Source organism: Oryctolagus cuniculus, chromosome 8, assembly GCF_051225735.1.
Source record: "Oryctolagus cuniculus isolate XC-2025 breed Fujian yellow rabbit chromosome 8, ASM5122573v1, whole genome shotgun sequence".
NCBI lineage: Eukaryota > Metazoa > Chordata > Mammalia > Lagomorpha > Leporidae > Oryctolagus > Oryctolagus cuniculus.
Genome location: NC_142874.1, coordinates 60,468,809 through 60,540,897, shown reverse-complemented (window position 1 = coordinate 60,540,897; position 72,089 = coordinate 60,468,809). Strand labels below are relative to the sequence as shown.

At 37.6% G+C, this 72,089-nt stretch overlaps 1 pseudogene; it reads right to left on the bottom strand.

The window, feature by feature from the left end:
- Positions 1-12,850: 12,850 nt before the first annotated feature.
- LOC100353700 (ubiquitin-conjugating enzyme E2 E1 pseudogene) lies at positions 12,851-67,058 on the bottom strand (annotated as a pseudogene).
- Positions 67,059-72,089: the final 5,031 nt, after the last annotated feature.

The window sequence follows — 72,089 nt, the reverse complement described above, 5'->3', positions numbered from 1 at the left end:
TCATGCATAGATTCATTAACATGATATTAAAGCAGTAAAATGAAGACCATGGTATATCGTCTTCTCTCTCTCTCTCTCTTTCTCCCTCCCCCTGCCTCTCCTCTCTCTGTATAACTCTGACTTTCAAATAAATAAATCTAAAAAAATAAAGAAACAAAGAAATGAACTCAAAACTGTAACAAAAGAAGATAGGTAAACATTCATAGACACGGGCATTTGGTAGTTGGTAAGACACCGTTAGGGATGCCTGCATCTCATATCGGAGAGTGTGGGTGCAAGTGGCAGCTCCACTCCGGAGTCTAGCTTCCTGCTAATACAGCTTTCGGAGGCAGCAGGAGGTGTCTCAGGTGTTGAGTTCTTCCCACTCCACATGCGGTACTCGCATTACTTTCCCAGCTTCAACCCAGCCCCATTCAGGACATTGTGAGCATCTAGGGAGCGAATGGGTGTCCTCTCTCTCTAACACATTGTCTTTATTTCTCTCTTTCTTTCTCTCTCTACCTTAACAAATAAATAGTTTATAAGTACATAATTTTATAAAGAAGAGAAGAATGAAATTCACACATAGAATGAAAACTTATTTAAAGTATGTTAGCTGAGCTTAGGAAAAAATGTGTATACAGATTTTCCTTCAGGTAAAAATCTGACACTGGTAACATGGTGGAAAGCACCAGTTAAAAAATTGGAGAAAAAAAGTGCATCATGCTAACACCCTATCGCTTTTCAGAGAAAACAAAGATGAGCTAATGGTTTCTTAAATGAATATAATATTTAACATTTTGTTAATTTAATTTAATTCACATTCTGAAAATTCCACATTTATAATACTAACTTCAATATTTTATTATAAAGTTGCAGAATATTGTGGGACCATTAACATAGTTTATGATTTTTTTTCAGGGCTGGCGCTGTGGCATAGCGGGTAAATCTGTCGCCTGCAGTGTCGGCATCCCATATGAGCACCCAATCAAGTCCTGGCTGCTCTACTTCCAATCCAGCTCTCTGTTATGGCCTGGGAAAGCAGTAGAGGATGGCCCAAGTCCTTGGGCCCCTGCAGCTAGGTGGGAGACCCAGAAGAAGCTCCTGGCTCCTGGCTTCAGACAGGAGCAGCTCCAGCCATTGTGACCAACTGGGGAGTGAACCAGTGAATTGAAGACCTTTCTCTCTCTCTCTCTTCCTCTTCTTCTCTCTCTGTGTAACTCTGCCTTTCAAATAAATAAATAAATCTTTTTTTTAATATTTTCCCCCATCATGGACATTTCAGGTGAATGGAGCCTTGTTTCTTTTGTCTTCTGTCCTGTTTTTTCACTGTGCATAAGGTTTGCACAGTTCACATATGTGGTGGTGTATCAGGACTTTGTCCTTTTCTATAGCCAAATAATAACTGCAGCATTAAAATGTCACGTGTTTTTTCTCTACTTATCAGCTGAGGACATTTCAAAAGTGTATTTATTTATTTATTTTCCATTTATTAGAAGGGAGGTTGGGCAGAATCAGACACAGATCTTTCACCAGCTGTTCATTACAGAAATGCCCACAACAGCCAGGATTGGGCAACACCGAAATCCTGGATTCAGTCTAGGTCTCCCATGTGGGTTCAGTGACACAAATACTTAAGCCACTTACTGCCTCCCAAGGTGTTCATTAGCAGGTTATGAAAACACAAACAGAGCAAGAACTTAAACTCAAGTACTTCAATATAGAATGTAGGCATCCTTCATAACATCTTAATGGCTACAATAAATGCCTAACCCCAGCTGATGGACATTTGTTCCCATATGCTTACAATTATGAACAGGAACAGTATGAGGATTCCTGTGCAACATTTTATGCAGACCAATTTTCCTTTCTCTTTGATTTACAGCTGGGAATGGAATTGCTAGGTCATATGATAAAAATGCTACCATTTTGAGGGAAATACCAAATTATTTTCTGACATGGCTGTGTGGTTTTACATTTGCAACAAAAACGCATGCAGATTTTCCCCTCTCCACATCTCTACCAACTTTCTTTTGCTTGCTCGTTGAATATGGCACTCATAGCGAGTGTGAAATTTGGAGCCTCACTTTGATTTTGACTTGTGTTTTCCTCCTGGCTGATGATCTGCAGGATCTTTGCATGCACTTCTTGCACATTTTGCAGAACTTCTTTAGAAAAAATATATTCAGTATCTATACAACTTATTTGTTCATTATTTAATTAGGTTATTTATCTATTTATTGTTGAGTTGTATCTGTAATAAAAGTGTACTAGATTTTTACCAGTTATATGATTTGCCATTCTGTTGGTTGGTGTGTGTTTGTTTGCTTTATTTTCTTTTTGTTTTAGATTTACTTATTTATTTGAAAGTCAAGGTTAGAGAGGGACAGAAGGAAAGACAGAGAGAGAGAAGTCTTTTGTCCAGTGGTTCACTCCTGAGATGGCCGCAACAACCACATCTGGGCCAGTCTGAAGCCAGGAGCCTGGAACTTCTTCCAGGTCTCCCATGTGGATGCAGGGGACCCAAGGACCTGGTTCATCCTTCACTGGTTCCCCAGGCACATGTGCAAGTAGCTGTATTGGAAGTGGAGCTGGCGGGCTTAAATTAAAACCATATTTGATGTGAGTACTTCAGACTGTAGCTTTAACCTGCTGTGCCACAACACTGGTCCCTGTTTTACTTTCTTGATGCTATCATTTGTAGCATAAAGATTTGATTTTTAATTCAGTTTATAATTTGTGCTTTTGGTAGCAAATCTGATAAAACTGATTTACCCAAGGTCTAATGTTTTACTTTCTGTTTTCTTTCAAGAGATTATCATTTTAACTCTTACATTTAGATCTATGATACATTTTCAATTAATTGTATGTATGTGAGAAGTAGGGATACAACCTTATGCTGTGCATGATCTACAGTTTTCCTGGGACAACTTACTGAAAATAACTTTTTGTTCCAAATTGAATTATCTCAATACCCTTGTCAAAAATTAATTGTCTATAATCATATGACTATTTCTGGAATCTTGATTCAATACCTTTGATTTAAAAGTCTATTCTTATGCAAATATTATATTGTCTTGATTTTGCAGTTTTGTACTTAAGTTTTTTAATTGAAAAATATGAATCTTTCCAACTTGATTTTTTTCCAACATTGTCTTGGCTACTCCTTTTTCTTATATTTCATATGAGTTTGGGGATTGCATTATTAATTTCTTTTCAAACATCAGCTAAAGTTTTGATAGGAATTACACAGAAAATGTAGGCTAATTGGGACAGTATTGTCACTTTTACATGATGAAGTCTTTAGTCAATCAGCATTTGATTTTTTTCTATTCATGTATAATTTCAATAATGCTGTGTAATTTTTTATAAGTAGCTTCTGTGCTTAACTTCGTCTTTAAATTTTTCTTTATTTTAATTTTTTTTTTAATTTATTTGAAGGGCAGTGCAACAGAAAGGAGAGAGAGACAGAGGGGGAGAGAGAGAGAGAGAGAGAGAGAGAGAGAGAGTTTGATCTTCCCTCTGTTGTTTCAGTCCCCAAATGGCTACTACAGCTAGTGTTGGACCAGGCCTAAGCCAGGAGCCAGGAGCCAGGAGCCAGTAGCTTCATCTAGTTCTTGCATGTGGGTGGCAGGGCCAGGAACTTCCTCTGCTTTTCCCAGGCATATTAACAGGGAGCTGGATAGGAAGTGGAATAGCCAAGACGGGAACTCGTGCCCATATGAGACACCAACCCTGCAGGTTGCTTTATCCACTATGCCAAACTGGCCCCTAGAAGTTCACTCTCTGATGAATAATTAAGTTTACTGTCATGAATGAGTAATGGATTTTATTCAAATGCTTTCACTTCATCTGCCAAAGTGATTAAGATTTTTCTCATTTATTCTATTCTAATTCATATATGACCTTCATTGATTTTTATATTTTAACCAACCTTACATTTCTAGGATAAATTTCAGTTGGTCATGGTATAAAATTCCACTTATATGTTACTGGGTTTGGCTTGCTAGCATTTGGGGGCGGGATTTTTGCATCTATATTCACAGCAGATAGTGATCTGTCACTTTCCTTGTCATGGTGTCCCTGTCTGCCCCTCTCCCCCTGGCCTGGACAATACTGACTTCATAGGATGTGTTGGGAAGTACTCACAAATGTTGTTATCTGGAACTGCATTTTCATTTGTATATTTTTTTTTAAATTACTGATTCAATCTCTTTAAACATTATAGGCTTTTTCAATTTTACTATTTGCTTTTGAGTTACTTGATTATTTTCACCTCACTAGGAATTTGTGCATTTCATTGAGGTTACCTAACTTGTTAGCACAGACTTGTTTGTATTACTTTATTTCTGACAATTTGGCATTAACGGCACCTGTCTTCTGGTTTTAGTAATTTGAGTCTTCACTCTTTCTAAGTAGACCTAAATGCTTGTTACCATTGATTTTTTTAAAGAATCAATTATTTTTGATTGCTTATTTCTATAGATTTTCTATTTTATTTATTACGCTTCAGTATTTATTGTTCTAATATTTGTTTTGCTTTTTCTCTTCCATACAATGGATTTCTTTTTTTTAAGACTTTTTCCTTTATTTGAAAGTCAGAGTTACAGAGAGTGATAGAGACAGAGAGAGATCTTAAATCTGTTGGTTCACTCGCCATTTGGCCTCAATGGCTAGTGCTGGGCCAGGCCAAAGTCAGGAGCCAGAAGCTTCACTCTGGTCTCCCATATGCTTCACAGGAGCTTGAACACTTGGATCATCTTCTCTTGCTTTTCCTAGACCTTTAGCGGGGGACTGGATTGGAAGCAGAGCAGCCAGGACAAGAACCAGCACAAATATTGGATACTAGCATTGCAGGTGATGGCTTTACCTGCTAGTCCACAACACTGGCCTGAGGAATGAGCTCCTTACAAGTATTTATAAATTTTCAAATTTATTTTTGTTATGAATTTTTAATTTAATTTTGTTTTCATTGGAGAGCATACATTTTATAATTTGAAATAAATGTAGGACTAAACATTAAACATTTATTTTTTTTCAAAGATTTATTTATTTGAAAGACCCATATGAGATGCAGGTATTGTAGGTTGTGGCTTAACCCACTGAGCCACAATGCTGGCCCCTAAACAAGTTTAGATAGAAGTCTGAATATTATGTATTCAGAAAACACAAAATGATAGCTAGACAACTTAGTACAAAGAAACACTTTGAAGACTTGTGGTAAATAAAGATAAAACAACACTATGCATTTGCTCTTTTAAATAAATATTATGTTTTTATAATTTTTAAGAGTTGCTCTATTCATATTTTTCAGAAAATGCAATAAAGAAGAAAATGTGTACATATATCAATATAGGAAATTGAAAAAATATCTAGTTAACGTTTTTCTAGATAATTATTAATATCAGTCGGATCAGAAAGATCATTTATGGAAATCTGTTTCGGATACTTCAAAATGTTTTTTTTTTATTTTTTATTTATTTATTTTTTTATTTCACAGGTAGAGTCATAGACAGTGAGAAAAACAGAAAGGTCTTCCTTCCGTTGGTTCACCCCCCAAATGGCCGCTATGGCCGGAGCTGCGCCAATCAGAAGCCAGGAGCCAGGAGCTTCTTCCTGGTCTCCCATGCGGGTGCAGGGGCCCAAGGACTTGGACCATCCTCCACTGCCCTCCCATGCCACAGCAGAGAGCTGGACTGGAAGAGGAGCAACCGGGACTAGAACCCAGTGCCCATGTGGGATGCCAGCGCCGCAAGGCGGAGGATTAACCAAATGAGCCACGGCTCTGGTCCTGGATACTTTCCTTATGAAAGGAAAACATAATTAATAGTCCTATGTTTCTATCTACATGGACTTTTTTAGAAGATGACAGGATTCAGTTCCAAATGGAATCCAATATAATGGAATAAAGATAAAGAAAGTAACAGGATAGAAGTTTATAATAAATTATAGAAATGCTATAAACAGTTGACCTGAGAAGAAGGATATGTAATATTTATGGACTTAATAGTTGTAATTAATTATATGTTGAGCTGAAGAGCACAGATGCCATTCCTATTTCTGGTTTAGGTGAACTTTGAGTGAATGGTTGAGTCAAAATATTAAACACTAAAGAGGTGGGATGTGCCATAAGACTATCATGGGAGAGAGATTGAGGGATAACATGCATAAGGTTAACTTTTTTACTCAAACAATGGTAACAGCAAATTTAAACCAGAAAAACAAGCAAGACTATTGGAAAGTTGTAGAACAACACAAAATTAATGAGGTCTCCAGAACTAGATCTTCATAGTTGGCAGAGGCTATGGAAGGTCAAGCAGAGAACTCCCACAAAGTCATGCCACACAAGAATGGTGTGAATAGCATACCTTTGTGGCATGCCCACGGCTGGTCTCTTGGCACTGTCATGGCCTCCTGCACCATTGAAAGTTTCCATTTTTGAAACCTGAATTTCCCATGATTTCAAATCTCAGAGGGGTGCTCAGCAACTTGCCAAACCAACACCACATGTGGTCTCTTAGCTGCCAGAAAACATGGAGGGTGTTTTTGGCTTCCATCCCAGAAGACAAAGTCATGTTCTGCCACCTAGAAAGACATTTTGGATGTCCCACACCAATAAAATGAGTTTTCAGGTATTAGTTGGCCGAAAAGTAAAATAACAAATAAAATACCAATGTCCCCTACAGAGAGTAAGTGAAGTGGAGACTTGACCTATACAGTTGCCCATGTGACGGGAGCCTAAAAGGGTGCTTCTGACTTTGCACTCATCAGCTTTTGCTGCCACTAGAGTGGGTGTTTACTGAAGCAGTGACAATGGCTCAGATTATCCAGATAGTAAATCTAGATCAGGCAGAGGGACAATTGCAGACAAATCCAGGATCTGTGATACTTAAAACACTGGAAAAAAACACTATAGCAAAGTGGATTAGAACACAAAGTGGATTTCGAAGAAATAATCAGCAAAGCAGAACAGTAGCTTTCAACAAAATTCAAAAATTGGAATTTCAAGAGGAGAGATTAGAAAGTAGTGTTGAAAGCTATTGTAGCAAAGCAATACACCTATTGCAAACTAAAGTTAATGTCAGCATGTCCTGGACTGCTGTTGATTCAGTGAAACCTGATAACTGAGTTGATGATGAATGAATTAAAAGGATACTGAAAAATTTTCAGAAACTGTGAACAATGAAAATGTCTTCTTTGTTTTTACTGGGAGAGATGGAAGTGAAGAATGGAGCACAGGAAGAGAGATTTTGTTGCATTTTTACACCTTTGAATGTTTATTTAAAAGAAACATTAGGCCGGCGCTGCGGCTCACTAGGCTAATCCTCCGCCTAGCGGCGCTGGCACACCAGGTTCTAGTCCCGGTGGGGGCGCCAGATTCTGTCCCGGTTGCCCCTCTTCCAGGCCAGCCCTCTGCTGTGGCCAGGGAGTGCAGTGGAGGATGGCCCAGGTGCTTGGGCCCTGCACCCCATGGGAGACCAGGAAAAGCACCTGGCTCTTGGCTTCTGCCATCGGATCAGCGCGGTGCGCCTGCCGCAGCGGCCATTGGAGGGTGAACCAACGGCAAAAGGAAGACCTTTCTCTCTGTCTCTCTCTCTCACTGTCCACTCTGCCTGTCAAAAAAAAAAAAAAAAAAAAAAAGAAGAAGAAACATTAATATGATGGTGGACATCTTGGAAAGGAACTGCAGATTTGGGGACCGAAGTCATTTGTGAGAGAGAACTTTGGAAGGAGATGGCTATAATTAACATTTTATAATTAAAGATTATAGTTATCAAAGTGTCTTGTTATTCTTTTTTGGTTTCTCCTCTCAACTTGAAACAGTTTCAAGGCGGGGGAGGGGGAGTGAGAAGGAGGGAGGGAGAGAGAAAGTAGTAACAATATAAGAAAATAAGAAGAAAACATTTGAAAATTGAATCACTGCAGAGGAGCAGACACAATGTATAATGTATTCTTCATTGCTATCTATCTATCTCTCTATCTATCTATTTAGGAAAAGACAAATACTTCTCTCATATAAGCTAAATATTTTGTAATAATACCTTCAGATAAGAAATTCACTGATGTCTTCACAGGCAGAGATGTCTTTACAAAGCATAGGTAATTAGGGTCTCAGGTTACATAGGAGCATCTAATGGTGCAATTAGTCCTTTAGGGAAGCTAGTTTCATTCCTCTATTGTTTCCTCTGTGGAGCATCCAATTTTAATACAACCTCCCTATTTACAAAACTTGCTTTGTACTTTGAAAGATTGCACTTAATAATTAAGGAATTTTTGCAGTTAGGATATACATATATATATAGTATATACATATACTATATATATAATATATACTTATATATACTATACTATATATACACTATATACACTATATATACTATATATATTATATATAATATACATAATATATAATGAAATCAGTATACATAACAGCATACATAAATTCTGATAGGTTCTATTCCTGACTAAACTTTTTTTTTTTTTATAGGCAGAGTGGACAGTGAGAGAGCGAGACAGAGAGAAAGGTCTTCCTTTTGCCGTTGGTTCACCCTCCAATGGCCGCCACGGCTGGTGCATCGCGCTGATCCGAAGCCAGGAGCCAGGTGCTTTTCCTGGTCTCCCATGGGGTGCAGGGTCCAAGTACTTGAGCCATCCTCCACTGCACTCCCTGGCCACAGCAGAGAGCTGGCCTGGAAGAGGGGCAACCGGGACAGAATCCGGCGCCCCGACCGGGACTAGAACCCGGTGTGCCAGCGCCGCAAGGCGGAGGATTAGCCTAGTGAGCTGCGGCGCTGGCCTCCTGACTAAACTTTAATCATTCTCCTCTCAGGTCTTTTCTTGACTAAGCGCCACCCTTGCTAGACCTGCATAGTACAGTTTTTGCAAGAATCCTGCTGCTTCAGTCTAGCCAGAATCTCTGATGCTGGATAACCAGTCACTCTCAATATCAAATTAAATTCTTCATACTTCATACTTCATACTTCATACTTGTTTCAAACTTAGTGTTATTGTTCTGCTTAAGCATATGTATCAGTGGTGTTCGGACATACCAAGCTGTTAGTAGTTCACACACCACAGAGGAGTGGAAATCCTTTCGCTGTAGTGCTGTAAAGAGGTGTACATGTTAATTTTCCTGCACAGGCGGGGAGTTGAGAGTGGAGCTGTGGAACCTATAGCACTGGGGACAGGTAGACACTATGGGTGCTGCTCTTGCTCAATCTCTTCTCTATGTGAGAGCACCACTGTAATAAGGGCTTGATTGTACTGTGTTTCCTTTGGTGACTACAACACCAATGTGCAAAAACTAGAAGGGTTTGTACTTCTATGCCTTATGGTTGTCATAGTGATGATCTTTTCTGTCTTCTACATATTTGTAATCCTCCTCTGCTGCTGGAAACCAGAGCACCATTTTCTGCCTGACATGACAGTGCCTAAAAAAAATCCATTTTTATCGCTTTAAGAACTGTGCTTTGATTTTATTTAACATTTCTTTTAGTTTTAACATCATCTTAAAAGAACACTCATTCATATACTCTATAAATACACAAATATGTTTATTATATTATCAATAAAATAATTTTGGCTATAATTTTGTGTTTTCATTTAATAATAACTATATTCCTTGATAACTTTTCATTCATGTATGTGCCAAATTCACAGCAAAACTCAGTATCTTCAGGGTCTGATATTGTGGCATAGTGAGTAAAGCTGCTGCCTACAATGCCTCCCACATCCCATATGGGTGACAGTTTTGTTGTTGTTCCGCTTCCAATTCATCTCCCTGCTATTAGCCCAGGAACAGCAGTGGAAGCTGACCCAAATGTCAGCGACCCAGATGATTGCCCTGGCTCCTGGCTTCAGCCTGGCACACCCATGGATGTTACAACCATGTGGGCACTGAACCAGTGGACAGATGATATCTCTCTCTGTGTCTCTTTCTCTCCCTCTCTTTGTGGAACTCTGACTTTCAAAATAAATTAATAAATCTTTTAAAAAAGCTTCAGTATCCTCTGTCTGCCCATTTTACCTTCAATGACTGACACCAATTTAATTGACTTATTTGACCTTAGACATTTCTACGTTCTATAATATACATAATATACATTTTTACATAATATACATTTTAAAAAACTTTGGCTTAGATTTAATGAAATAATAATCATTTGGTTTCAACCTTTCTTATTAGATCAAAAGCAAACTGTTTTATGCTATGTATATTTTCTTTTACTGAAGGAAGTGATATTAAAATATAGAATATTACTTGAATTGGCACAATAATTATAATGACATAATTTCCCTCAACAGTTTTTATGCAATATGCTCATTCTTCTTTATCTTCTAGAGTTGAAATGTTTAAACATTTATATTTATTTGAAATTATTTCAGGGAAATGTATGGATGTGTATATCTTCCTCTTGAGTGTGTTTATTACCAAGTGCTATACAAATATCTAGCAACTTAACTAAAATTTTAAATGATCTACAGTATTTACCCTCATTGTCAAAACTTCCATTCTCTGATAAAAATTAGATAGAATGAAAGAATCAAAAAATTTACAAGGAATCTTTAGCCTATATTGGCAAGCTACTTTATACCAAATTTGCTGATTTAGAAAGTCAGGGAAGTACATTCTGTGGACAATTTTGCTCTTGAAAAATATCCAGATTAGTCTTCTATCTTCTTGTCACAATGATTCTTTGCATATTTCTTGCAGTATCTTTGCACAAGTCAAAGACATTGAATTCTATTTCTATTTAGACCAGTATGGCTGCCCTCTTTAAGATCTGGTTCATTTCACCCAAATGGCTATTGGAGTTAAAAAGGAATTGCCAATTTAGTAATCTCCTACTCTGCCCACTCCCTGCCAGTTTCCCCCAGGTCAACCTTTGATTGGATGAGAAATTTATGCAGTTTTGCACAAGTCTAATCAGAATGCATGCAGAAAAACTCCAAGGCACAATGGAGATGACTGCAAAAGCCCAGAGTTTATGTAAATAAGGGGGTGTTTGAGGCAGCCAATCTAGGTCTCAAAAAGCTTGATTTGAGTGTGCCCAAGAATAGCTAGAGAAAGCATTCCTGGTTTGCATTTTAGCAGATGAGCTCCTCTTGCTGATTTTTGCATCAAAGTAAGTTAGTTCAGCTCTTTAAAGAAATACAAAAGCTTATAGAAAACACATTTTTAAAGGAACTGCCAGCTAATTAAATTCATCCACATTTTTTGAGAGCTTTGTTATTACCTATAGAAAATAACCATAAGTGCTCTCTTTGTCAGGAATCAATTCAATCATCATTAAGTCAATCAAAAGAATCTACCTTTTATCCCCACTGACATTGATATGCAGCCATATGCTAAATTCTGTTTATTTTTTAATGTTTCTATGCAACATATTGAGTAAAACTAGCAGTTTCTCATTTCCCATTTTGCATAACTTAGAACAAGTATATTCCAAAGAGAATTTTTGGAAATTGCTTTTGAATATCATTATTTTACATGATTTGTTAACTTTAAAATATTGTTTGTTAGCACAGCAATAAATGAGAATCAAAGTAGTCCTCAACATAAGATCAATTCACTGAGCGACTCCTCATCTTACAGTTATTTCACTCATGATATTTCACTACAGGTTTTCATAAGTTTAATTCAAATCTTGAATCTTTTCACAATAAAGTAGATTGGTATATATATATATATATCAAAATACAATCATTACTCATTTCCTATATGGTGTCTTAGAGCCACATGTTCATTATATTTATATTTAAATATATGTATATATACACATAGAGGTTTCTATTTATATATAGTGACCGTCTCTAAAATATATGTTAAATATAAATATTCCTTTCCAAGAAGAGAAAACAAATTCCACATTTTAAAAGCTTTTACTTGAAAATCAGACTTATATAGAGAAAGGGAGAGACCAGGAGAGAGAGTCTCCCATCCACTAGCTCACTCCCCAAACGGCTGCAACAGCCAGGGCTGGGACAGAGGGACACAAGGTGTGGGGCCACCCTGCTACGTTCCCAGGTACCTTATCAGAGAACTGGATTGAAAGTGGAGGGGTCTGGACTCAAACTGGTTCCCATGTGGGGTGCTGGTTTCACAGGCAGTGGCTTACCAGGTACCCAATTTCCCCAATTTTTTAAAAAACAAAACATAGGTAGTCATAGAGGGAGTTTACATCAGTGGCCATCTATGTAACTTGCACAAAATTAAGCTGTTTTACAGACTATACACCACCAAATCCAAATGTCTAAATGCATATTCTTATCTACTTTCCGTTAATACTGCAAAACTAATGACAATTATGAAAGTCACCTTTACCAATTCTATCCACTATAGCAAGATGTCTTGTTGGCCGGCGCTGCATCTCACTAGGCTAATCCTCCGCCTAGCGGCGCTGGCACACCGGTTCTAGTCCTGGTCATGGTGCCGGATTCTGTCCCGGTTGCCCCTCTTCCAGGCCAGCTCTCTGCTATAGCCTGGGAGTGCAGTGGAGGATGGCCCAAGTGCTTGGGCCCTGCACCCGCATGGGAGACCAGAAGAAGCACCTGGCTCCTGCCTTCGGATCAGCGCGGTGCGCCGGCTGCAGCGCACCAGCCGTGGCGGCCACTGGAGGGTGAACCAACAGCAAAGGAAGACCTTTCTCTCTGTCTCTGTCTCTCACTGTCCACTCTGCCTGTCACAAAAAAAAAAAAAAAAAAAAAAAAAAAAAAAAAAGTCTTGTTACAACAAAATCCTAGGAAATAGGACTAAATAATATATACCCTTCACTTTAACAACTCCCACTCTCCTCTCCCCATCCCTTAAAAATCATAAGCAGCTCTCTTCTGTGACAGACAAATAATATAAGAATTGTGAAAACCTAATTTATGTAGTGTAGCTCTTGCTCCACTACTGGGCCATTCTGTCACATTCTGCACTGTTGGTCACAATACTTCCCACCAAAGGGGTCAGCAGAATTACAGTCTGTAAGAGATGAAAATATGCAAGTGATGACTTTAGAAATGACGAGTGTTGGGCTCCAATAATCTTTCAGTACATCCAAGGAAATCATGCCCTGACTGTTTTAAGTTAAAGCAATGGATCCTTATGCAAAATGTATCCTTTAGAGGCTTGTAGGGATATTCAGGTATAAAACTATTACAGGACAGGACACCACTCATTTAACCCATCCTGGAGATCCTAAAGTGGGTGATCTCCATTCATAGAAGTTATTACCATTGGGACCAGGTTTGCATTGGAGTGATGGGTCGAAAGGGATGTCTGCCACTTCCTCTGAGTCCTCTTGGTGCTGCTGGAGAGGACTTTGGAGTTGTTGCTCATGCTGACTTTACCCTTCTTTTTCTTTATGTTTGTTTCTTGGTTCTCTGGTTGGAGGCTATAGATCAGGAAGAGCTGCGGTCGGCCCTTGTGTCATCATAGTGAAACCCCACCCTCCCTGCAAACAGCCCCTCTCTTTGTATCTGGTTCCTGTGTGCCACCACAGCAGCTGCTGCTGAGGGTCTGGTACTCAGCATTAACCTTGCTACAATATAAAAAAGTTTCAGTACTCTACAAATAATATATAATTATGTTATTATAATGATATTATAAAATAATATAAAAATATTTGGTAGTGCTTCCCTGTCAAGGGTTGAAGACACGTATTTATCAATAAATTATACCAGTTATTGCTACATAAAAAGATCATCATTTAGAGATGACTTTCAGCTTCCATGCCAATGGTAGTAAACAACCTTTAGTAAATTGAAAAAGGCTATACCCATCCTGAATATATGTCTATGCTTTAATTCCTGGAACCTGTAAATGTGATCTTATTTGGAGAACAAGGCCACTGCAGGTATGTCTAAGATCTATCCCAGATGACCAGATAGGATCTTAAATGTCATCACGTGTCCTTAGAAGACAGAGTTGGAGGGAAACGATGGTATGATGACAAAGTCACTGATGGGAATGACAGGCCAGGAGCCGAGGCTGGCCTAAGGGTGCCGCGGAATGCTGGCAATCTCCAGAAGCTCGAGAGAGCCAGGAGCAAATACTTCCCCAGAGCCTCTAGGAAGAGCACCTTGATTTTGGAATTCCGCCCTCTATAAATGTGAAAGAACAGATTCTGTTTCTTGAAAACACCAAGGTAATGGTAATTTGTCAGAGTAGCCTCAGAAACTCATCCACACTCCTCAAAGCCTTTCTCAAAGACCTGGGCATTTATTTTCCTCTCTTTGACACTCCTGAGTATCAGATGTCCAGTGTGCTATAGTTAAGGTCTGTTGATAAACTGAAATTCTTTCATTCTTTTTTCTCTACCTAAAAAAGAGACTGAAATCTGAGATTCAAGACTTTTTATTTAGTAAGCACTGAAGTTGCCAAAAATAAAGTTCTCGGTCTGAAGTTATTCAAGAGAGATGGATAATTTTATGAAAACCCATTTTGCGTGCCAAACTATTGAGTTACCATATTATGAATTGGTGTTTGGAGCAAATGATTCAATAATAATTTGTTTGTAATGCTATTTACTTTTTTAAAAATTTATTTTATTTATTTGAAAGGCAGAATTACAGAGAAAGGAGAGGATTCAGAGAGAGAGAGGGAGAGAGAGAGAGAGAGGAAGAGAGAGAGAGAGGGAGAGATCTTCCATCTACTGGAGCATTCCCCAAATGGCTGCAATGGTCCCAGGCTGGGCCAGGCCAAAGCCAGGATTCAGGAGCTCCTTCTAGGTCTCCCATGTGCGTGCAGGGGCCCAAGCACTTGAGCCATCCTCTGCTGCTTTCCCAGGCCATTAGCAGGGAGTTGGATCAGAAGCGAAGCAGCGGAGACTCAAGCTGTGCCCACATGGGATGCCAGCAGAGGCTTAACCTGCTATGCCACAATGCTGCCCTTGCTTCTTACTATTTTTTATTCTGTATAAGTTTCTTACATAATCTAACAAGTTGTAATAACTTGTCCAATGCAATATGCAGGGTTTTTTTGGCAACACATTTTTAAGTAATTCCTAAATAATCATAAAATACCACACTTTATGTGTTATTATAATTAAGAATAAACCTCATACATTAAAATTGTTCATCTTCAAAGCAAAATTTAGTAGTATATTTTTACATAAGTATTATGACTGTAGGTTTTATTACTCTACATAGACAAAGCAATCTTGCTTCGGAAATTCGACTAGAGATTTAGCTTGTCAGTTAAACTAAAAAAGAAAAAAGAAAAAAGAAAAAGAAAAGAAACAAAAACCCTAGTTCAAAAGAGACTCCCAGGTCTACCATAAATGTGCAGAAATTGTACATTATGAAGGTGAAGTGAACTCTTAAAGAACCAGTGCCTAGAGCAAAAGAGAGAGAGAGAGAGAGAGTCTGAGACCCACGACAATTCAGTGCATTGATGGATCTGAGCGCCCTGAAGTAGTTAGTACTTGATTCAAGGCAGAAGTGGAGTTTCTCCACTCTTCATGTTCAAGTAAAGACGAATGGGCTTTCATAATGGACCTTGCTCTGACAATGGGAATAAATGACTGTGATAGCTGAACACTTTCAAGGAGATCCAGTGATTCAATATGCAAAGTCTTTCATTTTATCATTGAAAGTGCAGCCTTGGATTATTACTGACAGCCGAGATGCAGTTACGTAAAGGTCATGCAGGCTATTGACAATAATAAATTCTAAAATTTGGTATCTTTTTGCTGAGGCCTACACCAAGCCATTTATCAAAACAACAAAAAAAAGGAAATACTTTATCACAGTCCAGTTTAAAACAACATAGGCATCTTTCAGATAATTTTAACATAAATATTAAAAATTTATAATTTTTAAGTTGTATAAATGAAGCAATTTTCTACCTTGTAAGTATATCAAATACTATAAACACTGTTAGTATAATGTAGCTAATATTAATATGCCTCTATTTGATAAAGGTTGATAATATATAGAAGTTTATTTTTACTATACATATATAAGGTTAATAGATACTCAAATTACTTGACTACCTAATTGCTGATTTTTTTTTAAGATTTTTGCCTCAAAACAGTGACAAAACATAGTTTAATATGTCAGTATCAAATTGCTATTATGTTATTCACAATTATAATATGGAGAAATAGAAAATGTTTTTTCTTTTTTCTCAAAATCATCTTACTAAAATTGTCTTCTAAATGTGACAGTATATTTATTTCAATCCATAAAATTATTAATTTCTAACCTATAATTGATTGCAAATATCAACTTTTTGATTTTTCTTTTTTTTTTTTTTTTTTTTTTTTTGACAGGCAGAGTAGACAGTGAGAGAGAGAGAGAGACAGAGAGAAAGGTCTTCCTTTGCCGCTGGTTCACCCTCCAATGGCCGCCGCTGCAGCCGGCGCACCGCGCTGATCCTGGCAGGAGCCAGGAGCCAGGTGCTTTTCCTGGTCTCCCATGGGGTGCAGGGCCCAAGCACCTGGGCCATCCTCCACTGCACTCCCTGGCCATAGCAGAGAGCTGGCCTGGAAGAGGGGCAACCGGGACAGAATCCGGCGCCCCAACCGGGACTAGAACCCGGTGTGCCGGCGCCGCAAGGTGAAGGATTAGCCTATTGAGCCACGGCGCCGGCTTTTTCTTTTTTTTAAAAGAAGATTTTTTTATTTATTTGAAAGGCAGAGTTACAGAGAGGCAGAGGCAGAGAGACAGAGATTTTGCATCTTCTGGTTCACTCCCCAGTGGCCAACTGGAGCTGCGCAGATCCAAAGCCAGGAGCCAGGAGTTTCTTCCAAGTCTCCCACATGGGTGCAGGGCCCCAAGGACTTGGGCCATCTTCTACTGCTTTCCCAGGCCATAGCAGAGAGCTGGATCGGAAATGGAACAGCCAGCAGAATCTGGGGAGTGAACCAACAGATGGAAGCCCTCTCTCTCTGCCTCTCTGCCTCTGACTCTCTGTAACTCTGTCTTTCAAATAAATAAATAAATCTTAAAAAATAAATTCTCTCTCTCCTCTGTCTGTGTGTGTATGTTCCTCTCTTTCTCTGTAAATTTGCCTTTAAATAAATAAAATATTTAAAAAAAGAGAGAGGATGATTTCATTTGGTTTATACAATAATTACTTATTTTGTTACCCGTAGATTAGTCACTTCTTATCATTAATGCATATATAGCAGGGTTGGGCTTATTAGCAATGATGCTAATGAACATGATATATTAATTGAATAGTAATTACTATATGGTAAGGACTCTGATTAATTCTTACAGTAGATCTGTGACCTAAGACCATTATTTTGTTTTTAAAGATTTATTTATTTATTTATTAGAAAGACAGAATTATAGAGGCAAAGAGAGAAACAAAGAGTGAGGTCTTCCATCCAATGGCACACTCCCCAATGGCCGCTACAGCCGGAGCTGTGCAGATCTGAAGCCAGGATCCAGGAGCTTCCTCTGGGTCCCCCACATGGGGGCAGGGGCCCAAGCACTTGGACCATCCTCTACTGCCCTCCCATGCCACAGCAGAGAGCTGGACTGGAAGAGGAGCAACCGGGACTAGAACCCAGTGCCCATATGGGATGCCAGTGCTGCAGACGGAGGATTAACCCAGTGCACCACGGTGCTGGCCAGCAATTAATTCTATATACACTCACTAACCAGAATGTTCTATTGATATTTTCTGAGATTATTGTGTTCTCTCCAATCATGAAAAGTAATAATGATGTAAGATTCACTTGAAATGTGTGCATGATTTACTCTACAATAAAATTCTAATTGTATGTCACATTTATTAAATGTGTAAATATCTTTGGCTCACTCCCTCCATGTTATAAGTTATTTCACTCACAATACTTAAACTGCATATAATTTATCACTATTGGGAAGAAATAAAAGGTTTTTTTTATGTGGGATGAAGAAATAAGTGAACCACAGTCTTAAGTTTTAAAGACAGGGAGATGAAACCCTTCACATGGAATTAGTTTGTTATCCCTTCAAAGACAGTTGTCCGTATCTTTAAAAGACAATGTGTGAAACATGAATTTAAGCATACTTTAAAGGAGAGCGTTTTAATATTAAAAGTAGGTTTTATTAACATGATATGTCAATATTAAATGCTGTATTTATATATGTTTAATAGGATGATTATGCAACGAGTGAGATATTCAAATTAACTATTGCTTTTCAACCAAAAAGATGAAAAACAACATAAAAATACAACCAGAGAACATGACTAAATAATTTAGTCATTTATCAGTTAATGTATTGAGTGGGTGTTCAGTGGCAGCACAATTTCAGATACTTGCTGTACAAAAATAAAAAAGAAAACTCTGCAGCTTTGGAGTTTGCGTTCTAACAATTACATTAAAGAAAATAGTTACCAGGCGCTGGCGCCGTGGCATAGCGGGTTAAGTCGCTGCCTGCATCCCATATGGGCGCCGGTTACAAACCCAGCTGCTCCACTTCCAATCCAGCTCTCTGCTTTGGCCTGGCATAGTAGTACAGGATGGCCCAAGTCCTTGGGCCCCTGCACCCATGTGGGAGACCGGAAGAAGCTCCTGCCTCCTGGTTTCAGATCAGTGCAGCATGGGCCATTGAGGCCGTTTGGGGAGTGAATCAGTAGATGAAAGACCTCTCTCTGCCTCTCCTTCTCTCTCCATGTAACTCTGGCTTTCAAATAAATAAATAAATATTTTAAAAATAGCTTATGGTACATTTTGTTGATTATTAAGTATCAGCTTAGTGAAAAGTTGGTTTAGGGGATTAATTTTTCTTCAGTTGTTCTTCAGGTTGCCCATAAATGCAATAGGGAATATATAAACAGTAAATTGTAAATATATAATAACTGAATTCATTGACAATACCATAATTAAGCTTTATATTTGATAAATATACTCCAAAATATACAAAATTTTCTTTGATTTTTGCATTGAAAACTAAACAATTTTAATTTAACTTCAATAGTTAATTCTTTTTTAAACATTTATTTATTTAATTATTTATTTATTTTAAAAGTCTAATTACAGGGCAGGGAGAAAGAGAGAGAGATTTTCTATCCACTGGTTCACTAGTCGGAGGCTGAAGCCAGGCACCAGGAACTTCTTCTGGATCTCCCACATGGGTGGCAGGGGCCCTAGCACTTGGGCCATCTTTCACTGCTTTCCCAGGCCATTAGCTGGGAGCTGATTCAGAAGTGCAGCAGCCAGGACATGGATAAGTGTGCTTATGGGATGCCGGCATTGCAGGCATCCAACTATGGCACAATGTCAGCCCTAATAGTTAATTCTAATTAAATTAAATTTGAACTTAAACTTTTTCTTCATTTGAACACTTAGGCATATCTAGCACAAATTTACTGGGTTTTTGTAGTCTAGAAATATGAAAGCATCAAAACTCTTAGTAAAAATCCTTTCTTAAATTTTATCTGTTCTTAGCTCAAACCAAATAAACAAATATTAAAGCGAAGTATCAAAATAGTTCATTCTGGAGGTCAGTACTGTGGCATAGCAGGGAAAGCCACTGATAGTTTTTTTCCTGGCTGCTCCACTTTTTAAATTTTTATTAATACAAAAAGAACAGATTTAATGTATTTCATAGGCAGTTCTAAGTTGTTTCCCTCCCTGCCCAACCTCACTACTTCCTTCCTTTCCTCCTTTTTTGTTTAATTTTTTAAAGAATAATTTCAACCCCCTACATAATCACAGACTTAATTCTCAACTGACCATAATATTCACCAGATATTAAAGTAGAAAGATCATAAATCCACAGGGGTATAAACAAGGGCTAAAAACAGCAGTCATTTCACAAAATATCTGTTTCAATGACATATATTTTATATTCTTTATTAACTGTCACATAGCAGAGAAAAGATATGATATTTGTCTTTGGGGGTGGGCTTATTTCACTAAGCATAATAGTTTCTAGCTGCATCCATCTTGTTGTGAAAGAGAGGATTTCATTCTTTTTTATGACTAAATAGTGTTCCATATTATACTCACACCGTATTTTCTTATCCAGTCATGATTTGATGGGACATCTGGGTTGATTTCATATCTTACCTACTGTGAAGTGAGCCACAATGAATATCAGGGTACAAATAACTCTTTCAGATGTTGATTTCATTTCCTTAGGGTAAATTGGGATGGCTGAGTTATATCATAGATCTATTTTCAGATTTCTGAGGAATCTCAGTAGTGTCTTCCATAAATAGTATACTAGTTTACATTGCCACTAATAGTGGATTAGGGTATCTTTTTCTTCACATCCTCACCAGCTTTCATTGTTTTGTTTTTTTTTTTTTTTTTTATTTTCTGGAGGATAAGCATTCTAACTAAAGAGTGAGGTGAAATCTAAATGTGCTTTTTATTTGCATTTCCCTGATGGTTAATGATCCTAAGCATTTTTTCATGTGTCTATAGGCCATTTGTATTTCATCTTTTGATCTGTGGCACTGACATTCAAATAAAATAAGACATAAATCTTTTTAAAAAAGAAGAAAAATGCCTATTCAGGTCCTTTGTCCATTTCTTAACTGGATTGTTTGATTTGTTTCTTGAGCTCTTTATAGATTCTGGATATTAATTCTTTATTAGTGGCAAATATTTTCTCCCATTCGGTTGGTTAAGTCTTCCTTTTGTTGAGTATTTCCTTTGCTGCATAGAAGCTTCTTATATTTGTGCAATCCCATTTGTCTATTTTTGTCTTTATTGTCTGTGCTTCTGGGATCTGATCCACGAAGTCTTTGTCTATGCCAGTGTCTTCCAGATTTTCCCAGAAATTTTCCTCCAGTGATTTGATGGTATACTGTCTTATTTAGACGTTTGATCCCATTTGAGTTGATTTTTGTGTAAGATGTGAGGTAGGGATCTTGTTTCATACTTTTGCATGTGGAAATCCAATTTTGTCAGCATATGGTGTTTGGGGGCTGCAGTTTGATTAAATTAAGTGTAAAAATGAACATCTATTTTTAGAAAGAATAATTTGTATTTGTTTTGATTCTGGTAAAATATACATAGTCCAAAATTTATGATTTTAAACATTTTTAGTGTATAGTTAAATGACAGTAAATGAACATGTTTTCTCATTCTGTTTATTTACTAAATGGCTACCATAAATTCACATTATCTCTTCAAAGTGGGTATGTGAGGGACGGGTTTTTGCTAGAAAATGTTGACAGATGACACCTGCCCCCGGATAGTTGAGCTTGCAAGTATGTTTAATCTAAAAGTGGTTATTCAATAAAAGCTTTCACAATGAGGAAATAATTACTCAGATTTCTTAAAAATGAAAAAGAGAATGATGTATGTACTGTTGCATTTCTGGAAACGAAATGATATTTTATGCGGTAATTCTCCAAATGCTTGAAACTTTCGTTCAGTGATTCTCCTAGCACTGCTTTTCTAAACAAGTCTATGATTTTGGCACTTAGAGCAAGTTTGGGAATATTCATCACTGTTTTCCAATGTTACTATCCAGGGGAGTAAATTCATGCTAGATTAAGGGTTGAAAGAATTGATGAAAAACATGTATTTTTTAATTCCTAGGAAATTATGGACTAGGAAGGGAAAATAGCTTTGAAGAGCAGAGCAGATCTAACATATGCTTGCTACCCAATTCATATTGAGACCACTTCAAGATTCCTAAACTTATAATTCAAATAAAAATGTGGTTATTTTGTACTGTGACTTGCCCATTATTGACATTTTAATGCTTCATGATTCCATCGACAGGAACAAATGTGGTTTAATTATCTCCCAGTAGTCCGTTGGTGGGTTGGTCGGTTTGCTCGGTTTGCTTTCCCTGCATTAAATTGTTGTTTTAATTGTTCTTGTCAGATGTATTTGGTTCCATATTCATGAGAGTCTTTCATCTTTTTGAGTAGACTTTCTAATATTTGGTGATATGCCTAAATATTGAAGCTTGCATGCCGTTTACATAAGTCAATGCTAGATACTGTTTCTTCTTTACAGTTACATTATGTCTGTGTGAGTTAACTTCCCAACCAGAGTAACAACAAAAGAAAGTAATACAGAAGGGAACAATGTGATGAAGTAGATTCCTCTGAAACATTCACTCTTTGCTTGGCAAGATAGGGAGCAGAATATCAGTGCTCAGTTGTGGCATTGGTAGCTACAGCAGCAGCCAAGTTCTGGATTAGGGTCAGAAAAGGACTGCGCCAGTAAGAGTAACAGCTACAGTAAAACACGGCTTTCTAAACCTTCCAGCAGCTCTGAAACACATGGAAAAATAAACTGATTATTCTATAGAGATTTAATTTGTGGATATTATTTTTCTCTAAGACCACTAGATGTGTTTGTATATAAGCTTGTTTTGAAGAGTTAGAAAATTGAGTAGAATATTTTCCAAGTTATATGTGTAGTACTGTCTATATATGTGGAAAAAATTTCCACAATTTGAAATTTAAAAATATTATTATCTCCTTTCTAAAACTTATAAACATTGAACACATTTCTTTTAGCATTTACCTGGGCTATATTTTGAATGCTGTGTGTTCCTGAAATTAATATGTTGAAATCATAATCCTCAAGGTGAAGGTTAGGAGGTGAAGTCTTTCAGAAGTGATTAGGGTCAGAAGGAATTAATTACACACAATTTTGCACTTTAGAAAACATTTATTTATTTATTTATTTATTGTTATTTGAAGGGCAGAGAAATGGAGAGAGAACAGAAGAGAGACAGAGAAAGATCTCTCATTTTCTGCATCACTCTCCAAATGCCAATAACAACTGGGGTTGAGTGTTGCTACAGCAAAGAGCTGGGAACCCAATCCATGTGGGGAGCAGGAACCCACTTCTTGAACCTTCGCCACTGCCTCTTGGGTGTACACTGCGTGGAAGCTGGAACTGGAAGTGGAACTGCAACTCAATCTCACATACCTATGGATGATGCTATCCTAAGCAGTGTCTTAACTGCTCTACTAAAACCCCTCCCTATTTTTTGGTGGTTTTTCCTTTATGCAGCCTCCTCAATATCTTTTCCACTTTTTTTCTAACCAGGTTTGCAACGCTACCTGTTAATTTTTGCGTAAAATCAAAGATATTAAACAATCTAAAATTTTATTTTTTGGTGTCAGAGATTATTTCAATGTAGTCCTTTCCCCCAAATTCTCAGAATCATTCATCCATTTTTCAGAATTTGGTAGATTTTTGTGCAGGTTTTAGATCCTTTTCTAAGTGTGGGGATTAGAACAGTGAACAGAACATGGGAGGACCTAGTACTCCCTGAACATATAATCTAGTTATCAGGACAACAACTAATACAGAGAGAGACTCATAAACCAAAGCTCAGAGTTAACAGACACTATGAAGACAATAAGGCAGGATAATAAGGAATTATTATACCTAAACACCTCTCCTTTCATGCACACACCCCCACTACGCACACACTCAGTGTGTAGTGGGGTGTGCGCATGAAAGGAGAGGTGTTTAGGTATAATTTATCTCTGACATTGCAATTTATATTTATCTATCATTGAAAGAATGTATCCAAATTCAGACAACTGGGAAGTATAATCATAAAAAGTTATAGATCATACCATACATAACTCCCACTCCAAATTCCAATATTTATCTGCCATTTAACTTCAGAATGTTTTCATTTGTTGATGTGGATCCTCTCTCATCTACATTAAAAGTACCTGACATTGTTAACGCATGGAGAGATTTAACAGAGAAGAGTCCTATGAGCATTAGAGTTTATCTTGTTTTCCTTGCTTCAATTTTAGTGTATTAGTGTAGTGTATTAGTGAATTAGTTATAGAAATTAGTGTATTCATTGTAGACATTATATTCTCAACCTCCAAGTCATTTCCAATAATCCTTTTATTCCCCCTTATATCATTTTTATTTTTTTAATTTAATTTTTTTAGACTTTTATTTAGTAAATATAATTTTCCAAAGTACAGTTTATGGATTACAATGGCTTTTTCCCACCCATAACTTCCCTCCCACCCACACCCCTCCCATCTCCCGCTCCCTCTCCCATTCCATTCACATCAAGATTCATTTTCAATTATCTTTACATATAGAAGATCGACTTAGTATATATTAAGTAAAGATTTCAACAGCTTGCACCCACACAGAACATAAAGTGTAAAATACTATTTCAGTTCTAGTTATAGCATTAATTCACATTTGACAACACATTATGGACAGAGATCCCACATGAGGAGTAAGTACACAGTGACTCCTGTTGTTGACTTAACAATTTGACACCCTTGTTTATGGCGTCAGAAATCTCCCTAGGCTCTAGTCATGAGCTGCCAAGGCTATGGAAGCCTCTTGAGTTTGCTGACTCTAATCTTATTTAGACAAGGTCATAGTCAAAGTGGAAGTTCTCTCCTCCCTTCAGAGAAAGGTACCTCCCTCTTTGATGACCCATTCTTTCTACTGGGATCTCACTCACAGAGATCTTTCATTTAGTTTTTTTTTTTTTTTTTTTTTCCAGAGTGTCTTGGTTTCCATGCCTAAAATACTCTCATGGGCTCTTCAGCCAGATCCAAATGCCTTAAGAGTTGATTCTGAGGCCAGAGTGCTGTTTAGACATCTGCCATTCTAGGAGTCTGCTGTGTATCCCACTTCCCATGTTGGATCGTTCTCTCCCTTTTTTATTCTATCAGTTAGTATTTGCAGACACTAATCTTGTTTGTGTGATCCCTTTGACTCTTAGTCCTATCAGTGTGATCAATTGTGAACTGAAATTGATCACTGGGACTAATGAGATGGCATTGGTACATGCCACCTTGATAGGATTGTATTGGAATTCCCAGGCACCCTTATATCATTAAAAAAAAAATATTTGTTACTTATTTTTTGAGAGATAGAGTTACAGACAGAGAGTGGAAGAGATGGAGAGAAAGGTCTTCTGTCTGCAGATTCACTCCCCAGATGGCTGCAATGACCAGAGGTGGGCCAATCTGAAGCCAGGAGCCAGGTGCTTCTTCAAGGTCTCCCACAAGGGACAGGAGTCCAAGCACTTGGGCCATCTACTGCTGTTTTCCCAGGCCATAGCAGAGAGTAGGATCAGAATAGGAACCGCCAGGACATGAATCGGTGCCCATATGGAATGCCAGCAGCACAGGTGGAAGCATAATCTATTATGCCACAGAACCAGCACCCCTACTACCAATTTTAAAAATCACAATATATACATGGATGAAGAACACAACACAGTGTTAGGGGTCAATGTGGAACACTATGGGAATCAGTAACATGGCCTAGAATGGAGCAGGCAGTCAGTAGAAAGATGGGCATTCAATTTTCTGCTTGGTTCAGATTTGGTTTCTGATCCAGGGATTAAAGAAAGAGGAGAAAAAATAAAGGTATTTCTTTTTCTCAGGCTGGCACACTACTAGCGTCGTACCGAATGTATACTTAATACACTCTCTTGGCCTTGTAGTTAATGGAAATACCTCTCATATTCTGACAATAAGTTGACAGCAAGACCCAGTTCACAGTGTCACACAATTTCATCCTTTTAAGTCTCTCCCTAACTACTTTAGTGAAAAGGTGTAGAAAGCTGTTTCAAGGACTGCTAGCCAGATGACACTTTAAACTGGTAATGAAAGTATACATTTTTGAGTTTCCAATCTATCTGTGAATTCTGGAAAAAGAAATAATTAGGTTCACTACAAAACAGATGTGCTACACAGTGACCACACAGAAAAAGCTGGAGAGTTAAAGCTCAATAAATAGGATATGCTGCTTGCAAAGTTTCCATTGTGTTGTCCATTACATGTTTTATTCCTTTAACCTGCATATCATTTATGAACCATTTCTCATACACTCTTCAACCCAATGACTCCCTGATGAAAACATAAAGGTTATTGAATAAAAGAGAAGTTACTTGATGTGTTTAATATGATTGTCTTTTTCCAAAGCATTGTAGTGTGAAAGTACTTTAATATTATTTTCATTAAAATATAGAAACTCCTTTACAAATTTTCATGTTTATCTTCTGCTGATAAAGCAGTTTTACTATATTTTTTTAAAAAAATCAGTTAATCAATATTAACGGTAAGTGAGCTGGATATCCTAAAGATAAATTTCTATATGGAGTGAGATACAGGTTTATTTTCCCTTATATATGTGTAGATATTAAATTAGAAATTATTCTGTATTTATAAATATTTTACACTATAAATGATTTTAATAAATATAAGAAAATTAATAAGATGTGTAGGATATGCATGAAATTATATGAACTGGCACCCATATAAGATGCCTGTGGCATGGACAGCAGCTTATTGGGCTATACAATTTCACTGCCTGCCAAAAGCTATTATTTTGAAAGGTTTAAAGCCAATAAATCCTGAAACATGAAACTGCTATTTCAAATATACGTATTTTAAAATTTAAGAAGAGATGAAAATTTTCTAAACCAACCCATGGGATTGATTCTTTAAAGTTCTCAGGAAAACACACTGGTTAAGATAGTTTCTATAAACTTTTTATTTATTATTTTATTTATTTACATAAAGGTAATATATTTCATCTCATACATACAGCTTTAAGAATATAATGTTTCTTCCCAATCACCCTGCTTTGCTCTCACTTTCCCTCTTCCTTGTTTTCTTATTTTTTTCTTTAATATTTGGTGTTACAAATTTCAATTTGTTGAAATTTCACTGTATATTATAATCACAAGATTAATCCTCCATTACACAAAGAATCCTGCAGGTAGTAAGTAGACAGACTGCTGTTCTTCAAGAGTATAGAAAAGTATTATAATAATCAAATCTCAAGGTGTCAGTTTCACTCACATACATTACTTTTTGGGTACTTTATATACTAGCTACCAAAAATCAGAGAAAACATCTTTTGTATGCTGAAATTAGCATGAATTTCCAGGAATGGGATGGCTAATTTTTGAGGGATCTCCATACTCTCTTCCATAATGGTTGTACTAGTTTACATTCCCATCAACAGTGTATTAGACTATCTTTTTCTTCACATTCTCACCAGCATTTCTTGTTTTTTGATTTTTGGATGATAACCATTCTAACTGGGATGAGATGATGCCATTTTGGTTTTATTTGCATTATCCTGATGGCCAGTGTTCCTGAACATCTTTTGAAGTGTCAATTAGCCATTTGATATTCATCTTTTGAAAAATGCCTGTTCATATCCTCAAATCATGTCTTAACTAGATTGTTTGTTAAGTTTCCTGAAATTTTAATATATTCTGGACATTAATCCACAGATATATCATTTGCAAATATTTTCTCTCATTCCATTGTTGAGTGTTTTGTTTGCTGTGCAAAAGCTTCTTATTTTGATGTAATCCCATTTGTCTATTTTTGCTTTTATTGCCTGTGCTTCTGGAGTCCAATCCAAGAAGTCTTTGCTTAGGTAAATGTCTTGCAATGTTTCCCCTATGTTTTCCTCTAGTAATTTGATGGCTTCAGGTATTATGTTCAGTTCTGTGATTCATTGTGTGTTTATTATTGTAGAGAGAGTGAAATATTTCTTCATATTTCTGTATGAGGTGACCCAATTTTCTAAAAATATATTGTTGAAGACCCTGTCTTTTCTCCAGGGTGTGACTTTAATAAAGATTACTTGATTATAAATATGTGGATTAATTTCTGGCGTTTCTCATCTATTCCATTGGTCCACATGTCTATTTTTGTCCCAGTACCAGTGTGTTTTGATTTTAAATGTCCTATAATTTGTCTTGTAAAATGATACTGTGATACCTTTGGCTTTGTTTTTATTATTTAAGATTGCTTTACCTATTCAGGGTCCATTGTGTTTCCATTTTAATTTTAACTCCCTTTTTCCTAGATCTGAGAAGAATGTCCTTGGAATATTGAGTGGGATTTCAATAAATAAACTGTTTTGGGTGGTTTTGTCATTTTGATGACATAAATTTTGATATTTGCTCTTCCAATCCATGAACATGGATAAGTCTTTCCATTTTTTTGGTCTTCTTCTATTTCTTTCCTTCATGTTTTGTAGTTTTTGTTGTACAAATCTTTCATATTCTTGGCTAAGGCTATTAACAAGCATTTTTCAAAGCATGAAATACAAATGACTAACTTGAAAATATGCTGAGGATCAGTAGCCATCAAATGAAAACCATGCTGCATTACCTCACCCCAGTTAGAATGGTCATCATCTTTGCCTTTGTGTGTGAAATGTGTTCATATATGAAGTTAATCATTTATTATATGAATATATAGAAATAAACAGGACTGCTATGGGTTAAATTTAATTTGGCTTCACTATAGGAACATCTTACAAAGAAAGAAAAGAAATAAATACATAAATACAAAATTCATATAGAAACATAAATTTTAGTTTTGTAGGCCCTTGTGACCTCTGCATATATTGCAGGTAAACTGAACATTCAAAACATCTGCTCTCTCTCACATATGCTATACACTTGTAATGACATGCATAAATAGAAACAGGTAGCAACAGAAAGCATAGAGCACTCATTTTTGTGCATTCCTTGTAAATTCAAGTCTGACTCATGTTTATACCTCAGCGGTTTTTGAAAGAAGATTAATGACATGAATATTTGTAAGGAAAATGTCTATGTGACCAACATTCATGCTGCTCTTGAATATCAGTGTCACGGTTCTTTGCAACAGCTGCCTTTTACCACACAACCCTATTTTATTGAGGCGACAGTCTGTCACATGTAACATTTATTTCTATTACTTCTTTTGCTGCTTTAATTCACAGTCTATTTTCAGGGTCTTTTCCTTTCCTTTTCATATGCTAATTTTATTTGAACCAATTAACATATCTAACAAATCCTGGAATTAATTTTTCAATTCAGATTGAGTCACATGTTTCCGCTGAAATATATTATAATCTTTTTTAATAGTTCTGTTTCCAATATGTACCTACATTTTGCCGCCAAGTTTATGCCTATAGCTACTTCATTGCTGATTCTCTCTGGCTTCTTCAATAGCCAACTTCAATAACTCAACTTTAATAATCGCAATTGTAAAAAATTCTTATTAAATTCTGATTTTAAAGATAATATCTAATATTTGGTAAGCAGATTTTTTGGAGGAATCCTGTTAAGGACTCAAATGAGATAGCCTTCTGTGAAGCTGTATAAGTGGTGATAGAACCATGAGAGGGATTTGGGAACTCTAAAATAAAGTTCATTTTAAAAATTATAACAACTGAGATGTCATGACCAGTAGGAATAAATACTGGAACTTCTCCTTCACAAAATACAAGTACTATTTCTTAAAATTGTGATACACAATAACATATATGCCAGAAATCATTTAGTAGCATAGAAAAACCTTCTATAATCATTTGGAACTTCACATCTTTTATATTTAGCTTTCAGGGATATTCTACTTTCCAAAATTGCAATACAACTTATGGACAAAGTAAGTCAAAATCTACAAGCTATAGGATTAACTTTCCCTTATAGCAGTTTTTAGATTAGCATTTTTAAATTTATTTGTATCCTACACCATTGTAGCTTTGTTGAGATGTGAATTAAAGCTGATGCTTGTTTACTTAAACATTTTATTATCCCATAAAAATTAAAGATCTATAAACCAAATATGTAAGATATAAGTAAAATGTAACAGATAATGCTCTGTTCATCACCTATCTTCATCACATCAGGTAAAATGTCATCAATTGCAAACAACAAAAAACCCAATTCACATTGACAAATTTCAAGTGTTAGTCATGTATTTCACATCCACACAAGGAACTGAGCCCATCAAGATTTTTTTTTTTCCATCACAAAAATAAATGAAGATCTTTGATTATTTTAAATTAAGTGACCACTTGATGTCACTGAAATACTCTCAGCTGTGCCACTTCATCTGCAGGCTGACTTTCCTTGCAGTAGGAAAATTGATGCTGCAGTTGAAGATCTCACATTATTTTCCCACACTGTCCAGAAGAGAAAACATAATTTCTCCTAACCATTACCCAACATTTTGGCTTTATTCCAATTACATCAATTCAGGTTCAGATTTTGAAGTAACAATTTTTACAATAGGAAGTGCCAATCATGCTCCATTCGTGGAGGTAGCAGAGAGAAGCAGTCCAACTCTTTCTACTACCAGGCAAAAAATCATGAAGGAACAGATGACAAAGCAGTCAGCAAAGTGTACTGCACTCTTGCAATATAGACATAGCATAACTGAAGATAAATCATTTTAAAAGTCTGAAGTAATGGTCAATCAAGCCACCATAAGTATTTAATTATAGATTATTTCCAAACTACAAAAAAACAGTAAATGAACATTGCAACACAGCACAAATAATCTTCACATTCTTTCCAATGTAACTGAACTTTAACATCAATTTGGTTGTGAAAGAAGTTTTGCCCACTTTTTAAATACTTACATTTGAAAAGCGGAGTTACAGAGAAGGGGAGAGAGAGAGTGAGAGAGAAATATCTTCCCACATTGGAGAGCTGTTCCCACTGCCATATGACACAGTGGCTGGGGCTGGATCAGGCTGAACCCAGGAGCCCTATCAGAGTCTCTCACATGGGTGGCAGGGCCCCAAGTTTTTAAAAGATTTATTTTGTGCATTTGAAAGGCAGAGTCACACAGGGAGAGGGAAATAGAGAAAAAGACATCTTCCATATGCTGGTTCACTCTCCAAATGGCCTCAACAACTGGTGCTGGGTAAGGGCAAAGCAAGGAGCCTGGAATTCCATCCAGGTACCCAACAATGGGTTTTGGGGCAGCTTACCTGCATTCCCAGGCACATTATCAGGGAGCTGGGTAGGAAGTAGAGCTGCTGATACTTGGACAAGCTCTTTAATATTAGATTCTGGTGTTGCAGGAAGCAACTTAACCCACTGCATCCCAACACTGCCCCTGAAAATAGCTTTGTTTTGTTTTGCTTTGGGGTTGAATGACTGTGTATAGACTACAAGTCATAAATTTGTAGTAAAAGAAATTATTGCTTTTAAGAATAAAAAAATAAAGGTAAATGACTGAAGGTTAATTACACATTTAGCATTGCCGTGGAAAATAATGATTTAATGTCTGATTCAGTATATAACCTTGTTGTTAGGAGTGCTGTTCATTTAATACAGAGATAACAATTCCATAATGTTTTGTATATCTATGATAATTTGAGACTTGTTATTTTGCTCTATTTTCCAAAATTAATGTTTCTATTAATCTACAACTTTTTGTTTGTGTTTTAAATAGTTGTTAACATTGTAAGATTTAGTCCATGGGGTGGGTGCTGTGGCATAGCCGGTAAGGCCACCACTGGGCGCCGGTTTGAGTCCTGGCTGTTCCATGTCTGATGGAATTCTTTGCTCTGGCCTGGGAAAGCAGTAGAAGATGGCCCAAGTCCTTGGTCCCCTGCACCCACATGGGAGACTCAGAAGCAGCTCTTGGCTCCTGGCTTCGAATTGGCACAGCTCTGGCAGTTGCAGCCAATTGGGGAGTGAACCAGCGGATGGAAGACCTCTCTCTCTCTCTCTGCCTCTGCTTCCCTCTCTGTGTAACTCTGACTTTCAAATAAATAAAGTAATAAATCTTAAAAAGAAGATTTAGTCCATCAAGATAGCTATCAATAAAGTGAATAATATTTGCCTTCTGAGTATAATAAAAATAAAAATGATCTAAATTTTCATCCCTGTTTCTACTAGATTACAGTCATGATTTTGAGTACTGATATTATTGCTATGACATTGTTTCATTGATTTACAAGTATGTAAGCCTCTTACTATTTTACCCTGACTCTTTACTGTGTCATCTAAATTTCAATTATGCAGCTTTTCTTTCTATAGTATTTCTGTAGTGCACTGAAAATGGCATAAATTTGTATTTCTATTCAATTCCTCTATAGGTTCAACAACTTCACAGGTACTTTTATTTATTGACTGTTGTTTAGAGAATAGCTGTGAATATTTGGAAATGTTTCAGTGTGTGTATAGAATTCAATTGGAATTCTATTTGAATTCTAATGTGCATTTGAGAGTTTTTTGCATATGTAGATATATACATATATATATCCAACTTTGTGGGCAATTTGAACAACTACAACTGTTTTATGTATTATCAATAATATTTTATTGGGGCCAGCACCATGGCATAGTGGGTAAAGCCACTGCTGCAGTGCAGGCATCCCATTTGGATGCTGGTTTGAGTCCCAACTGCACCACCTCCTATCCACCTCTCCATTATGGCCTAGGAAAGCAGTAGAAGATGATCCAAATGCTTGGGCCCCTGTACCCGCATGGGAGACCTGGAAGAAGCTCTTGGCTTCAGATCGGTCCAGCTCTGGCGGGTGCAGCCATTGGAGAGTGAACCAGCAGATGGAAGAGCTCTTTCTCTCTGCCTCTGCCTTTCTATAACTCTGCCTTTCAAACAAACAAATAGATATTTAAATATATATGTATAAAAGAATGTTATATTTGTATTTATGAAAATTAATATCAAGAAATTTTATTTATTAATCATTTTAATGTATAGGAATAAATATACTCTACAGGAACGCAATTTCAGTAAACTTCTATATACCATTTTTTTTAACTTTTATTTAATCAATATAAATTTCCAAAGTACAGCTTATGGATTACAATGGCTTCCCCCTCATAACGTCCCTCCCACCCACAACCCTCCCCTTTTCCACTCCCTCTCCCCTTCCATTCACATCAAGATTCATTTTCGATTCTCTTTATATACAGAAGATCAGTTTAGCATACATTAAGTAAAGATTTCAACAGTTTGCTATATACTATTTAAAGATAGGGATCACTGAAATGTCTAATAAACATGGGACCCCAAACTCTGCTCACCTCCGCATCAACAAAACTAATGAGAAAAATCATACCTCTGTATTTGTATGATATAATAAATAAAATTAAGATTTCATATCAGTGCTACCCTTATACTTGTTAAAAGTAGAAACGCTTACATGACCTCATTCCAAATACTTCTTCCTACTCTGCTCCTGCATAGAGTTTCCTATCAAACAACCTTCTTTATTAAAAGAATTAGGTATAAGTTATGTTTATCTATGAGTCGTATATTTAAATTCTCTGCTAGTCTACAGAATTATTCCAACGAGCTAACCACATTCTCCCACAGGAAATGAAGGCATGGCACCCTCTCTGATACTGCGATGTTTGTCCCCTCCCTCAGACCATGGTTTACTCTGTTCTCACACTCTCATGTGACTGCTGTATGACATATGCTGCCCTCGTTCCCCAGGCTGTGAACACTTGTGACTAATTATCTATCGCCATTCTCATCTGTCCAGAATTGTGTCATGTATCTGGCCATTCTTATGACTCTTGGGCAGAAGTCTTTCCATTTAGAACAAAATGAAAAGAAAATTATTAAAGCAATTTCATGTTTGAGTGTCATATGAAATCAGATTTGCATAGTCAGTAACAAGAACTATTAACCACACAAAACAAGAAGTGCATAAATTGCATTTTATTTTTACATCCAATTCCCTTACCACTGCATTAGTCACTGGGACACAAAAAAATTTATAAACACCTTAAAGACTATGTCACTGTAAGTGACTATGACTTGAAGCAACTTAGAGACTAATGAAAGATACAGAGATACCATTAATAAAATCAACAAGATGATAAACAGTGCTATGTAATCCCATTTTTTAATCTATTTTTCTACTGTGCCTTAAGGAAGAAGGAAAGATATAGTATCTGCCACATAGAATGCTTTCAGTGTGGTTACAAGAATAAAAGGCAAGTTTGCCAAATCAGAAACAGAAATGATAATAGATTTCTATAGTAAAAGAGATACCAGAAACTAAGGGAAACTCAAATAAATAAATAAATAAATAACATGATTATCATATTTTAATTGAGCTCATTATTTTGAGTTGTATATTGTATATTTACATAGTTGTATATATTGTATATTTACATAGAACTATAAGAAATTAAAAGAGGCCCCATGCACTCTTGTGTTTTCTTCCATAGTAACTTCTTGGATAGTTACACTCCAATATCACAGCCAGAAAAATGATACTAACACAATCAAAATGACAGTAGTTTCAGACCACGGTTTTCTCTCATGCTGCCCTCTATACTCATTTCCACTTCCTCTCCTGTCCTCACCACGTCTTTAAGCCCTGGAAACCACTAATTTAGTTTCCATCTCTATAATTTTATCTTTTAGCAATGTTGTATAAATGGAAGCAAACAATATATCTTTTTTCTGAGGTTGGCTTTATTTTTCAGTTTTCTACAGACTGAACCTGATTTTTGTTTTTAGAAGTAGTACGTTACTTTGAGGATTAGGAATCAATTATATAAATATACTACAGCTGATTAGTCTTTACCCATTCAAGCACATCTTTCTGGCTTTGAGATATTGCAAATGAAGCTGCTATAAACAACTATATCTAGGAACATAAATGATCATTTTGGAAGGATGAATTCAAACAATTATTGGAGTATATGGTGGTTTTACTGTTTGTTTTTTTGTTTTGTTTTGTTTTGTTTTGAGGAAACTGACAAAGTGCTTGTACCATTTTCATTCCAAATACCAGAGTGCTGCTCAAAGGCTGGTGCTCACACACAATGGAGCTGATCAGAATAGCAAAGACAGAGGTTGATGACAAAGGAAAGAAAAGTGAATAATGTGCAACTACTGATTTCTCAAAAACTACTGTTCTCCTGAATTAAGGTGAGTTAGGATTTTTAAGGAGTCTGGATGGGAAAGCCGTGCTTGGGAGGGTGTGAGTAATGATGCGATGCATCAGGAATCTGAGGTAGGGGGACAGCAGTAAATGGCCAAATACTAAAGCCAGTTGAGCATCTGATAACAAAATGATTTTACAAATATCAGTCCAGTTTCTTGAGAGACATGCTGAATGGGGATTGATGGTTTAATTGGTTTTTGTTTGTTTGTTTGTTTGTTTTAATTTATTTGAAAGGCAGAGTTACAGAGAGACAGAGGGAGAGAGAAAGAAATCTTCCATTTGCTGGTTCATTCCCTAAAAGTCCACAAAGGCCAGGGCTGGGCCAGGCTGAAATCAGGAGCCTGGAGTTTCTTCTGGGTCTCCTACTTTGGGGCAGGGTCCCAAGCACTTGAGCCATCTTGCACTGCTTTCCCAGGCACATTAGTAGGAAACTGGATCAGAAGTGGAGCAGCCAGAGCTCGAACCAGGTCTCATGTGGGATGCCAGCATCGCTATGCCACAACATAGCCCTCGATGGCTTAATCTTAACATGGATGAGCACAACAGGATGCTCTGCTTGAGTGAGTGACTACAAAACATTATTTGGTTGGAATCTGAGAGAGGCAAAGCACTATGTTAAGATTCTAATGTTTCATTATCCATAATGAGGCCCACTTACTGTAATGCCTGTGATTAGTAAAGTTTATTCTACCCTTAATTACCTACACTTTGTTATACCCTGTTGTAAGTGATCTAATTGTCAGATTTGGGGTTGTCAATATTTTTACTTTAGATATGATTTTTTTTCAAGATTATTTTAGCCATTTTAGTTTCATTGCCTTTCTTTCTTTTTCTTTCTTTTTTTTTTTTTTTTTTTAATTTTTGACAGCCAGAGTGGAGAGTGAGAGAGAGAGACAGAGAAAAGTCTTCCTTTACCATTGGTTCACCCTCCAATGGCCGCTGCGGCTGGTGCGCTGCGCCAATCTGAAGCTGGGAGCCAGGTGCCCCTCCTGGTCTCCCTTGTGGGTGCAGGGCCCAAGCACTTGGGCCATCCTCCACTGCCTTCCTGAGCCACAGCAGAGAGCTGAACTGGAAGAGGATCAACTGGGACAGAATCTGATGCCCCGACCGGGACCAGAACCCAGTGTGCTGGCGCCGAGGCGGAGGATTAGCCTATTGAGCCACAGTGCCGGCCTCATTGCCTTTCTATATTTCTATTTTCCTTATCTTCATGCCTTCCATTTCCTTTCTTGTGTTACTGCACAGGATAGAAATGCTGGCACTATATTGAACAGGAATTGAGTAATGTTAGTTGTTTTTAGATGTTTGTTTAGTGTGGTAGATTAGAGATTTCTTGGGGAATAAGAGATGAGTTTGGGCATTTAAAATTACAAATTTAATGTCCTTAGTAGCTAATAGGACTGTTCAGATTATCTTCCTTTTACTGAAAAACACATATGGTTTGTGTTTACTTAAAAATCCACTTCATTTGATTCATCATCTGTTTTTATAGACAGAATTGATCATTGTATTTTTCTTATTTTTTTAAAATTTATATATATTTATCTATCTATCTATATATGTATATAAACAAATGTAGTTGAGAGGCAGAGAGAAGGAGAACAACAGATACGGCGCTGATATACTCCCCTCCAAATCCCTCAACAGCAAGGAAAACACCAAACCTGGGAAGTCAATCGAGATCTCTCTCCGGGCAGGAACCTAATCATTTCATCTACCACTGCTGCCTCTGGGAGTCTGCATTTGCAATAGGTGAGAGTCAGAAGCTGGAGCCCAGGATCAAACTTAGGCACTCTGATATGGGATGCAGTTGTCTTATAGGCTGGGCAAAAGGTTACATGCCTGTTACTCTTTTGAAACATTCCGAGTCTGTAGTAATTAGGGAGATGTAGCCTCATTAACACCCGGCTTCCCTACTCTGCCTTCTCTGCCCTCTCCAAAGGAGGAGTCCAGGGTTCCCATTCAGCTTTTGCTGACAAGGATGGAGCCTCAAAATCTTTTTGTGGTATTTTCTGGAATACAGAGGTTATTCTCTGGTTTGTTTTGTTTTGCTTTCTTTCTATTCATGGTTCTTTGGTCACAAACACCAGGATTTTGAGGAGTTTTGTCTACTTGTTGTTACAAGGTTCACAAGTTCCTCATCTCCAAGTTGTCAACATATGATGCAAAACCAAAAGCTAACCTCAGGAAAACTGCATGTGCAAATGCTATTCCGTCTCTGAGGTTTCTCTCATTCCTCTTTGTTCTTTCCATGTGTTGATAAAATGGTTAAATTCTTTTCATGCTAATTGTATCATAATCCTTAATGTTGGTTCAACCTGTTCTTCTTCCTCTTTTTTAAAATCCTGATATTCTGTCCTTTCTTTTATATATCTTTAACTGAAGATAGTATGATTAAGGATACTCTGCTATGTCTATAGTTCAAAATGATCAGGGCCAACTTTATAAGCATGTAAAAAAACCTTTATGAGATTAAGCATAAAGAACATATGGATTTTTTTTTTTTTGACAGGCAGAGTGGACAGTGAGAGAGAGAGAGAGAGAGAAAGGTCCTCCTTTGCCGTTGGTTCACCCTCCAATGGCTGCTGCAGTCGGTGCTGCGCACCGCGCTGATCCAATGGCAGGAGGCAGGTGCTTCTCCTGGTCTCCCATGGGGTGCAGGGCCCAAGCACTTGGGCCATCCTCCACTGCACTCCCGGGCCACAGCAGAGAGCTGGCCTGAAGAGGGGCAACCGGGACAGAATCTGGCGCCCTGACCGGGACTAGAACCCGGTGTGCCGGCACCTCAAGGTGGAGGATTAGCCTAGTGAGCCGCAGCGCTGGCCAGAACATATGGATTTTAAAGTACCACTGTGTTATTATAGTTGAAGAAAACGCAATTTGGAATAATTTTTCATCTGATTTAGAATTATTTTGTGTGGGGGCCGGCGCTGTGGTATAGCAGGTAAAGCCGCCGCCTTCAGTGCGTGCATCCCATATGGGCGCTGGTTAGGGTCCTGGGTGTTCCACTTCAGATCCAGCTCTCTGCTATGGCCTGGGAAAGCAGTAGAAGATGGCCCAAGTCCTTAGGTCCCTGTACCTGCATGGGAAGACCTGGAGGAGGCTTGCAACTCCAGCCATTTCAGCCAACTGGGGAGTGAACCAGAGGATGGAGGACCTCTTTCACTCTCTCTGCCACTCCTGCCTCTGTGAAACTCTGACTCTCAAATAAATAAATAAATCTTTTTTTAAAAAAAGAATTATTTTGTGTGTAGGCAAGGAGATATTTCAGCATGTTTTGCATCTAATAAATGAGTATGATAAAATAATCACTAATTAAATGAGAATTCATAACTAGGCTATCATGATATCATAAGTCTAAATAGAGTTGAATTTCAAATGTTGCTTCAAATATACAAATTACATAAGTTATATTATTCATTATGTCAATGAATGCAAATAAAATTTTTAAACTATTAATAGAGCTAAACAATTATTATTCTCCATTCAAACTTCTCTTGAAGAACATTGATAATCAAATTGAAATATCAGAGTAGATACATTAAAAAGCGAATCAGTAATATCTGTTGTGTTTTAGATATATTTTTCACCTGAATTAGCCTTTTTCTACACTTTATCTGATAATATGAAATTTAAATTATGTTTTGAATTTAAATTATTAGTTTAAAATCAAAATCTTTTTTTACCTAGAAACCTTTTATTTGAGGAATACAAACACAAATTTAGAAACATAAATCATAGAGATTCTTCTGACCCTATCCTCCTTCCCACCCTCACTCCTACCCCTTTCTTCCTCCAGCTCCTATTCCCATTCTTACTTTTTAAAGAGATCTATTTTCAACTAACTGTATACTCATAAAATTAACCCTACACTAATTAAAGTGTTCAGCAAATAATATGAAAAAAAACAAAACTAAAACTAAAATTGTTCCTCAACATTTGAGATAAGCACTGTTCAAAATCATTAATATCTTAGTGCAAAAATAAATCATGAGAGAAATTTTATTTAGAAAATTGTCTTTTTAGCTAATAAATTTTCCATATAACATTAATGAAATGCTGCTTGTTCATGGAGTTGAAGCTAAAGAATTAATAGACAAGAAATGTTATTTACTCAATGGGACAGTACTATATTTTCAAACACTATCCCAGTTTTAAATAACTGTATATTTTTCTAAAAACTCTTTGGTCATTCATAGTAAAATAGTTTTATTAGAACAATTTGTTTAGACTTGAAATATTTAATATTGTTTTGTTTTATTAAAATTAAATATCAAGTTCATATGGAGCATTTTAAAATAGTTTAATTTCACATATCTAATCTTGATGATATTAAACACAGAGAATGACAAAAAAATTCTTAAATTTTAGTAATATTTATATCTAATGAAGCATTTTTCAAGGTAACTAATAACTTATAAACCTATATTTATCATAACTCTATGAAAATATCAAAATATTGAGATAAACAATATTTCCACTTTATTAAATTAGTGAGAAATCAGGTGGGAAATTACTGCAGAATGTGTTCTCTTCCATTAAAATAATCTCAGTATTAAATCACTGTTTTAAGATATTATGTAAAAATAATTTTAACCATTAAATTTCCTGTAGAATTTTGAATAGTATACAGGGTGTGAATTTTTACATATTGCTTTATTTTCCTGTGGCTAAGGGAGAAATTTTTTTCAGATAAATAATATCATTAAGAACGATTATATTTGTATAATTTATTTTTTATAATTTTATACTTTTATTTTTTGTATTTTAGAGACTTATTCAACTAATTAAACATATGAAAATGGGGTCTGACTCACAGACATTATCGAAACACCAGGGACACAGACATGCGAACTCATTATTCCACACTGTGTCTATATTCATATGATGAAGCTATATTATATTTAGGTTAAACTTAAGACTTCTTTCTGTGTTACATATTTATCTGAAATATACTGAACACTTCTTAAAAATATTTATTTATTTATAAGTTGTAATTACAGAGAGAGAGAGAGAGAGAGAGAGAGAGAGATACTCCATCAACTGGTTCACTCTCCAAACAGTTGTGATGGCAAAGGCTTGTCTAGGCTGAAGCCAGGAGTCAGGAGCTTCTTCTATGTCTCTCACGTGAGTTCAGGGGTCCAAGCACTTCCGTCATTCTCTGCTGCTTTTCCAGACACATAAGCAGGGAGCTGGATCAGAAGTGGAGAAGCCAGGACTCAAACTAGCGCCTATATGGGATGCTAGTACCTCGGACAGCAACTTTACCTGCGGCACTGGCTCCTAGCTAACACATTAATAATCAGTTAATTCAGGGTGGGTATTTGGCCTAGAGATTAAGATACTTGTTAGTATGGACATCTGTATATCACATTTAAGTATCTGACTTCAATTCTCACTTCTAGTTCCTAACTCTAGCTTTCTGCTAATTCCAAAGACCCTGCAGGCAGCAGCGATGACCCCAGGAGTTGGGTTCCTGTTACCCCTTTGGGAGAACTTGCTTTGTGTTTCCAGGTCCCTGCTTTCCATGTTGTGAACATTTGGGGACTGAAGCTCTCATTCTGTCTCTCACTCTTTCTCTCTGTGTGTGTCTATGTCTATTAAATAAATAATCAGCTAATTTGATCACTTTCTATGTAAATTTTTAATCTTTCTCAACTAATGTTCTGAGGCCATCATATCTGATCTTTGATCCAATAGATACATAAAGAAAACCATGACAAACTCCTTTTGGCATATTTTAGTTTACAAGAAGGAAATCAGATACTAAACATGATCATTATATAAGTAAACCAAACAAGAGAATATATAAGCACAGTTTTTAACTGAAGTTTAACATTAGGTTGACTTAAAATCTATGAGGTATAATTGGTAGAAAGCACTCTGCATTTTGCTTATTGATTTTCTAATGAGGGCAAAACTCCAAAGCTCCTTATTGAGAGATGTTAGCTTTATTAACAGAAGGCAATGGGAAATCCTGAGGTCACTAAGCATTCATACTGCAAAAAGAAGATAAGTGGATGTCATATGTGTTAAATAAAGAATTGCCAATTTGTCATAAACTGCTGTGACAACTGCTGCCCAATTGTACATTTTTGTCACAGATTTCTCCAGCTGAATAAGGAAGTTACTGTCAAATCTGTTTGCCAGCTAGGAAAGAAAGGAAGGCTTGGTAAACCACAGGGTGGACTTGACACAGAGTGAAATTCCCATAGGTGTGAGTTGTACAGAGGAGGACACAATAATACACACTGCATGGAAAAACCCTGGCCACTGAGACATCAACACAAAACAGTGAGAGGAATGACAATGCTGTACTCCAGAGACCAGCTCACTCTTGAAATCTGTGCTTGCTGCCTCAATATTAGCATTATTTACAGAATCTAAGCCTTGGAAACTGAGAAGGTTTGTCATAATTACCAAGATTACAAGTTTTTTATTTGATTTGATTTTTCAGAATTTGAGCTCCATGACTAGAAATATTTTTCAACTTTTGTAAGATTTCTTGTCACTGTGAAGAAATTAACATTTCTGTTAGATAGCTTAATCACCTGCTCCAAAATAAATGTTTTTTAGTTCCGAAAATATGGTTCTCAGCAAAGAAAATATTTTTGAATAGTTGAACAAAGTGTTGGAGTCTGAACATGTAATAAATCTCCAAAAGCACTGTGCTTTTGTATTTCAGGTAGACTTCTGAAAATTATGTTAGATAATAACTGATTTTTCTGCACAAGGAAACCTTGGTTTTGGGGCCAGCACTGTGGCTAACAGGTAAAGCCACCACCTGCAGTGCTGGCATCCCATATGGGCGCCTGTTCTAGTTCTGGCTGCTCCACTTCCAATCCAGCTCTCTGCTATGGCCTAGGAAAGCAGTAGAAGATGGCTCAAGTCCTGGGGCCCTTGCTCCACATGGGAGATCCAGAAGAAGCTCCTGGCTCCTGGCTTTGGATCAGCACAGCTCCAGCCATTGCTGCCATCTGGGGAGTGAACCAGTGGATGAAAGACCTCTCTCTCTCTCTCTCTCTCTCCCCCTCTCTCTGCCTCTCCTCTCTCTGTGTAACTATGACTTTCAAATAAATAAATAAATCTTTAAAAATGAGAAAAGAAAAGAAAACCTTGGTCTCAGAAACATATGGACCGTTTTATCATGTTTTATACTTTGATTTCAAAGAGGACTTAATAGATAGAAAAAAAATTCATATTTTTTTAAATAATCATTTTTATTTATTTGAAAGAGTTACGGAGAGAAGCAGAGCAAGAGAGAGAGAAAGAAGTCTTCCATCCCTCTGGTTCACTCCCCAAATGACCGCAACAGCCAGAGCTGAGCTGATCTGGACTCAGGAACCAGGAGCATCCTCCAGACCTCCCACATGGGTTCAAGAGCCTAAGGACTTGTGGCATCTTCTACTGCTTTCTCAGGCCACAGAAGAGAGCTGGATTGGAAGAGGAGGAGCCGGGACTCGAACTGGGGCCCACATGGGATGCTGGATCTGCAGGATGTGGCTTTAACTCACTGTGACACAGACCGGCCCCCAGAATATTTTTTTTGGTGTGGTTTATGCACAGTGCTGGTTATATCTATAATGAATTTCTTTTAGTAGTAGTCACAGCTATATATTTTCTCCAAAAATAATAGAACATCAGAGCAGAATTTTAGTTCATCCAAATGAGAACACACTTATATTTTTTTTTTAATTTTTTGACAGGCAGAGTGGACAGTGAGAGAGAGAGACAGAGAGAAAGGTCTTCCTTTTGCCGTTGGTTCACCCTCCAATGGCCACCGCAGCCAGTGTGCTGCAGCTGGCGCACCGCGCTGATCTGATGGCAGGAGCCAGGCACTTCTCCTGGTCTCCCATGGGGTGCAAGGCCCAAGTACTTGGACCATCCTCCACTGCACTCCCTGGCCACAGCAGAGAGCTGGCCTGGAAGAGGGGCAACCGGGACAGAATCCGGTGCCCTGAACGGGACTAGAACCCAGTGTGCTGGCGCCGCAAGGCAGAGGATTAGCCTAGTGAGCCGCGGCGCCGGCTAACACACTTATATTTTTAACAATTTTTATTACAATTGTTAACAGACACCTCTATTAGACATTTCAAATAAAGTTTGAATATATCCATACATTTTCATGTATTTCATATATAATTATATAACTCACATTTTTAATAAATTTAAATCATACATTAAAACTGCTATTAGCTAGATTTATTTCCTACATTTCAAAAGTCCTCTAGATGCCTTACATTTGAGGGAAATAGCATTGTTTTCTTTTCATAATTCTTACTCAACCCATGTTAGTGTCTTCTTTCCTACAATTATTTTTCCTTTGTGCTGCAATCCTATTTTTGTAGCAGACTTGAACCCACATGTGCTGATTTGTGTAAATGTCTAGGAGAATCATTCATCCTCTAGTAACAATTCTTACGCTGTAGCACTGAACTTGAGAAACAACTCAAGCAAAGATGTGATTCCCAAGAATATCATCACTTCATTTCAAGTATTAGGACTAAAAATGTAATGATTTTATACTTAACTGGGTTCAAATTCATTAATAATATAAAGCATGCATATTAAAGAGATAATGAATAAAATTTTACAACCACTTATGGGGAATAAAAGGACACTATCAGTGTGGATGGAGGTGCTGAGTTTTGGGAATTCTCATTGACTACTGTTGGAGCTGTAAACTGGCATAACCACTTGTAGTTAAACAGAATAATACAGTAGCGAATTTCCACTCCTAGAGAGTACATGAAAGAAACTCTCAGATATGTGTGTTTGATTCGGCCTGGTTTCTTAATTTTCAATCCAGTTTCCTGCTCCACCCCCAGAAACAACAATTCTAAGTGGAGGCATATATAAGGTGCACAAAAGAGAATGGGGTTTGTCAAAAAGGTGATAGAGTTATCACATATTCACATGTGTGCAGGGGCCTCTCCACATACAGAAATACCCATCATGAGTGGGTTAGAGGGTTGCTTATAGAGAGAGTGGAGAAAAATGCTTGAACAGTACCCCAAACTTGGTCAGGGTAAAATGAGAGTTCTCTTCCATTATCAGCATCTTTCATGAGGAAGGGAGTAGTGCCTTAATAGAACAAACAAATGGATTGGGGTCAGCATGAGTGAAGCCATCTGGGGTTTTTATGGCACCTCCACATGGAATTTTCATATCCATGTGGTCATCATGGTGTCTCCTTTCTGCTGGCCCTGGCTGACACATGGGTGCATATTGGGGAGGTGGATGTTTTAGACTGACTGGTAAAGAGATAACATTACATTACAGGGGTGGCAAGCATACAGCTCACCTTAACCATATCATACTTAGACTAGTGTATGAAAGTCTTCCTAGTAACCTTGAAAAACATCACAAGGATTCAATCAGGATATGGAAATCATCAATGTTTTTTTTTTTTTTTCAAATAGAGCTAATTAAATATAAAGAATGGTTAACCACTTATAAATTTTGTTAACTAGTAATCAGAAAAAGCAAAAAAAAAAAAAGAGTGATCTTTACAAATATTGAAACTGCAGTAAGCACAGATTCTCAGGAACTAAGAGGAGAGAAAGGAGATAAGAATGGAGGGCTGCCTGTTTACTTGACACATCACTGAGATATGAAGAAGGCATAGTGGGCTTGATCCTGAAGTCTGAAAAAGAGGAACTAGATATATGATGCCAGTGACTGTAAACAAGGCACAATAAGGCTCGTTTTTGGAGTTTTGGCAAAACTACAATGTGGATGCATCTATTGCTATGGGAAGGAATCTTTTTCATTGAGATAAAGATGCTGCTTAGGGGGCCTGAACTGTGGTGCAGTGGGTTAAAGCCCTGCCTGCAGCACCAGCATCCTTTGTGGGAGCCAGTTCAAATCCTGGCTAATCTACTTCTGATCGAGCTCTCTGCTAATGCACCTGGGAAAGCAATAGAAGATGACCCAAGTCCTTGGGCCCCTGTACCCACATGAGAGACCTGGAGGACGTTCCTGGCTCCTTGGCTTAGGATCAGCTCAGCTCCAGCCATTGCAGCCATTTAGGAGTGAATCAGCGGATGGAAGACATCTCTCTCTTTCTTTCTCCCTCTTCATCGCTACCTCTATCTCTACCTCTCTCTGTAACTCTGCCTTTCAAATAAATAAATCTTTCTTTAAAAAGATACTGGTTACTTAGGATGAGTCTCAAAGGAAGCTCACAGGACCAATAGGAAAAGAACAACATAAAGCAAGTTCATTTTTCACTCTCTGACCTTCTACTTCCCCTACAATAACCCACTTCACTGGAATCTCATCATAATCAGCTGCCGAAGGAAAAATGTGGTTTGCAGAGTCCCAGACTCAGAATAACATACAGGAAATAAATTATAGGTTTGGAGCTGAGGATCTGATAATTGCCCAAACTTGAGATAATCTAAATTCCATCATTGTGTAAAGAATACAGAATCATGGTGTGTTAATTAAGTTATATACTATACTTCTGAATTAGACATCTATTCTACTAAACAGTTTTCTCACTGGAATATAAGAAAAAGCATTTGTTTTTATAGGTCAGTCAGCTGGAGGACTTTTTGTCTGTGGTAGTGCAGAAGTTAGCAGCCCCAGCATGCACTTGGCTGGTGTGGTCTTCCTTCATGGTCCAAGTCTGTCTGAGTCTATTCCGTGTTTCTCATTTTGGAGCCCAGACTGTAAGACTAGCAGTAATGTCGTGATGACAAAAGTACATGATGGTGATCACGTAAAAAGGAAGTACTTTTAAGTCCTAGACTGGAATGGGCACCTTGAGTTCTGTTTACATCTCATTTGCCAAAGCAGATCACACGACCAAACCTGAAGTCAAAGAATGGGGAAGCTCTCCCTGCCATTGCCCCGGGACTGAGGTAATGTTAGACCTGTCAGAATGAGAGAGTAAAGGATGTGGCCAACAGTTCAGTTTACCATTATCGTCCCTCTTGGCCTTGGCCATGCTTATTACTACTCCTCCCACCTACAAAATGCACTCCCCCTCATTTTAGGATCCCGAAAACCTCACCTTAAAACCTTGAGAGTCTTATAATGCTGACAGGTCCTCAGGTCTGAAACTATGCTGGTTCCCAAGACCTAGAATTAAAAAGGTATCAGCAGCTCTGCACCCAGCAATACTCATTCAGAAAGTAACAGCAGTGATGGGATAATCACAACAAACACACCCTGAAAGTGAGGGTGGTGTGGCAGTCTTAGTCCACATGAATTTTCTGGTTGCTAAACACCCATAGGTGGCAGGAGAAAATATACCTTCTTAAGGTTCCATTTCTGCTCCCTGGGTGTGATTTCCTTGGCTATTCTTCCCCAAGGGATCTTGATTTTCCTCTCTGGAAGGCTGTTCCTTTTTCATTATTCCCCTTTTCCATTTCTGTAGGGGATATTGTATTGTAATATGCACTTTTTGGGCAACCTCTTCCCATCTCTATGTAAAAAGTTAAGGCTTAGATGTCTTCTAACATTACATAGAATCTCACTCTCTTTTGTATCAGGCTATCGATGTTTTTGTTTTGTTTTGTTTTGTTTTGTTTTGTTTTGTTTTGACAGGCACAGTGGACAGTGAGAGAGAGAGACAGAGAGAAAGGTCTTCCTTTGCCGTTGGTTCACCCTCCAGTGGCCGCTGCAGTCGGTGCTGCGGCCGGCGCCCCGCGCTGAGCGCTGATCCGAAAGCAGGAGCCAGGTGCTTCTCCTGGTCTCCCATGGGGTGCAGGGCCCAAGCACTTGGGCCATCCTCCACTGCACTCCCGAGCCACAGCAGAGAGCTGGCCTGAAGAGGGGCATCCGGGACAGAATCTGGCACCCTGACCAGGACTAGAACCCGGTGTGCCGGCGCCACAAGGTGGAGGATTAGCCTATGGAGCCATGGCGCCAGCTGGCTATCAGTGTTTTTGCCAATAGGGCACACTCTAAAAACCTTTGATGACTTCCTAGATATTTGATTCTAATCAAGTTAATGTGCTGAAAATCATAGGCACAATTCTGTTGATGATGTACCTCTGTAGATTTTTTTGAATACACCAGGCTTCTGTGGTTCTGTGCCCTGGGTGGTCCTTTGTCCAGCTGATGTGGTAACATGGTAACATGTTATCACCAAAGTGCTAACAAACCTTTGAGATGGCTAGTGCCCAAACTCAGTCTTTGTTTCAAGGTCATTTCTCAGTCTTTTATTTTGATTTCTCTCTACCAGTTAACCTAAATTTATGATCTTTTGCTGGAAAGAGAGGCTTACAAGGCAATGTTATTTTCCAAATCAATGTAGTTTGGTCTCTCTATAATACTTCCTTTTGTGTTTGTATAAATGGTCCAGTTTTTCTCTATCCTCATTGTGTGTGTGTGTGTGTGTGTATTGCCTATCAAATATAACTAAAAATAATACCTTCAAACTTGAAACATCCTGCTTAAAAATAATTTTGCTCAGCTTTGCTGAATTAGTAAGGACATACTACAGTTTTAATCAACAGCATTACTGGGTACTTTGCCACTTTCTAGCCCAGACATTTAATCTGCTTCTAAATACTTCTGCAAAGCCATCCCATTTATGCTACTAAATTCTATCTTCATATAAACCCCAACATCAAGCCCAAATAGAAAGGAAAGGGAAATTTGTCTGATAAGACCTTGGCAAGAAGTAGACACAGGAGGGGGTTGTGTATGAAGAACTGTATGTGGTTATGTATATGTGTGTGTGTTTGTGTTTGTATATATAGTTGTAATCCACATAATGTGGGGAGCACGTAAGTGGAAGAAGCAGACAGTGGGAGGGGTACTAAATCACATTGCTCTTCACAGGAGATGAAGATGGAGAATGCTAACAAGGGAAGATGGAATGGAAGATGAGGTGAGCAGCATAGTCAAACAGAGTCTAACTCAAATTTCCCTTGCTCATTGCACACGTACTGGGGTAATCTTTATCTCCATGACAAGTATAAGCATCAAAAAGATTAATACCCCTGTATAATTAAGGGATATTAATATGGAAGCATGAGAAACATTGATCACACAAATCAATGCAGGAAAGAACATAAACAGGTTTGTAGAGCACCACGAAAAGTTAAGTAAAAAATTCACAAAATGGTTTCCATTTTTTGACACATTACATAAAGCTAAGTAGTTGTTTAATACTACGTTGGAACAATTGGAAAAAATATTTAGGAGACTGGCTTCAGAAAGAAAGAAAAATGTTCTTTTTTTCTGCTTTTTTAACATTGCTTTATAATTATTAGGAAGAATTATGTGCCCTGATATTAGTATGTCAACGTGATGCTCACTATAATTTGTAATAATTCAAAACACATTGCTGCTAAATTTTTATATAATCAAAAAGCCAATTGGCTTGGATCATAGTAATTCAGATTAAACACCTAGATTTTGTAATTTTATTGCAATTATTAACAGAGATTTTTTATACATTTAAATAGGGTTTGATACATTATATATTTCTATGTATTTGATTTTTATACACATATAATCCATAGTTTTAAATAAATCTAAATCATGAAATTAAGTCCTAACTTCAAGCAAAATGACAGAACAATTACCTTTTGTTAAAAGGCAATTAATTGCAACAATATCAAGAGACTGCCTTTTGCCTTTCAAAGCACCAACAATAGCTCATCAAAGAACTGCTGCAGGTTTCTGGGACGCATGTTTGATGAACAGTGCCTCAGCACTGATATTATGCCTGTGGACTTAGGATGCAAAGGTTTAATTATTAAAGCACTGTTCAAAATGAGTATTAAGATCAATGTGACCATTTACACTCATTTCATTCTCAAGAGTTTTACAAAATAAACCTGTTGTCTCTATGTTTCCAGTTAACCCCTGGTTATTGTATGTACCTTGCACTGAGCTAAAAAAGAGTCAATAAATGGCTCCTAATCAGCCCTTTGGTGGCTTATCTATTAAATTAATTTGCATCATAACCCACTCATCTTTGAAGTCTTGTTGAATCAAATGGCCTTATTAAAAAAATCATGAGGGAGTTCCATGTTCAAACCACAAGGGTTTTTCTCATTAATTTAACAGAAAGCTTGAAAAACAAATTTAAATTAATTTTGCAGAAAACTCTTTCTTTGATTCTATTATTAGAAATAAAAACACTTCTAAGGATACTCTTTGGAATCAAATTTCCGTAAGTGAAGGGCACCATTGCAGGAATGTAATCATTACAGGTGTAGCTCATGAACTTATTTTTTCTGTTAATAGAGTTATATTTAAGGAGGACAAGGATTCAGCTAATCATGGAGAAGGAGACATAGTGAACAGCATGACAAGAAAGAGCAGAGACAGGATGGCATCTGGGTCCTTTTTACTTTTTTAAAATTTTTCTCCTGATAAGGTTCAGGACAACCTTCCCCTAAATATCCCACGTAGACCTTTGAGAAACACCAGAAATAGGATGGTCATTCTGATCTTCCAAATTTCCCTGCTGAATCAGATTATATAACTCAGAAAGATGTCACTCCTTTCTCCCCTGAATCGGGTCATAAGACCATCAAAGGACAGGCACCCACCCTATAGTCAGAGGTAAAGAACGTGCTTATCTCTGAAGGCAGTGATACAGAGAGGAGTCTGGACAAATGTTTAACTGACTTCCTAAAGGTTTACTAAAATTAGACGATATTCTCGTTGTCCAAACATTCATTTTTCACAAACATCCCCTTCTTCAAATTTAGCATAAAATACATACCTATATGTTTCCTTCTTTCTGTGGATATTTATTTCTGAAGCTCCCATGTTACATAAAAATTATGGTAAATAAATCTGTGGGCTTTCCCACCAACAGTGGGTTAGTGTCCCTTTTTCCCCACATCCTCTCCAGCATCTATTGTTGGTAGATTTCTGAATGTGAGCCATTCTAACCGGGGTGAGGTGGAACCTCATTGTGGTTTTGATTTGCATTTCCCTGATTGCTAATGACCTTGAACATTTTTTCATGTGCCTGCTGGCTATTTGGATTTCCCCTTTTGAAAAATGTCTATTGAGGTCCTTGTCCCATCTCTTAAGTGGGTTGTTTGTTTTGATGTTGTGGAGTTTCTTGATTTCTTTGTAGATTCTGGTTATCAACCCTTTATCTGTTGCATAGTTTGTAAATATATTTTCTCATTCTGTCCATTGCCTCTTCACTTTCCTGACTTTCTTTTGAAGTACAGAAACTTCTCAGTTTGATGCAATCCCAAATGTTAATTTTGGCTTTGACTGCCTGTGCTTCTGGGGTGTTTTCCAAGAAGTCATTGCCGGTACTTATATCTTGCAGGGTTTCTCCAATGCTCTCTAATAATTTGATGGTTTCAGGTCATAGATTTAAGACTTTAATCCATGTTGAGTGAATTTTTGTGTAAGGTGAAAGTTAGGGGTCTTGCTTCATGATTCTGCATGTGGAAATCCAATTTTCCCAGCACCATTTATTGAAAGACTGTCCTTGCTCAAATATGAGTTGGTTGTAGATGTTTGGATTGATTTCTGGTGTTTCAATTCTGTTCCATTGGTCTATCCATCTGTTTCTGTACCAGTACCATGCTGTTTTGATTACAACTGCCCTGTAGTATGTCCTGAAATCTGGTATTGTGATGCCTCCGGCTTTGTTTTGTTATTTAGTTATTCGAGGCCTCCTGTGTCTCCATATGAATTTCAGCATCATTTTTTCCAGATCTGAGAAGAATGTCTTCAGTATTTTGATTGGTATTGCATTGAATCTATAAATTGTTTTTTGGAGAATGGACATTTTGATGATATTGGTTCTTCCAATCCATGAGCATGGAAGGTTTTCCCATTTTTTGGTATCCTCTTCTATTTCTTTCTTTAAGATTTTGTAATTCTCATCGTAGAGATCTTTAACGTCCTTGGTTAATTTATTCCAAGGTATTTGATTGTAGCTATTGTGAATGGGATTGATCTTAGCAGTTCTTCCTCAGCCATGGCATTGTCTGTGTATACAAAGGCTGTTGATTTTTGTGCATTGATTTTATACCCTGCTACTTTGCCAAAATCTTCTATGAGTTCCAATAGTCACTTAGTAGAGTTCTTTGAATCCCCTAAATAAAGAATCATATCATCTACAAAGAGGGATAGTTTGAGTTCTTCTTTCCCAACTTGTATCCCTTTAATTTCTTTTTCTTGTCTGAATGCTCTAGCTAAAACTTCCAGAACTATATTGAATCGCAGTGGTGAGAGTGGGCATCCCTGTCTGATACCAGATCTCAATGGAAATGCTTCCAACTTTTCCCAATTCAATAGGATGCTGTCGTGGGTTTTTCATAAATTGCTTTGATTGTATTGAAGAATGTTCCTTCCATACCCAGTTTGCTCATGAAAGGGTGTTGTATTTTATCAAATGCTTTCTCGGCGTCTATTGAGATAATCATATGGTTTTTCTTCTGCAGTCTGTTAATGTGGTGTATCACATTGATGTTCTGTGAAAGTTGAACCATCCCTGCATACCAAGGATAAATCCTACTTGGTCTGGGTGGATGATCTTTCTGATGTGTTGTTGCATTCTATTGGCCAGAATTTTATTGAGGATTTTTGCATCTATGTTCATCAGGGATATTAGTCTGTAATTCTCTTTCAATGCTGCATCTTTTTCCAGCTTAGGAATTAAGGTGATGCTGGCTTCATAGAAAGAATTTGGGAGGATTCCTTCTTTTTCGATTGTTCTGAATAGTTTGAGAAGAATTGGAGTCAGTTCTTCTTTAAATGTCTGGTAGAATTCAGCAGTGAATCCATCTGGTCCTGGGCTTTTCTTTGTTGGGAGGGCCTTTATTACTGCTTCAATTTCTGTCTCAGTTATGGGTCTGTTTAGGATTTTCTATGTTTTCCTGGTTTATTTTAGGTAGGTTGCATGTGTCCAGGAATCTATCCATTTCCGATAGATTTCCCTATTTGGCTAATTTTTTGTAATGTTTTTTTGCATTCAGTCCTGTTGATTTCCTCTCTGATTTTAATTATTTCCCTTCTCCTACTAGATTTGGGTCTGGTTTGCTGCAGATTTTCTAGATCCTTGAGATGAACTGAAAGCTCATCTATTTGATGGCTTTCCAATTTCTTGATGTAGGCACCTATTGATATAAACTTTCCTCTCAACACTGCTTTTGCTGTATCCCGTAAGTTTTGGTATGCTGTGCTGTTATCCTTATTTACTTCCAGAAAATTTTTGATTTCTCCTTTGATTTCTTCTATGACCAATTGTTCATTCAGGAACATGTTGTTCAATTTCCATGTGTTTGCATATGCTCTAGGGATTCCTGAGTTGCTAATGTCTAACTTCATACCTTTATGGTCTGAGAAGCTGCATCGTACGATTATAATTCTTTTGAATTTGCTGGACTTGGTTTATGGCCTAGTATGTGGTCAATCCTAGAGAAGCTTCCATGTACTGCTGAGAAGAATGTAAAATCTTTAGCTGTAGGATTGAAAGTTCTGTATATATCTGTTAGATCCATTTGGGCTATAGTGTCATTTAAATCTACCGTATCCTTGTTGATCTTCTGTCCTGTTGATCTGTCTATTTCTGAGAGTGGAGTATTGAAGTCCCCCAGTACTATTGTATTGGAGTCTAAGTCTCCCTTTAAGTCCCTTAACAAATCTTTTAAATAAACCGGTGCCCTGTAATTAGGTGCATATACATTGATAATTGTTATATCTTCCTGTTGAATTGATCCCTTAATCATGATATAGTGTCCCTCTTTGTCTCTCTTAACAGTTTTTGTGGTAAAATTTATGTTGTCCGATATTAAGATGGCTACATCTGCTCTTTTTTCATTTCTGTTGGCATGGTATATCTTTTTCCAGCCTTTCGCTTTCAGTCTGTATGCATCTTTGTTGGAAAGAGGTGTTTCTTGTAAGCAGCAAATAGATGGGTTTTGCTGCTTAACCCAACCAGCCAATCTGTGTCTTGTAACTGGACAGTTCAGGCCATTAACATTCAATGTGACTATTAATAAGTAGTAACTTTGACCTGCCATTTGCCAAAGATATTTTCTAATATATATTTTGAACTTCCTGTGATCTTTTGCTGTGAGGTTTCCTTCCTTTACCTTCTTTCATATTGATGACCGTGTTTTTGTGTTTCTGTGTGTAACACATTTTTAAGCATCTTTTGCAAGGCTGGACGAGTGGCAACAAATTTCTTCAATTTCTGTTTACTATGAAAGGTCTTTATTTCACCTTCATTCACAAATGATAGCTTTGCAGGATATAATATTCTGGGCTGGCAGTTTTCTTTCTTAGCACTGTGGCTATGTCTCACGATTCCCTCATAGCCTGTACGGTTTCTGATGAGAAGTCTTCTGTGAGTCTAATTGGAGATCCTCTGAGAGTAATCTGACATTTCTCTCTTGCACATTTTAGAATCTTTTCTTTATTATTCACTGTGGTGAGTTTGATTGCCACATGTTGTGATGAGGATCTCTTTTGTTCATGTTTACTAGAGGTTATATGAAACTCCTGTACTAGGATGTCTCTGTCCTTCTCCAAACCTGGGAAGTTCTCTGCAAGTATCTTGCTAAAAAGGCCTTCTAAACCTTTCTCTCTCTCCATGCCTTCAGGAACTCCTAGAACCCGAATGTTGGGTTTTTTAATAGTATCCTGTAGATTCCCAACAATATTTTTTAGATTTCTGATTTCCTCTTCTTTTCTTTGGTTTGATGGTATACTTTCCTGTGCCTCGTATTCTAAGTCTGATATTCTCTCTTCTGTTTCACTGACTCTGTTTTTAAGGCTCTCTAATGTGTTTTTCATTTGATCTATTGAGTTCTTCATTTCATTTTGATTTCTCTTCACTATCACACTTTCCGCTTCTACTAGTTTCTGCATTTCATTTGATTCCTCCTTAAAATTTCATTTTCTCAAAGGAGATTTTCTATCATGTCCAGTAAGGATTTCCGTAGCTCAAGCATTTGTTTTTGAAAACTTCTAATCGTTCTTATCATAATTTTTTTAAATCGGTATCTTGCATTTCTTCCATGTCATCATCTTCATAATCTTGGCTTGGGGTGTCTTGTTCATTTGGGGGTGTCATAATGTCTTCCTTGTTCTTGTTTCCTCGGTTTCTGCATTTGTTGCTTGGCATTGTGGAGATATTCTTTGGATTCTTCTTCCCTTGCTGTGGTGTTTTTTCTTGTTATACTATGAATGTACTAAGTGGACTCTTTGCTTTTGATGGAGCCTTAGAGGCTTGGGATGGGTGTGGCCTGAGAACTCTGCTTGGTTACTCAGGGTTAAGGGTGTGCCAAAGGTGTTACTCCCAGGTTAGGTGTGGTAAATCTCTCTCTTCTTTCTTTCTTTCTTTCTTTCTTTCTTTCTTTCTTTCTGATTCAAAAGGGAAGTAATTCCGCACAGTTTTGTGGAATTGGAGGTAGTTAGCAGGCGAATGATATACCCACAGGAGCTAGAGATCGGAAGCTCTTTCCCAAGACCATACAGGGAATCTGTTCTGCCCTCAGTGTGGGCTCAAATTCTACTGCAGTCTCCCACTGGGTTGCCAAGGTTATTGAATTGTTGCATCTCTGGAGATTACTCATGTGAATTCCATGAGTTCTCTTACCCACCGTCTCTTTTTTCACAGTCTCAGTTCATTAGCACCACACATTCACTAGGTCCTAATCTCCTGTTATTTCACCCCCATCCCCCAGAGTCAGGTTTTTCTGCTTGGATGAGGGAGGGTGCAGACCAGAGGTCACCCCACTTATGATGTATGTCCAAAATGGCACCTGCTCTTTGTATTGCTCACCTTTGAGAGGTGAGCGGAGAGAGAGTAACTCGTGTCCGTATTGGTCACTTTTTTTTTTTTTCCTCTCTCTTCTAGTTAGCCTGATGAACTTTTCCCCCCAGGGTCGTTCCCTCTAGTCTCCTCTCTCCACTTGCCCACTGGTGTCTCGGGCTATTGAGGTTCAGCTCACCTTGCGTTTCAGCGCTGGTGCATTGATTCTGCCGCTAGTGTCCCGAACCATGGATTCCCATGCTCTCCATGCAGATCCACTGTGAATCACTAGTTCTGGAAGAGTTTCCTCTTCTGTTTCTTCCCCTACTCTTCCTTGAACCTGCAGTATCTCCACTTTTATTAAACTGTCTCTTCCCGGACTATCAGTGTGCTCCCTTCCTATTACACCGCCTTGCCCCAGATATAAACTTTTAAAAGAATAATGCTACTTCACACCCTCCCTTCTCCTTCCTTTCTTATATTTCTTTTAATTTTTACAATGACATACAGTCTATTTATAATCATGAGTTTAACTCTCCTCTAAATAAAGAATTCAATGAAGACGTATCACTGTTCCTCAAGAGTATAGATAAGGGCTACAAACCATAATCAAATCTCAAAATGTTAACTTAGTCATCTACATTACTGATTTTTGTACTGTGCATGTTAGTTACCACAAATCAGGAAAAACATGATAGTTGTCTTTTGGCGATTGGCTTATTTCAGTAAGCATTACAGTTTCCAGTTACATCTGTTTTGTTGAGAATGACAGGAATTAATTTTTTTAAAAGAGGAAATCCAAATAGCCAACAGAGACATGAAAAAATGTTAAAGATCACTAGCAATCAGGGAAATGCAAATCAAAACCACAATGAGATTTCACCTCACCCAAGTTAGAATGGCTCACATTCAGAAATCTACCAACAACAGATGCTGGCGAGGATGTGGGGAAAAAGGGACACTAACCCACTGTTGGTGGGAATGCAAACTGGTTAAGCCACTATGGAAGTCAGTCTGGAGATTCCTCAGAAACCTGAAGATAACCCTACTATTCAACCCAGCCATCCCACTCCTTGGAATTTACCCAAAGGAAATTAATTTGGCAAGCAAAAAAGCTGTCTGCACATTAGTGTTTACTGCAGCTCAATTCACAATAGCTAAGACCTGGAACCCACCCAAATGCCCATCAACGGTAGACTGGATAAAGAAATTGTGGGACATGTACTCTATAGAATACTATATAGCAGTCAAAAACAACGAAATCCAGTCATTTGCAACAAGATGGAGGAATCTGGAAAACATCATGCTGAGTGAATTAAGCCAGTCCCAAAGGGGCAAATATCATATGTTCTCCCTGATTGGCGACAACTAACTGAGCACCAAAGGGGAAACCTGTTGAAGTGAAATGGACACTATGAGAAACAGTGACTTGATCTGCCCTTGTCCTGACTGTTGATGTACAATGTAATACTTTATCTATTTTGGTATTTTTTCTTTGTTTTGTTCTAGTACTATTGGTTGAACTCTGTAATTAACACACAATTGTTCTTAGGTGTTTAAATTTTAACTGAAAAGTGATCCCTGTTAAATATAAGAGTGAGAATAAGAGAGTGAGGAATTGTACAATTTGGGACATGCTCAATCAGACTTGCCCCAAATGGTGGAGTTAGAAATGTGCCAGGGGATTCCGTCTCAAGAGTCCACGTGATCAATTTCAGGTCACAATTGATCACACTGAAAGGTCTAAGATTCAAAGGGATTACACAAACATGACTAGTGTCTGCTAATACTAACTGATATAATCAAAAATGGAGAGAACGATCCAACATGGGAAGTGGGATACACAGCAGACTCATAGAATGGCAGACATCCTAAACAGCACTCTGGCATCAGAATCAGCCCTTAAGGCAGTCGGATCTGGCTGCAGAGCCCACAAGAGTATTTTGGGTATGAAAAGCCAAGACACTCTGGCCAAAAAAAAAAAAAGACCTAAATTAAAGATCTCTGTGAGTGAGATCCCAGTGGAAAGAACGGGGCCATCAAAGAAGGAGGTACCTTTCTCTGAAGGGAGGAGAGAACTTCCACTTTGACTATGACCCTGTCAGAATAAGATTGAAGTTGGCAAACTCAAAAGGTTTCCATAGCCTTGGCAACTCATGACTAGAGCCTAGGGAGATTTCTGACGCCATAAACAAGGGTGTCAAATTGTTAAGTCAACAACAGGAGTCACTGTGTACTTACTTCTCATGTGGGATCTGTCCTTAATGTGCTGTCCAATGTGAAGTAATGCTATAACTAGTACTGAAACAATATTTTACACTTTATGTTTCTGTGTGGGTGCAAACTGATGAAATCTTACTTAATATATACTAAATCGATATTCTGTATATAAAGATAATTGAAAATGAATCTTGATGTGAATGGAATGGGAGAGGGAGTGGGAGATGGGAGGGGTGTGAGTGTGAGGGAAATTATGGGGCGGGGAAGCCATTGTAATCCATAAGCTGTACTTTGGAAATTTATATTTGCTAAATAAAAAAAAGAGAGAAAACCCCCCAAAAAATAGAACTGTCTTTTAACAGGTTTATAGAAGACAGCTAGATTTCCATATCTGCTTCTGTATTGAATCTATTTTGATATGTTGATTTGAGTGAAGTGTATGAGGAAAATCTTGTTTCACACAGATACATAGTTATAAACAGGAGAAATATTTTAATAGCTGTTTCAGACAACTGCAGATATCCTTTGAATCTACAGTAGAGTTCAACAGTTGTCATTTTTAAAGGTTATTGGTAGTATATAATCTGAAGCCATGTTGATAAAACTATTGTGCTTTGTTACATTAAACCCAAGGACATGTCTTAAAAAAAAAATCTATGGGCTGTGACTGTTACATAGGCTTAATTCCTGGATATTCTTGTCCCCTCCTTCGACAAGTTTTTGAGAACCTACTCTTTGCCCAACAGTGCTGTGTTGGAGTGTGTAGCAACCAGCAAGGCACACCTGTTAGAGTTCTCTAACAGGTGAAAAATAAACTAATACACAGAAGAAAGCATTTAATCAGAAATTATGATATTATCAATAAAAGAAAAAAAAAGCATCCATGATATAGTGTCTCTTAGGTCAATAATATGAGCTCAATAATATGGGAAAGTCTTTTTCAGGAGCTGAGATATTATTACTTTTTAAAATTTAATTTAATTTTAAAATATGTCATGAACATTTTAAAGATGTATTTATTTGGAAAGTAGTGTGATGGAAAAGAAGAGAGAGAGAGAAGAGAGAAAGAGAGCTCTTCAGTCTGCAGGTTCACTCCACAAATGCCTGCAAAAGCCAGACCTGGGACAAACCAAACCAGGATCCAGGAACACCATCCTGGTCTCCCACGAGTGACAATGCCCAAGTATTTTGGCATTAGACATCCTTCCATGCTGTCCCAGCTGCATTAGCTGACAGCTGGATCAGAAGTGGAGCAGCTAGAAGCTGCTCTGATATAAGACCCCAGTGATGCAGGAGGTAGACATCTTACCTTACTGCTCCAGAATGCCACCCCTAGGAACATTTTTAAGACTTTTTAATTTGTTTGTATTTATTTGAGAAACTGAGTGACAGAGACAGACCCAGAGATTGAGAGTCTGAGATATTTTTTTATCTGCTAGTTCACTCCCAAATGCTTGTAACAGCTAGAGATGTAGGCAGGCATATAGGCTAACATTGATTAGGTTTGTGAACTGGAAGACCACGCCTTTGCCACGCCCCTGTGTGACCTCACGCCCTACCTGATACCTTCACCATGCCCCTGTATGACCTCATGCCCCTACCTGACCACACCTGGGTGCCCGCCAGCCAATCAGGTTAATTAACCACTTCCCTTTGGAAGTGGGTTAAAAGCCTGGGACACGGTGTGTCCTGGCCCTTCTCTTTTCCTTGACCTCTTGCCAGGAGGGGGCTTGCTGTAGCCTTGTGCCTCCAGAGCAAGTGCCCTTTGGGCCACGTACCCTAGGCTTCCTGGCCTAGATGCTCCTCCATGTGGCTGGTTCCTGGTACTCGGTATGAACCCATATTCACCTCTCTCTCTTAATAAAGCTTTCACTCTCCTATGCATCTTTCTCACTAAATAAAAGCTTAAAATGTACCATGCTGCCTCGTTTATTGGTGCCAGTATTTAGAATTCTTCTCTAAATATTAGGCAAGAACCCTCTTGGACTTATTAATATTGGGGATTTAGTAATAAGCCCATGGTGAAATAGTATGGCACCCCAAATTCTGGTAGCATATGTGGCATCCCAGATGGCGCTTCTGGGAAACTTTAAAGGGCCACATTTTTGTGTAGACTTTAGGGGGTCATGTCCTATTTCATTAGGTTTGGGCTAGACTGAAGCCAGGTGCCTAGAACTCAATCCAGGTCTCCCACATGGGTGGCAGAATACCAAGTACCTGTGGCATCACTTAATATATCCAAGGTGTGCATTTACAGGAACTTAGATCTGAAGGAGAGCAGGAACTATAACACAGGCACTCTGATAGTGGATGCTGGCCTCACAAGCAGTGTTTTATACACTATACCAAGTGCTCACCAAAGAGTAGCTGGCATTTTAGATGAGATATGAAAATAAGAAAAGATTTTTCTCATATTAGATTTCAGGTTGAGTATCTGGTTTGAGTCAGGGTTCTGCTAAGTCAACTAACAACCTGATTAGGCACTGCATGTTTTACAATTCTTAGTTAAAAACTGCTACTATTTCTTGATCTGTCAATGAAAATCTCTTGCTGAGTAGCTTGATATAAAATGTAGAATCAAAATGAGAAAGTTTAAAAAGTCAATCATCATAAATGGGATAGCTATGTAGGTCAGTGTTGAGAGATGTAAAATAGAAATACATCTCTCTTTGTGTGTGTGTGTGTGTGTGTGGTGTTTCTCTTTCTCCATATATATGTTATATACAACATTTGATAATATTTAATAATATATATTTTCCTTGCTCTGTAGTCTCATGCACACTCTCTTTTTGCTCTATACAGACTAGGTATCACAATTTTATGCAGATTTCTCTATGCACTGAGTTCAGGGAAATGAGCAGAGATAGCTCTACGCAAGGCCACCATGGACTGTTTCATTTTGAACTTTCATGTGAAATTGGAAATGCAGTATATAGGTAGACAAACGATGAAAACATGCCTCATTTCAGACAGATCCAGCCATGTGAACCGGATCCCGGCCCAGAGAGAAAAGCACAAAACTTCCTTTGGTAGAATAGCCACTGTGTCAGGACATCATGCCTGAATTTTATCTTCCAATCCCTTGCTTATTTGTGTCTTCGGCAGATAGCAGGAGTCTCTGGGGCCAGACTTACATGATTTCCCCAAACCAACACGAAGAAATAGAGACCACCTCTCAGAATGCACATAGATAAAACCCCAAGAAACACTGTAGTTGGCTGGATTAATGTGATCATGGATTCGGATGTTTTGATCAGTCAGGCATCCTTGGAAATTCATGGCAAGGGGGTCTGCTGAAAGGAAAGGGGTTTTAGAAATAAAAAAAAAAAACCATTATGAACTTCGAAAGAAAAGAGGGCTGCCGAGTAAACCCAAACAATAACCGTCCCCTGCCTTGCTCTTCCAAATCCAGTCCACAAAAACAAACACACACACTCACACTATTTAACTCAATACCATTGTCTGTGTAGCCTTGATGGTTTTGCTCTCATCTCTGTCATAGGCAGAATTCTAGGGGTGGGGGAGGTGAATCTTCTAAAATTCCTGTTTTCACTTCTTCTTCAGGCCAGACCTGTCTTTCTCAAATGTCTCTACTCACAGTGTTTTTGCTAAGGCCAAACAAAGCAAGGACAGAACTACAGAGATATCTGTCTACTGGACCACCCCCTAAATGCCTGCAATTAGCCAGGAACCAGGAGCCAGGAACTCAAGCAAGGTCTCCTGCTTGAATGTCAGGGATCCAACTACTTGAATGATCACTGCTGCCTTTGGTGGCATTAACAGGAATCTGGAACCGGGGGCAGGGCAAGGATTTCAACCCAGCCACTCTTATTCTGGCTTTGCAACAGTGACAACTTTTTGCCAAACCTCTGCCCAAGGACGTTTCATTTTTTAAATTTTTTAAGATTTTATTTGAGAGTAGAGCTACAAACAGTGAGTGAGAGAGAGAGAGAGAGAGAGAGAGAGACAAAGACAGAAACAGAGGGCTCCCATCCTGCTGGCTCACTCTCCAAATGGCCGCAAGGGCCGGAGCTGTGCTGATGTGAAACCAGGAGCCAGGAGCTTCTTCCAGGTCTCCCACGCAGGTGTAGGGGCCCAAGGACTTGGTCCATTTTTTACTGCTCTCCCAGGCCATAGTAGAGAGCTAGACTGGAAGAGGGGCAGCTGGGACTGGAACTGGCACCCATATGGGGTGCCGGTGCCACAGGCAGAGGATTAACCTACTGTGCCATGGCGCTGGCCCCCAAAGACGTTTTAACTCTGAGTATAAAGGGGGGGACGCAGAAATATTTTTAAAGTGTTTTGTCATGGTTTGAATTATATTTAAACAGTATCAATTTAGATGCTTACCCAAAGAATAGTCAGTGGTAGAAAATAAGTGGATCAAAGTAGATATCTATTCATGTTTCAAATAAGCAAATGAAGTGCATAAAACTCTTTATAATGAGAAAGGAATTTGTCTAACTTTCTGAGAATGATTTTATATGGCAATATCATCCTGTCACAAACAAAAAATAAACTATCATCATTTCCATATTGTATTACACTGGTAGCTGTAGTTAAGGTACTAAGAGAAGTAAAGAACTAATATGAGCAAGAATGTGTTCTAGATTCAAGGTGTGTGTTGCTCTGAAATCCACATGTTGGAACCAAAACCCTACTGTGACAACATAAGAGGCAGGCCTCTAGTATGTGACTAAGCCTTGAGGGTGAATGGTATTAGTGAACTTACAAAAATGCTATAAAAGACTAGCTAAGCCTTGTTTTGTGTGAGTGTGTGCGCGGGCAGGTATGTGGATGTGTACCTACTGTCTCTTCCTCCATGGAAAGACATAGCATTCTTCCCATCCAGAGGACTCAGAATTATTCAAAGCACCCTCTTGCAGGCCAACAGCAGTCCTTACAAGTGCCCAAACACCCCAGATCCTTGATGTTAGACTTTCCAGATTTCAGAACTCTAAGCAATAAATTCATGTTCTTTATAAACTAGGAAATGTGGCATTTTTTCATAGCAGCATGAATAGACTAAGACAAGGTTCAAAGAAAAAAACAAGTTCATCATTATTTACAGTTAATGAAATTGCTCCACAGGAAATCATTGAACATCTACAAATATAATTAAGACATGAGTTTATAAATTATGACCTTGTAAACCAGCAATGAACATTTATACAATGTAATTTGAAAGTATGCAATGATAGTAGGAACAAAAATTATAAGTTACTTAGAGATTAATGTATTTAAGATATTTTTATATAATCATAATTAAAGACATAAACATTTTCCTAAGTGAATGAAAAGATGTGTCTTGTTCACTGGTGAAAAAATATGCAAATGACCCATTTATTGATTTAATAACTATTTAATGTTGTGTATAGTCTTTCTAATGCTCTTAACTCATCAAAAAACCACCAGAAGTATTAAGAAATATCAGCTAGCTCTACCATGTTGTACTATAAAGGTAGATTTTGCAGGTTTACTAGAAAAATCTTCTAAGCAATGTTCAATTAGGATTTATCTAACTTAGCAGTGAAATGTGCAAGTTATAACTTTGAACCAATAATGAAGGAAATATGCTCAAAAATAAAATATCAATATGTACCTGCTATTGACTGATAATATATCTGGTTTTACTCTTCTCTAACAAATGATATAATAAAATAAAAATAATCTAATTTTAAAAATGGATATACTCAATGAAAAATGCTTTACTAATGTATTTCAATATCAGATTTTAATTCTAAGTAATTATTTAGAAGAATCAGCAGTTTAGACTAATAAGAAAAATAGTCTTTTATTTATGATAGGTTGGTCTGTTGCACATTTGACTCATTGTTCCTTTTAGATTATAATGGGGCTCAATTATTTTTAGCATAATTTGAAGTTGGAAAATAATTATACAAAGAAAAAAAGTGTTTGTTGCTTGATATTTAAAACACAAAATGAACGCTGATTCAATGTCACTGAGAAGATGATAGTCAATTGTGTGTCTTTTAAATTGACACATCGATTTCCTCTGACTACTCATTAGTTTAATTTTCTATTTATTTATTTATTTATTTAATGACAGGCAGAGTGGACAGTGAGAGAGAGAAACAGAGAGAAAGGTCTTCCTTTTCTGTTGGTTCAACCTCCCAGTGGCCACCACGGCTGGCACGCTGTGGCCAGCGCGCCAAGCCGATCCGAAGCCTGGAGCCAGGTGCTTCTCCTGGTCTCCCATCTGGGGGCAGGGCCCAAGCACTTGGGCCATCCTCCACTGCACTCCCGGGCCCCAGCAGAGAGCTGGACTGGAAGAGGGGCAACTGGGACAGAACCCGGCGCCCCAACTGGGACTAGAACCCAGGGTGCCAGCACTGTAGGCGGAGGATTAGCCTAGTGAGCTGTGGTGCCGGCCTAATTTTCTTAAAATACTAATAATATCAACTCTTTTTAAAAAGATCTATTTATTTACTTGAGAGGTATAGTCACAGAGAAGAGGCACACAGAGAGAGAGATACTCCATCTCCTGGTTCATTCCCTAAATGGCCATGACAGCCAGAGCTGGGCAAGGCTGAAGACAGCAGCCTGGAACTTTATCAGGTTCTCTCACATGAGAGTCTGGGACCAAATTACCTGGGCCATCTTCCACTGGCTTTCTACTGCATTAACAGCGAGCTGGATCAGAAGTGGGGCAGCAGGGACTCAAAAGGCATGCTAGTGTCTCAGGTGGCAGCTTAACCTGCTGTGCCACAGCATTGACCTCACATTAACTCTTAAAGTATAAGGAAAGTAAATTAAAGTATGGTATTTTTAGGATATGCAATAATCCTTGACTTAGAAAAAAATAAAAACAATTATGAATCAAATCAACATATTATGTTTGATGCACATTCATGTATATTGAATATGACTGAATGGAGACATAAGGAAAATAAAACTTCGTTTTTGCACTATTTTTCCATAAAAATAATAGAAAGTGTAAAGCAAGTCTTTAAGATGTTATACTATTTTTGAAGCATAGAGCAGATAACTAGAATTAATATTTATTTTCATACTTTCTTTATATGAATTTATTCAAACTTTAATCTCTTATTATAGTCATATACATAACAGTGTTAAAGGCAAAGAATGTACTCCTAATTACCTTCACAGCTGATTCATGCTGTCTCCATTCATGTTTAAATCTTCCAATAATTTTTTAATAGTCCAGGATAATTTTTATTTACAAAAAGAAACTGAAGAAGTAAGTTGCTTACTTGAAATGTAATTAAATTTTTAACAAATTTAAGGTGAAATTGTTTTACAAGGCTGAATATTCACAATTATCAAGCTCTTTGTGTAATAATGTAGTGCTCATTTTAGAGAAAGTGTTTAATAGAGAAAAGTGAGGTGTTTCTAACGTTTATTTTGCTAGTTAAGAACAATTTAGAACACAATTAACTGATAATCTCCCATTCTCTCTTCTTTATTTTCCTCCTATCAATCCACAAGCCAGGAAAATAATCATTGTTTTGTTTAATACTAATCATTTCTAAATGTAATAAACTTAGCTTTTACTTAGTTCCAAAACATATTAAAACATTCACTCACTCTGAGGAAGTCATTTGTAACTTTCAGAACTTGACATGATCATTATAATTTGTTCACTTAATCAACATGCAATTAACTCTTCCCATAAAACAAAACATTCATGTACATTTGCATATGTTCTTTTCCTGGAGTTCTGCATGTGGACATTTTGAACTCTAACACATTCAACCAGGTCTCCCATATGGGTAACAGGGATCCAAGCACTTGAGCCGTCATCTGCTACTTTCCCAGGCCGTTTGCAGTGGGCTGGATGGGACCTGGAGCAGCTGGAACACGACCAGTACTCATATGAATGCCAGTGTTTCAGGCCAGTGGCTTTATTTACTACTGCGCATGCTGGGCTTCTGGTTTCTTGAAATTTACTAGGGCAGTAAGTTTTAAAAACCTTACTCCATCCTTCAAATTGCTAAATAGATATAAATTAATAAATTTGTAGTCTTTTGTTTTATATTTTATACATAATCCATTTTTTGATTGTATAGGTTTATTGAAAAAAAAGTTCCCTAAAAAAGTGTGATTCTGAAATACCAAAAATTTATTTTATTTATAATAATGTATTTTCAGATTTTCCCTAAAATTAGGAAATTGGATGTGTAAAGATGATGCTGAAAATATATATCCTTGAAATAGTTATAAACAGTCTCCATTATAATATTTTTAATAATTTTTCAGATAAAAAGAGTAAAAAAGAAACTGATATAGGTAACTACTTAATACTGAGGCAGATAATACTTAGGTAGATAATTCACTACTATTTTAAAATATGACAAAATATTCCATATTTTCAATTATAAATGGAATTTCCATAGATATTATTAGTATTTGTATCCATCAGCAATATATGAATGATTATTACTGACCTTAAAAACAATTCATAAAGATTTGCTAAATTAAAACATCTGATTTGGGATGAGAGGAGATAGAGAGATCGTAAAAAGTACCATCTTTTTCTTTCAAAGCTTTTATTTATTTGAGAGGCCGAGTTACAGACAGAGAGACAGAGGGAGGTCTTCTATCCTCTGCTTCACTCCCCAGATAGTTGCAACAGCCAGAGCTGGGCCAATCCACAGCCAGAAGGCAGGAGCTGCTTCCAGATCTCTCATGTTGGCACATTGGCCATCTTCCATTGCTTTCTCAGGCCATAAGCAGAGAGGTGGATCAGAAGAGAAGTAGCCAGGACATGAACTGGTGCCCATATGGGATGCTGATGCCAGCCCCAGAAAGTACTCTCTTCTTTAGTATTAGGAAAGAAAGCACACTGGAATTGGGATGAGAAGCATAATTTGTCAGACCACAATATTAATTTTAATTACCTACTCTTCACAAAGTAAAATGTTTTTAGAAGTAAGTTAGAGAAGGGTGTAAATTTTAGGAAGCAAGTTTTTTGTATTATTATTTTAAGTACCAATGAATGTTCATCACTGGCTAAGACTATTTATGATCTAATAAAGTCACATATTATTGCTATGTAAATAAAATAGATTGTAATTTAAGCACAGATGTTATGTTCTCATTATGAATGTCAAGACATTAATGATTCATTGAAATATTGTTTTAGGACAGTTTATCCTGAAACTGGACAATTGAGGTATGACTTAAGATTCTCATTCTTTTCTTCTTTTGCTGGGTAACATTTATTTCATTGATGGTATGTGATAAGAGAGGGCTCCTTAGGTCCCTACCTTGATTCAGGGATTCTAGATTGGAAACTATAGAGAGACAGAGAGATTCTCAGTGCATTGGGGAACTGATTGAGGTCATGGACTCCCCAGTAGCTGAAAGGCTTTCTCTTCTGATGTTCTTGCAAGTGTTGATTGTCCAAGGAGCTATAACTCTTTGGCAGCCATGTATTGTAAGATCCACCACCCTGTTGCTGTAGCCAACTGCATTATCATCCCAGAAGATGAGTTTGAAAGAATGATTGTTACAGCCAAGGCCATCTTGGCAATGAAGGAAGAAAGAGAGTGTTTTACTGCTACAGTCACAGGAGATAACCAGATCTACAGTTTAGCCTAAGATGTCCTGCACTCCAATGTGTGCATCTCTCACCTTTTTGTTTGCATATTTAGCTGTTCTTCAAGCAAATTCATGATCATGTTGAGGGTGGGCACACAGAAGACTATGCCATTGAGCTTCTTCTTGAGAGATCTTCCATGCCCTGGTTCACTCCCCAGATGGCCGCAATGGCTGGAGCTGTGCCGATCTGAAGGCAGGAGACAGGAGCTTCCTCCAGGTCTCCCACATGGGTGCAGGGACCCAAGCACTTGGGCCATCATCCACTGTTTTCCCAGACCATAGCAGAGAGCTAGATTGGAAGCAGAGCAGCTAGGACTCAAACTGGCACCCAACGGGATGCCAGCATCATAGGTGGCAGCTTTGCCTGCCAGCCCCGCCAGTGAGCTTCTTTATTAGCTCAGGGGTGACCTTGTTTATGGCCTTGTAGCACAATGAGATCCAGGGATAAGGTTCTAGATAGCCTCATGGCAATCATGACACAGACTCCCAGAGGGGACAACAACACTCTACTGCCTGGCAGTGGTAGTATGGGATCTGATCATTAGCCCCTCCTCACTGCTAAAATTGTCATCTTTGACCTTGGCAAGGTGGCTAAGCAATTAGTGGAACAGGAAGCCTTGCTGACCATTTCGTGAAAGCTGTTGTATTTTCAAGGTTCATATTCATCACAAACTTGGAGTCATCATAAGAGGGAATAGAAAGGATGATGCATTTTGCTCTACTTTCAGGTTAGTCCCAGCCTTCACCATGATAGTAAAGACACTGGTTTATTACACAACATTGTTAGCACCAACACCCCCACATTTGATGGAATCTCACTTCTGGAACATGGAAATGGGCTTCAAAATGAGGACAAGCTTCTTATTCTCCAGCTTGATGGTGCTATCGAACTTGTCACAGGTGGAATTACACTGAAACACACAGATCAGACAGTTGAGGTCATTGATGGTAACAACATCCATTCTGCTGGAGTTAGAAGAAGCCCTGGTGACCAGGTGCCTAGTATGGACACATGTGTTTACTCCACACAGCACCATTTGTCTCAGTGACACAACTGGCACTACTGAAATATATATGACTATCTGTCCAGTGAGAAGAGGCACAGACCTGTTTTTTCATTTCTTCAGGGACTCTAGCATAATGTAATGACTTTGGCATCTTAAACATTTAGCTTTGGTCTTTTAAGCCTCCATGGATATTTAAATGTTTATAAAAAGGACAGAGAGGCAAAAGAAACACTTTAAAATTCCTCCTTCTTGTATTTGGAGTTCAAGTTCTCATAATATACAAATGTTTTCTTTCTACTTTAGAGGAGTTGAAAGTATCAAATGATAGAAAATGATTAGTACAACTGACCTAGTGATAGTAAATTTACTTTGAAGGAGTAAGGAAACAAAACACTGTGACTGCCACTTTCTGCTGAATGTATTAAATTAGCCACCACCACTTACAAAGGGAGAAATGCAATGTCTATGTACACGAAGTTATTGATCTAAAAACAGAAAGAAATTAAAAAACAGCAACAACAAAAACAGGGGCTGGTATTGTGGCATAACAGGTTAAGTTGCTGCCTACAACACCAGCATCCCATATGGGCCCTGTTTCGAGTCCTAACTTCTCCACTTTCTATCCAACTCCCTGCTAATGTGCCTGGGAAAAGCAGTGGAAGATAGCCCAAGACCTCGGGTCCCTGCACACCCATGGGAGACTGGGAAGAAGCTTTTGGCCCCTGGCTTCAGTGTGGCCGAGCACCAGCTATTGTGGCCATTTGGGAAGAGAACCAGCAGATGGAAGGTCGTGCTCTCTCAAACTCTCCCTCTGTTCCTGTATCTCTCTCAAGTAAATAAAATAAATTGAAAAAAAAAAAAAAAAGCCTGAAAAGACAAAAAAAAATAGAATGCTAAGTATATTGATGTGTTATCATTATGGACCATGGAATCTCAGATGATTTGGTTTTGTATGTATGTCTAACATAAGCCTGGAAACATCTGAGAGAAATGTTTTGCAGAGATCCCCAGTGGCCACAACCACAAACTCCACAAGGGTGGTGAAGTATCAGATCTGAAACACCCAAATTGCACATTTTTCATTAGCAAGAAATTCCTTGCTTCATATTCAGTCAGAGCTTGTGTTCTTGGATGATACAGACTGGACCACAGTAAGCAAAAGCTTACTTTCTAGGTAAGAATTTCTTCCAGTTATAACTTCAAGTGTGTCTGAGCTTCAAAAGAAAAATTTGAAAATTAAAAAAGTAGATGTTTCTCCTATTCATGAGCAGTTTATAGAGTAAGACTCTTTTGTTTAAAGTTGAATGAAGAAAGAGGAAGAGGGGTCAGCTATTTGGTGGGGAAGCAGGTTAAGGCATTGCTTGGTATGCCTACATCCCATATCAGAGCACCAGCTCAAGTTAATGCATCTCTGTGCTTCTGATCCAACTTCCCGCTAATGTCCCAGGGAGGCAGTAGATGATGGCCCAAGTACTTGAGATCTTGTCACCCATATTGGAGACTTTGATAAAGTTTCTGGTTCCTGTTTTCTGCCTGGCTTAGCCCCTACTATATGGGGCAATTAGGGAATGAACCTAGGCATGGAAGCTCTCTCTGTGTCTCTCTAGCTCTCGCTCTCAGTCACTTTATATTTTAAATGACATAAATATTTTTTGAAAAAAAAATGAATATGCAGCAAAAGTAAAAATGTTGTTGCTTTTGAACCAAGCAGGTATAGTTGATACTGTAATGATTTTAACAGAATCTGGAGTTAAAAGGTTGAGTTCAAGTAATAAAACTGCTTGCAGGTAGAAATCATTAGAATTTGGTTTTTATTTTTGTTTTTGTCTTATCCACTTCTCCTAGTTCTAATAAATTATTTTTAAGTCACAACACACTAAAGGCATAATACTCATATTTCAACACAAAGAATCTAAATAATTTCTCATCATGAGTGCACCATATGATATTACTTTTGTTTTAAATTCCCTAACTCCTAATTAAGTTTTCCAAAGCAATAGCAATGTAAGTGACTTGATTCTAGATGAATAATGTCATGCTCAGTAAAAATTATTAAACTCTGGCATCTGTAGAATAATATGGCACCTGTTTTATATTGTACACATCAGGAGAACACTCCAAGGAAAATAAAGTCTAATATAATCATTATTAAATGTTTATTAGTCACAGCTCAAAATCTCATTAATTATATTGCTGTTGAGAAACACCTTTTTCCCCTGCACAAACACCTTTAAGTTTGATAATTAAAACTTTGGATGTCAATATCTTTCTAGCCCAAGGTAGCAGGTATTACAGTGATTATCTGGAAATGAAAGCTAATTTCTTGGCATTTGGTTTTCTGACTCAGAGCTTAAACTACATATATTTTCCCTTTTAAAACTATCCAACTGAATACTTTTAAACTGTTGTTTCTTCTTTGAGATAAAAAATGGAGAAAGAATAAAACACAAAGTAAAGTATAATGAAATACATTGTTGACTTTATGTAAGTTAGGAAGAAAAACCATTTTGACATTTAGAACACAGCAATTATTTCCTTGTATTTTTCTCAGTGTTCATGAGAAATAATTGTGACATGATAAAAATAAGAGAAATGAAGTGTTTTTGTTGCCTTTAATGTGTTGGTTATTGACACAAGCACCTAAAATATTAAATTAATGTGAATTTGAATATCTCTGCTGAAATCAATGTGCAGAATTTTAGCATAACATTAGAACAATATGGTCAGGAATTAACAACTTGAAAACTTCATTTAGGGAAACCAACAAATTTACTAAATCTTACAGCATTGATTATTATATAAACCTTCATGAATCTTAATTGTGAGAGTGTGGTACTTTGGTTAGGAGAGTTTAATTCTTAATGATATTGCATCAGAAATGATAAAAACTTCCAAATATATAGCAAATGATCATTGTAAATTCCACTCCAAAATACAAGTAATAATTTTTTCATCTGTAGCATCTGGAAACAACACTCCCCCTTATTTAGGGGAACTCCAAATTCTTCTCAGACAAGAAATCTCAAAAAACTTGTTTAACTCTTCAATTCTATTTTTACTTAACTCTGTTTAGCAAATATATTTTTCAAATATATTTTAATATTTTTAAATGTATTTTAACAAATATATCTTTCACTTCCAAAATTAATAACATACAAAAAAAAAAAAAGGGAAAATAGCTCTATTTCCAAACTGCCCTGAATCAGCAAGCAGTAGATAATTAGATTTCTTTAGGGCTATATATTACACAATTTGGAAGACTTTCTGTTTTAAAAATAAATTGTCACACACACACACACACATACACACATGCACTATGAAATACTACTCAGCTGTAAACATGAATAAAATCCTGTATTTTGCAACAAGATGGATGCACTTGGAAACCAGTACACTTAGTGAAATAACCAAATCTCAAAAAGACAAATACCATGTTATTGCTGATCTGTGGTAACAGAGAACCAAAAAATATAATGTGCAGGAGTGAAATGGACATTTTGAGATTCGATGATTATTTTCAGCCTTTGTCTCTACTTTTGAGGAACAGAGTTCTTTTTTTCTTGCTATTTGTTGAACTCATCATTTAGCATAGAGTTAATTTATGAGTATAAAGTAATATGAAAGCAGCTTATTATAAAAATTGAGGGAGGGAATAAGAGAGGATGGAGGAAGAAGTGTGGGAGCAGGAGTAGGAGGTAGGGTGGAGTGGGAAATGTCACTATGTTCTGAAATCAGCATATAGGAAATACAAAACATTTATTTATGTTAAATTTTTAAAGATAAATAAATAAAAAGAGTTTAAAACCTAATACAAGCCTAGGAACAAAAAGTCAGATACGTAGTGATTACTCTTTTATGACTGAATGAATTACTGTGAATTTCAGATTTTGAAAGTATTGAATAATAACACTATGGAAATAAAACTATGGAAAATGACATATTTGTTATCCTGATATACCTTTTTAAGATTGTTGTCATACTTTTGGTTGTCTTCTATTGCCTTTCTGTATAGAAGTGGCCAAGATACCAATGTCCCACATCAAAGTGCCTACATTCAATAATCAGCTTTGACTCCTGATTCCAGCTTCCTTCTACTGCAGAACTGTGAGATTCAGCAAGGATTGCTGAATAGCTGGGTTCCTGTCACCCATGTGGGACACCTAGATTGTGCTCCTGACAGTTGGCCCAGCCTCAGCCATGGAGGCAGTATGGGGTGTGAACTAGTGAATGGGAACATTCTGTGTGTGTATATGTATATGTATCTACCTGTTTCTGTCTCCCTCTGTCTCTTCGTCTTGCAAATAAAAACTAAACAATTTTGTAAAAGTGTGTTGTATTATTTTCTATGGAAAGAATAAATAGTTCAGTTCTCCTCTTGAATGATTCAACAATTTAATAGATTGGATAATTTTGAAAAATTCTGATTAAAACAGTATTGTCCTTTAATGTAAAATTTTGTGTTTATTGCCATATTTCTTCTACTGCGAAATGTCAGTTCATGGCCAGTGCGGCGGCTCACTAGGGTAATCCTCCACCTGCAGCACCGGCACCCCATCTAGTCCCTGTAGGAGCGCCAGATTCTGTCCCGGTTGCTCCTTTTCCAGTCCAGCTCTCTGCTGTGGCCCGGGAAGGTAGTGGAGGATGGCCCAAGTGTTTGGGCCCTGCACACGCATGGGAGACCAGGGAGAAGCACCTGGCTCCTGGCTTCGGATCAGCGTGGCACACGGGCTGCAGTGGCCATTTTGGGGGGGTGAACCAACAGAAAAGGATGACCTTTCTCTCTGTCTCTCTCTCACTGTCTAACTCTGCCTGTTAAAAAAAATATATCATTTTATATCACTGAGTTATATCATTAACCTGCAGATACATATTGTCTTTTTTTTTAAACTTTTATTTAATGAATATAAATTTCCAAAGTACGACTTATGGATTACAATGGCTTCCCCCCCATACCGTCCCTCCCACCCACAACCCTCCCCTTTCCCA